At 37.9% G+C, this 63,770-nt stretch overlaps 2 protein-coding genes across 4 annotated transcripts; both read right to left on the bottom strand.

Annotated features, from left to right (window-relative positions):
- Positions 1–6,375: 6,375 nt before the first annotated feature.
- On the bottom strand, positions 6,376–13,098 carry LOC113349554 (golgin subfamily A member 6-like protein 22). The gene is made up of 4 exons (XM_026593524.1): positions 11,762–13,098; positions 9,560–10,210; positions 8,019–8,684; positions 6,376–7,102 (listed from the first exon to the last, which is right to left on the bottom strand). The coding sequence occupies exons 1-4, from the start codon at positions 12,800–12,802 to the stop codon at positions 6,512–6,514; spliced, it is 2,949 nt and encodes a 982-aa protein (XP_026449309.1). The 5' UTR covers positions 12,803–13,098; the 3' UTR covers positions 6,376–6,511.
- Positions 13,099–24,541: 11,443 nt separating this feature from the next.
- Positions 24,542–27,678, bottom strand: LOC113349555 (eukaryotic translation initiation factor 5B-like). Of its 3 annotated transcripts, none has more exons than XR_003360252.1 (5): positions 27,338–27,678; positions 25,651–26,362; positions 25,308–25,386; positions 25,043–25,222; positions 24,542–24,938 (listed from the first exon to the last, which is right to left on the bottom strand). XR_003360252.1 is itself a non-coding variant. In XM_026593526.1 (2 exons), the coding sequence occupies exons 1-2, from the start codon at positions 27,647–27,649 to the stop codon at positions 25,841–25,843; spliced, it is 834 nt and encodes a 277-aa protein (XP_026449311.1). In that variant the 5' UTR covers positions 27,650–27,678; the 3' UTR covers positions 25,500–25,840. The 3 variants fall into 3 exon arrangements, 1 of the variants encoding a protein (XP_026449311.1); XR_003360253.1 differs by having other exon boundaries at positions 25,308–25,381; XM_026593526.1 differs by lacking the exons at positions 24,542–24,938; positions 25,043–25,222; positions 25,308–25,386 and having other exon boundaries at positions 25,500–26,362.
- Positions 27,679–63,770: the final 36,092 nt, after the last annotated feature.

Here is a 63,770-nt window from a genome sequence, read left to right as displayed (position 1 = left end):
TTCTAGAGTCGATTCTCCTTTAGTCGTAGGTTTCTTCTCGAGACCCTGTCGATTAACGACTGGAAGACTTCATTGGGATTATGAAGCCACACGAAACTATTTCTCTTGTAGTTGAACAATCTGATCTTGCCATTTTCTATCGTACGATTTCAATTGGAATAATTGACTTGAGGTTATATTTCCGATATAGCAAGATAAAAACAAATCACAAACATCTCTGTCTCATCGTTTGTGATTCCGCAATATCTAGTTTCGCTACCATACGATTTAGATTATTGTGAGGTGATTGATAATACTAGGCTATTCTTCGGGAATATAAGTCCGGTTTATCAATTGGTTCTTGTTCACCTTGATTTTTATCAAAAGTCAGAAAAAAAATTTAGGTTTATCTGTGGGAGACATATTTATCTATCTTTGTAGACTTTTCTGTCTGATACAGATTTGTTTATTAAAGTCTTCGACTTTGGGTCGTAGCAACTCTTGGTTGTGGGTGAGATCAGCTAAGGGAATCAAGTGCGTAGTATCCTGCTGGGATCAGAGACGTAAGGAGCGCAATTGTACCTTGAATCAGTGTGAAATTGATTAGGGTTCAACTACAGTCCAGACCGAAGTTAGTTTGTAGTAGGCTAGTGTCTGTAGCGGCTTAATACAGTGTGTTGTTCAATCTGGACTAGGTCCCGGGGTTTTTCTGCATTTGTTGTTTCCTCGTTAACAAAATTTCTGGTGTGTTATTTCTATTCCACATTATATTTTATTATATAATTGAAATATCACAGGTTGTGCATTGTATCGATCAATAGTGAAATCCAACCTTTGGTTATTGATTGGAAATTGATTGATCCTTGGACATTGGTCTTTGGTACCGTCCAAGTTTATCATCCTTGTATTTGATAAAGACTCACAAATTCCTATTTACTTGAGTAGAAATCAAATCAAGTGAGAGAGTTATTAACTCCTCGATATACTTTTCTCTAGATTGAGTCTGACTGTCTAGTTGATTCTCTAGAAAGTATATCGGAGTTAGTCCATACAGATTGCTAATAGAAATATTGGGTGAGGTTGTTAGACCCCCCGCGTTTTCACTATATCTCTTGGTTTTAAGAAGAAAGCACTGAAGACAGATTACCAGTCTTTAGTCTCAACAATTCAAGGCAGAGAATCGTCTATTCCTTGGGAGTTTAGATGCATTGCTGAAGATATTCAATCTTTATTAAGTTACTTTGATAGTTGGAGATGTAAGTACACAAATAGATAAGTGTGCAAATGAATTACCTAAGTATGCCTGCAAATAGGGAGTGTCTGGTTGTTGGATTAAACCAATTTCCAATTTTTTTGAAAACCTTTATTATGTCAGACATTGAACATTCTTCAATATAATTTTTTTTTTTTTGCATAAAAAATTCCATGTTCACCCCTATGCTAGGGTATAGTTGGTGTAGGGAGGTTGACATGTAAGATATAATTTCTAACTGTAAGAGCGCTTCTCTATCGAACTCGCAAGCCTTTCTATCTCAAGCTTGTTGTCAAGTTTAGTTTCCAAAACTATAAGTCTTGATTTCTAGTCTAATTATAGCTATGTCTCAGATTAGGATAAAATATGTAGTTGAGCTTTAGACTTCACGATGTTCATCGATTGAAGACGAAGAACTACTTAGGGGAGCTTGTGGAACTTCATCAACAAAAGGTATGCGGAGACTTGAACTCATCTATAACTCAGAAGTCTATTTCTATTCTATCTCTTATTGAGACAAAATTCGTATAGCTATATAGACTTTAATTTATACACATTTGATATTTTGAGCTGAGTTTAACTCCCTTACATATTTCTCAAAATATGTGTTGGTAAGCTTTCGCTTTAACCAAGTTCATCTTTATTCTTGACGAAAGTTAAAAGATGATCATGTGAAAATCTCCTGGTAACATCTTACATGATTTGTGTGAGACAGTCATTTGATGTAGACTCATAATGTTTCGTATTGATCTATTGATCACTTGAAAATTGCTTTGAACCTAATAATTTGTTTGACACGGATATTCTGTTTCAATGACTAAAATGAAGTTTAGAACGATTAACCAGTGATTGAATATAGCACAGTATGCATACTTATATGCTAACTGTTGCAAGTTATTCAAAGTGCGGGAACCATAGTATGCATACCCGTATGCGTACTGGTTTGGAAGTTGAAGTCAGGGAACTTAGTATGCGTACCCGTATGCGTACCGGCTGAGAAGTTCAAGTCCGAGAATTCAACTGAGTTTGGTCACGTATGACAGTATGCGTACCTGTTCGCATACTGGCGAACCCATACAAAGTCCGGAACTCTAAGTGTGCCTACCCATTTGCATACTTGAGTGGGTTGAGTTCTAAAATAGGTTTGTTCATGAACTAATACATTTATATATTAAGGAATGCAATATTTTGCAAACCGTGGCTATAATGTTCATGAATCGATTTTTCTTCAATTGTGTCTTCTATACTTCTATGAAAATATAAACAATTGAACAACTCCATAACTAGTTTCATTTGAGTCATTTGAACTAGTTGTGATTAAGATGAACAAGGTTGATGTGAAAGTGTTAATGTGGCTAACTGCGGTTAACTATTATTGAGCCAACTATGTGCATATGTTTGGGTATGGTTACTCATACCTAAATGAAGTCACATTTCATTTGTGTATAACAAGCTAAGTTCGATCTATTGGTTAAAAGATATTAGCTTGACTCTAATCAGGTTTTCATCTCATGGTGAATATTGAATGCTTTGTTACCAAGGTAACATTGATTGCAAATCTTGATTTGAAGACTATATAAGGGAGAAGTCTAGCAACTGGAAAACCTAATCCCTACACCTCATGTGTGATACTAGTTGCGACTAGAGTCAATTCTCCTTCAACATAGGTTTTTCCTAGAACCATTATAGGTTAACGACTTCAGTGGGATTCTGAAGCCAGACCCAACTATTTTATCTATAGTTTCGTGTTCTGATCTTACTTTGTTCTATCGTATTGAGTACTATCTTCTCTAAGATTTGCTCGAGATTTAATCTCCATAGGTAAGATAAAAAGTAGTCACAAACATCTTCGTCCCATCGTTAATGATTCGACAATATCTTGTTTCTCTTCCATACAATTAAGATTATTGTGAGGTGATTGATATAAGTGGCAAAATCACTATTACATGTCTAAACTACTAAGAAATCGAAAAAGTATTTTGAATCATACCATGAGCAGATAAAATAAAGAATGACAATGACAATCACTTATGTCACTTCTACAGCAGCTACAATACAAGAAATAAAATAAAAAACGGACTTGGTTCCCAATCATAATGAATTTTGCAGCCCAACTCAGAAACAAGAGAAAAGATACTTGGTCAGACTCCACTACTTCCCTAAAATCAGCATACCACATATTTACTTTCCCTTAAAAGATAGGTAGTGCCTTCCTGTATCTCTTAGGCTCTCACATATTTACCCTCCTTGAACACTGCATTACCTTCTTTTTGCCAGCAGCCACAATTTTCTCCCCATCGTCCATGTCCCACGAATCCACAATTCATTATCCTGTCGTACATGACATCAACAGATAGCTTAAATAGGCGAAACCAGAATACACTTTCAAATGCCAAAGAGCAGAAAACAGATTTGGTCTTTAACACCCCACCAACCTTAACAAAAGATACAAGCTCAACTTCATAATAGACAGTTGAACCAGGAGGAACAACAGCAAGCTCCTGGTGAGACCCTAAAGAGCCAAAAGCATACTCGGGCATAATAGTCACCAGCGCCAACTCACCTTTTTTCACAGTCATTACAGCTTTATCAAATCCATCCATCAATAACTTTACCTGATCAACAAAACAAATTTGTTAGTCATCTCTATGCCAAGCACAAGAAGTAATAGCACACAAAGAGAAAATGACTGAGCAGTACCGTTATCTGTCTTGAACTTGAACCTTGTGGCCATATTTCAAAACTACCCTTCTATCTTGTAGCTTGCCAATCAACTTCACTAGAAAAACAAAACACAGGAATTCGGAATATTTCTCACTTTCAACATCACAGGAGATCAAACCTACTACATACAGCATGTATTCTTCATCTTGTCAACATGTACGAGGCAAGTGACCGGTAGACACATAATTTTAGTTTTGGATGGAATAAAACAAGCATACATACAGATAACATGCTAAGAAGAAGCAATAATAAACAAGAGGGCCAGGTAAAGACTGTAATTTAAGTTGTAAATTCAGATAATCTACAGCACATTTTGTACCTGCCCCAGGTCAGGAGTTTCTATATCATACTTAATCGCAAACGTCTTCTAACGCCATTTGACTTTCTTCTAGATTTCCACTTAACTGGAAGCAAGTTTCCTCATGAGGCACACTTGCTTGGAAATCTTCTGATACATTCTTAACCGTAGGAACAGCAGGAATCTCATCTTTCTCCTTAGACTTATCCTCTTATTCCATCTTCGCAGCATCGCCTTGCACTTCCTCTACTTTTTTCTTAGACTTTTTCAAAACCTTCTTAAGCTTTTTGACTTTCTTCAAATCTTCCTCCTTATCTACTTTCTTTTTGATCGGACTTACTTGAGTACCTTCTGATACTTTCCCCGCCATAAAGACAGCAACAATCTCTTTTTCATCCTCAAAGTTATCCTTCTCTTCTTCATCAAATTCTGTATTTGGATGACATCTTTTCTCCTTTATTGCAGCACCCCCTTGCACTTCCTTCACTTTTTTCTTTGACCTTTTCAGAATCTTCGTAGGGTTTTTGGATGTCCTGGATTCTTCTTCCTTCTCCAACTCTTCCTCTTGTTCCACAAGATCCCTTGATGAAGCTTTCTTCTTGTGTTTGCCAGCTTCACTTTTGTCAACAACTTTTGTTACCTTTGGTAGAGCAACTACACTCTCTGTAGCCCTTTCTGGACACAAAGTTACTTCTTCACTTTGTGAGTCCTCCTTTGCACGCATATTAGATGCCTGGTTATAAATCAAATAATCAAATTGAAAGTATATAAAAACCTACACTGAGAGAAGGAAATACACACCCCATTTATGTAAATAATTGAAAAATATGTTTGAATAAGTTATCAAAACACAGCGGTGATCTATCGTCAATTAAACAACATTGGCTAGAAACTCTTTCTGGCATAAAACAAAAGGATCAAGTGACTTTAAAAAAACTCTAAATAATTCGTACGATAGATGTCAGGGTTAAACTAATCGGCAAACACAAGTTTGTGAAATGGACAAAGTCCACAGCAGAGTTGAGCGGCCCATAGCCCTTAGTTATTAAGATCTGATTCTTATGAATAAGTAGCGGTTATCTATTAAAGTCATCCATAATAGTAACTAAGCATCCAGGTCGCAGGAAATCCATGGAAGAAGCCTGTACAGCAGAGAATGATCTGACGCAGTTTTAACTTAAGCTGACAATTTCCTCAACAGCTTAACCAAGTTCCAAGTGGAAAAATAAGCATAAGAGCTTTCCAGCTAAAAAACAAACAAACAGAAGTAACTGAACACACACCTATCTTGATTCTTGCCATTGGAAATACAAAGACAGCTTGATGGCAGCCAACACACAGTCCTAAACTGCTTAAGACTGAACAGCAAACCACACATACCTTTCCTAAGATGTGCTTCTTTTTGTTTAACAACCAACGTCTGGTCATCCCATACAAATATTCTAGATAAACATATTAGACACCAGAAAGTTACTTCCTACACTCTGTATTCGTCTTGTAAACATGTATGAGGCAAGTAACCGATACACACATAATTTTTGTTTTAGAAAGAATAAACCAAGCTTACATGAAGCTAACATGCTAAGGAGAGGCAGGAATAAACAAAATGGCTAGGTAGATTGTGTAATCTAAGTTGTAAATTTGGATAATCTACAGCATATATCATTCATTAACTGAACAAAGGAATACTAAATAGTGAGCTATCATATACCTGCAACAGTTCAGGAGTTTCTGCATCATGCTTGATAACAAGCTTCTTCTTAAGCCTTTTGGCATTCTTCAACTCGTCGACCGTATCTGAAGGAACATTCTTCACCAAAGGGGTATCAGCAATCTCTTTTACTTCCTTGCCGTTATCCATCTCATCCATCTTTGCACTACCTTGCACTTCCTCTATTTTTTTCTTTGCCTTTTTTAAAACCTTCTTAGGCTTTTTGACTTTATGAGACTCTTGCACCTTATCTAAAACAACTTCCCTCATGAGCAGACTTGCTTGACTGTCTCCTGATGCATTTTCAGCCATAGGAATAACAACAATCTCCTCTTCCTCCTTAGACTTATCCTCTTTTTCCTTCTTCCCAGCATCACCTAGCACTTCCTCTGATTTTTTCTTGGACTTTTTCAAAACCTTCTTTGGCTTTTTGATTTTCTTAAAATCTTCCCCTGTATCTAAAGTTATTTTCCTCTTAAGCGCACTTACTTGACTACCTTCTAATACTCTCCCGCCCATAGGGACAGCAACAATCTCTTTTTCTTCCTCACACTTCTTCATCAAATTCTGTATTTGGATGACATCTTTTCTCCTTTATTGCAGTACCCTCTTTTTCCTTCTTCCCAGCATCACCTAGCACTTCCTCTGATTTTTTCTTGGACTTTTTCAAAACCTTCTTTGGCTTTTTGATTTTCTTAAAATCTTCCCCTGTATCTAAAGTTATTTCCCTCTTAAGCGCACTTACTTGACTACCTTCTAATACTATCCCGCCCATAGGGACAGCAACAATCTCTTTTTCTTCCTCACACTTATCCTTCTCTTCTTCATCAAATTCTGTATTTGGATGACATCTATTCTCCTTTATTGCAGTACCCCCTTGCAGTTCCTCCACTTTTTTCTTTGACCTTTTCAGAATCTTCCTAGGCTTTTTGGCTGTCTTCGATTCTTCTCCCTTCTCCAACTCTTCTTCTTGTTCCACAAGATCACTTGATGAAGCTTTCTTCTTTAGTTTGCCAACTTGATTCTTGTCAACAACTTCTGCTACCTTTGGCAGAGGCGCTACACTCTCTGAAGCCGTTTCTGGACAGAAAGTTACTTCTTCGCTTTGTGAGTCCTCATTGGCACGCATATTGGATACCTGGAAATCAAAAATCAAATTTTAAGTATATAAGAACCTCTACTGAGGGAAGGAAAATAAACCCCGATTTATGTAGATATAAATAATAGAGAAATAAGTTTGATTAAGTAATCAAAAGACAACGGTGATCTATCAGCAAATTAACAGTATTCGCTCGAAACCTTTTTCTAGCATAAAACTAAAAGATCAAGTAAAGAACATTTAATTTCTGATAAACAGGATTTTCAAAAACTTTAAATAATTCATACGACGGATGTCAGGGTTAGACTAATCTTAATAAGATTTGATTCGTTTGAATAAGTAGCTGTTATCTATTAAAGCAATCCATAAATGAATAGTAACTAAGCATCCAGGTCACAGGAACTACAAGTCCAATTGGGTATAACAGGGATTGATCCGACACAGTTTTAAGTTATGATGACAATTTCCTCAACAATTTACCAAGTGCCAAGTCGAAAAATAAGCACAAGAGCTTCCAGCTAATAAAAAACCTATCTTGATTCTTGCCATTGCAAACTCAAAGACAGCTCTATTGCAGCCTACACACAGTACTAAACCGCCTATGACCGAAGAACAGACAGCACATACCTTTCCTAAAATGTACTTCTTTTTGTTTACAACCGAAGTCTGGTCATCCAACACAAATGTTCTGGAAAACGTATTAGACACCAGAAAACTACTTCCTACACCCTGTATTCTTCTTTTGGTCAACATGTATGAGGCAAGTAACTGTGCAAACATAATTTTCATTGTAGAGAGAATAAAACAAGCATACATGGAGCTAACATGCTAAGAAGAGGGAATAAAAAAAAGGGCCAGGTAGACTGTGTAATCTAAGTTGTAAATTTGGATAATCTACAGCATATATCATTCATTAATTGAGCAAAGGATTACTAAATAGTGAGCTATAGTATACCTGCAACAGTTCAGGAGTCTCTACATCATCCTTGTTAAAAAACTCCTTCTTAGGCCTTTTAGCAATCTTCGACTCTTCCACCATAGGAACAACAACAATCTCCTCTTCCTCCTTAGACTTATCCTCTTCTTCCTTCTTCGCAGCATCACCTTGCATTTCCTCTACTTTTTTCTTAGACTTTTTCAAAACCTTCCTAGGCTTTTTGACTTTCTTCGAATCTTCCTCCTTATCTAAAGCAACTTTCCTCTTAAGCCCACTTGCAAGATTACCTTCTAATACTTTCCCAACAATAGGGCCAACAACAATTTCTTCTTCTTCCTTAGACTTATCATTCTCTTCCTCATCATATTCTATGTTATGGTGATCTCCTTTCTCCTTCTTCGTAGCACCAACTTGTTCATTATCCACCTTTTTCTCTGACTTTCTCAAAATCTTTCTTGGCTTTCTGGCTTTCATTAATTCTTTTTCCTTCTCCAACTCTTCCTCTGATTCCGCAAGATCACTTGATGAAGCTTTCTTCTTAGGTTTACCAGCGTCATTTTCATGAACCAGCTTTGCTACCTTCGGCAGAGCTGCTACACTCTCTACCGCCCTTTCTGGACAATTTGTTACTTCTTCACTCTGTGAGTCCTCCATAACACACGTAATAGATGCCTGGTTATAAATCTAATGTAAAAGAGAGAAAATATTTCAGACCAACTTTAAAGAATATAATAACCTAAACTGAGATAAGAAGAATACACCCACCCTTATGAAAGTCATTGAAAAATATGTTTTATCAAGTATTTAAGCTACAGAGGTATCTACTACAGTATCCGCTCAAAACTATTTTGAGCATAAAGCTAAATGTAATCAACAGGAGAACATTCAATTTATAATAAAACGAGATTTGTTATAACTTCAAATCATTCATAAGAAGACGGATGCGATGATTAGACTAATCATCAAACACCATTCTGTGAAATAAAAAGAGTCCACATGAGAGCTGAGCGGTCCACAGCCTTTCATTATGAGAGTAACAGACATTAGATTTAATAAGTAGCAGGTTATCTATTAAAGTTATCCTGGATGCAAACATAGTAGCTGAGCATCAAGCATCTACAAATCCATGGATGACACCTATACCACAGAGAATGACCGATGGAATTTTTATTTCAGCTGCCAATTTCTTCAACAATTTACCAGGTGGAAAGTCCTCGTGTTTCCTTTCCAGCCTAACCCAACTTGTTTGAGAGTAAAGGCTTCGAAGAAGATTCAAACAAGCAGATATCATGAATACAAACCGATTAGACGCCAGAAAATGACTTCCTTACCCAGTTTTTTTATTCTAGTCAACATGTAAGAGGCAATTAACCGATACACATAATTTTCATTTAGAGAGAATAAAACAAGCATCCATGAAGCTAACATGCTAAGAAGAGGGAATAAACAAAAGGGCCAGGTAGACTGTAATTTAAGTTGTATATTCGGATAATCTACAGCATATATCATTCATTAACTGAACTGAATAAAGGAATAATAAATAGTGAGCTATGGTATACCTGCAACAGTTCAGGAGTTTCTGCATCATCCTTGTTCACAAACTTCTTCTTAGACCTTTTGCCATTCTTCGATTCTTTCACCATGGGAACAACAACAATCCCCTCTTCCTCCTTAGACTTATCCTCTTCTTCCTTCTTTGCAGCATCACCTTGCACTTCCTCCACTTTTTCCTTAGACTTTTTCAAAACCTTCCTAGGCTTTTTGACTTTCTTCGGATATTCCTCCTTATCTAAAGTAACTTTCCTCTTAAGCCCACTTGCAAGACTACCTTCTACAATAGGGACAACAACAGTTTCTTCTTCTTCCTTGGACTTATCCTTCTTTTCCTCGTCAAATTCTATGTTATGGTGACCTTCTTTCTCTTTCGCAGCACCACCTTGTACTTTATCCACCTTTTTCTCTGACGTTTTCAAAATCTTCCTAGGCTTTCTGGCTTTCATTGGTTCTTTTTCCTTATCCAACTCTTCCTCTGATTCCACAAGATCACTTAACGAAGCTTTCTTCTTAGGTTTGCCAGCGTCATTTTCGTCAACCAGTTTTGCTACCTCTGGTAGAGCTCCTACACTCTCTGTCTCCCTTTCTTTTAAAATTGTTACTTCTTCACTCTGTGAGTCCCCCATGACACGCCCAATAGATGGCTGGTTATAAATCTAATGTAAAAGAGAGAAAATATTTCAGACAAACTTTAAAGAATATAAGAACCTAAACTGATAGAAGAGGAATACACCCACATTTATGAAAGTCACAGAAAGATATGTTTGATTAAGTAATTAAAATACAGCAGTAATCAACTACCATTATCCGCTGAAAACTCTTCCGAGCATAAAATTAAATGTAATCAACAGGAGAACATTCATTTTGCAATAAAACAAGACTTGTTATAACTCTAAATCATTCATAAGATGGATGCCATGGTTAGACTAATCGCCAAACACGATTCTATGAAATAAAAAGAGTCCACATGGGAGGTTAGCGGTCCACAGCCTTTTATTGTGAGAGTAATATTGTTGTTATCCCTGGATGCAAACATAGTAGCTATGTGTTCAACATCTACAAATCCATGGATGGCACCTATACCACGGAGAATGATCGAATGGAATTTTGATTTAAGCTACCAATTTCCTCCTCAACAATTTACCAAGTGAGAGAGGTCCTCGCATTTACTTTCTAGCCTACCCCAACTAGTTTGGGACTAACGGCTTTGATGAAGATTCAAACAAGCATCTCTCGTGATTACTAAGTCATATCTTGATTATTGTCATTGCAAACAAACACAAAGAGAGCTTGATTACAGCCTACTCACAGTACTGAACTTCTTCAAACTAGAATAACAAACTTGGTAAAGTTATCCCTGTGTGCAAACATAGTAGTTATGTGTTCAACATCTACAAATCCATGGATGGCACCTATACCACGGAGAATGATCGAATGGAATTTTGATTTAAGCTACCAATTTCCTCCTCAACAATTTACCAAGTGAGAGAGGTCCTCGCATTTACTTTCTAGCCTACCCCAACTAGTTTGGGACTAACGGCTTTGAAGAAGATTCAAACAAGCATCTCTCGTGATTACTAAGTCATATCTTGATTATTGTCATTGCAAACAAACACAAAGAGAGCTTGATTACAGCCTACTCACAATACTGAACTTCTTCAAACTAGAATAACAAACTTGGTAAAGTTATCCCTGTATGCAAACATAGTAGCTAAGCGTTCAACATCTACAAATCCATGGATGGCACCTATACACAGAGAATGATCGAATGGAGTTTTGATTTAAGCTACCAAATTCCTCCTCAACAATTTACCAAGTGGAAAGTCCTCGTGTTCCCTTTCTACCCTACCCAACTTGTTTGGGACTAAAGGCTTTGAAGAAGATTCAAACAAGCACCTATATTATTACTATGTCTTATCTTGATTCTTGTATTGCAAACACAAAGAGAGGCTGATGACAGCCTACTCACAGTACTGAAGTTCTTAAAATTGGGATAACAAACTAAACACATACCGTTCCTAATTTGCACTTTTATTTTTACAAACAAAATTTGGTCTCCATATAAATATTCTAGATAAACTAGTACAACCTACACAATGTATTATTCTTGTTGTCAACATGTACTAAGTTTTCAATTCAGATAATCATCGACGTCAGATTTCAAGTCAGTAAGTGAAGGAATAGTAAATAGTTAAGTATGGTAATACCTGCAACAGCTCAGGAGCTTCTACTTTATACGGCATCACAAACTTCTTCAAGAACATCTCCTCCCTGATAGTTAAAACTCCCCCCAGCCTACCGTCATGCTTGATCAAACCTTTGGAGATTAAAATTTTGTGAACAGAAATCCTTGGTATAATTCTCTTCTCCAAGCTATAACTAAAAACTCCTAGATGCTTAAGAAAACTCGATATACTATAACCCATCTGAGTCACAAGGTAATCAAGTATAGACTCAATTTTGGCGACAGATCTCGACATAAATCCAGGATATTTCATAACTGCATCCTGAAGTTGGTCTTCCGGCCAACCCCATTTCCTGAGTACATTCATTTTAGCTTCCAACGTAGTTTTCGAGCAAAATACCAACATTCTAATCCAACTAACAAATCCAGATGGAGTTTTATGTGAATCAACACCCATATCTTTAACATCTTGTACACGCTCTTTAAATTTATCAGTGCTAATCAAACATACCTTTGGTAATTGAGTCAAAAAATTCAATATAATCCTTTCTGGGATACCTTCATCTCTCAAAACCTGTACATTGCCGGATATCCTTTCCTGAATTAATTCTACTTGTAAACACCTCATATCGTTAAATGTGTTTCCGATGACCTTAAATGTGTCTCTATCGGTACCAACGATGCTCCTGATGAAATCGAACAACGGAATGATTTTGCCCTTCAACCCTCTGATTAGGATTTCTGGGCTACTTGTTAAGTACTTGACAAATTCAACACTAGAGATCTCTTTCGACATGAAATAATCGAGTTTTTGTTCGAGATGACCACATCTACCAGGTTCAAGAAATCCTGGTGTCTTGATGATGATTTTGGAGATATGGGGTTTAGTGAATCCGTGTGATTCAAGTGTGGTTACTATGGTCTCTAGATATGATGTGGTGGTTGTCAATGGTAATTTCTTACGAATACTCACAGCTCGATCTTCTGATAATCCACACGAATTGATGAGGTATGACACTACCGGTGATGATGAAGATGAAGAAGGAGAGGTGTCGGGATCCATGGAGGAGGAACAGAGTTGCTGCGCTTACGGTGGAGGAAATTAGGGTTTTAGTGAGGATTTGGGAACATTCTTCGCTCGGCTCCAGATTTGAGAGTCTAAGTTGGTTAATGTACACGGGGCTTTAGATGTGGTATGACGGATTATTTTCACAAGGCACTATGGTGAGCCTAGGCTGAGCTTGATTTATGGTTTTTGGCTTGGAGGTGTGGCAGCGAACCGAACCATGTGCAGCCCATGGTTATTGTGCGGGAATCCAATTTTCACCAAATTACATAAGCGTTCCTCTTTTCTAAAAAGATTTTTGACTCCAAAAAAAAAAAAAGTGAGCAAAATTATCATGTCTCGGTTTGAAAGGTGTTTCAGGTGGAATTTTTGTACGACATTATAAAGGTTTCTTCTCTCGGAGGTAGTTGCATTGCATCTTTTCAATTATGATTTGCATCCTCAAACGAATCAAAGGTTAATAACTCTAGTTGTAAGATTTCAAATGCAATTTTTTTTTTGTAATCATGATATTTGTGATCGTAAGTTGAATAATTGCACTGTATACAACTCGGTTATAATCATTTGAACATAAAGGCAGTTGCTAGTTATGTGAAGTATTGTGATGAACAGTTGTGGTGTTGAATTTGAATGCACTTAATTGGAATTAAAATTCTTCTTGTAAGGTAAAATGAAGCTTATGCGTGGGTATTTGAGAGCAACTTACGAGATCAATTTTAATTCAGCGAGTGATGATGAAGAAGAAGAATCTCATATACTCGAGCGACTGTTAAAATTGGAATCTTGTAAACACAAGATTCATTAACCGATGGCTAAGGAAATACAAACACACCAACGACTTAATCGTAATCGAAATACACATAACGATCAAATGATGTACAGTAATTCTACCTCCGAAGTAACTTAAATTCCAATACAATTTAAAAATGTCTAGTTATGAACCAAAATTTATTCATAAAAAATTTAAGAGAAATTCTTAAGATTTGTTCTAAACTGATTATCACTGGAAAGTGAAGTACTTCATAATTTAAGATCGGTTTATTCCACACATTGTTTTAGTAGCATTTTGAAGTTATAATTGTTAAGTTGGTCCCAATTACTTGTTGAGAACCTTGTACCAATTAACATTATGTTGATATACTAATGTTAATGGTGATTTTTCGACCGATGGAAAAGGACTATTTAGAAATCAGGGGAAAACTCCCATGCCGCAAAAACGATAGGCTAGTTCGAGGATGATTTCATAAATCTAGATATACTCTAGCCTCATGAGTACAGTCAGCTATCAACTTATATGAAGAGGAAATTGATCTTAAATATAATATATAATTTAGTCAAGATAAGCTCAAACTCCAGCAAGGATTAGGTTCAAGACGATGTTTGAATTAAAAAAAAAAAAAAATAATCTTAAGCCAGAGAGGCTCGGCGGGCCTAAGAGAAAGGTCTCAGTCGTCCTGAAGCTTCTGTCACTTCGAGAAAAAGAGCCTTCATAGCTCAACTCTAAGGATAATATCCTCGGTAGCTACACTTCGAGGCGAAGAGTCACACCACTCGTAGGTGAAGAGTCTCTGTCACTCCGCTTCGAGGCTAAGAACCTTCATCGCTCCGCTCTGAGGCGAAGAGCCTCCGTCGTTCTAATATGGAAAGCCTTTGTCATTTAGAGGATCGATTCCTCTGTTATGATCGTTCTTGGTCAGTATCTTAACCTATGTCACTTTGAATCTCTCGTCCAACCCAAGAATCTTTAACGTCGAGTCTTTGCGATGCAGTAGTATGAAACTTCACTAGGTGTGCCAAGCCTTTATCGTAGTCCTCTTTAGGCCAGGTTTTTCCAAAGCACCTCTTCAGGCCCCTCTTTGCCAAAGCGCCTCTTCAGGCCCGACCATGTTTTGTCCCCCCCATAGACGAATAGACGTACTTATCTCGCCATATACTAACGTCCTTGAAAATGAGAAGGTACCAAGTATGCCGCCAACTTTTTTGTTCAGAAATATGTAAGGACAAACTTGTCACAATCAGTAGTAAATATTTGATACCTGATATGTAAACGAGTTTACTTGAACGATATTAAAAATCAATATCCAAGAATCACCTAATATGTACTGAAGTATATCTGAACCCAGTTCCAACAAGAGCATGTCTTGTAATCGATGTTTCAGGATATGAATTATCAAAATAAATCTTGTAGGTTCATCACAGTCTTTTAGGCTTAAAACCCGTCTAGGTTGATTAACGTACTAGGTGTGATATTTCTATTATAAAGATAAACAACTTAAATAATACACAAGACACTAGAAATTTGTTTAACGAGGATAACTGCAATGTGCATAATAACCCCGAGACCAGTCCAGAACTTGAACACCATAATGTATTAAGCCACTATAGACACTATCCAACTATCATACCTTGGACAGGAATGTAATTGAGATCTAATCGACCCTATGAGCTTCAATTTTGATCCTTTAAATCTCTTGGATCTTGCATGACCCTAAGCAATACGATTCAATAGCTGACTTCCTTTACAGGCCTAGGTGTTGACTTTTGATTATTCAGCCTCTAGCATAAATCTCATTTGATTCCTTCAGAAATATATTCGATAAAGTTAATAGAATTATATGCTTATGAGGGATCTTCAAGGAAAGAAGATATCAAGCAAACTCAATAATTATGATAACTTACTATCTTCAAAAGTTATAGAGATTCCTAATCGATTTCACCTCACAAGAACAATATAAAGAAATCAAACTAGAAGTGATTTAGATATTTATCTTGTGGAATCACAAAGTCTGAGACGAAGAGTACTTTTTGATTTATATCTATCGTTTTCCTAATCTATAGTATCAATAAGAACAAGATTTGGATAATAAGGATCTTTCATGTAAAATGTAGTCTGACCCGGCTTCACGAATCCCTGCATGAAGTCTTTCAAAGTTGTAAGATAATATAGTTTCACCATAAGAAACCTAGGTTTTGGAGGATGGTGTAGTCGCAACTAGAACACGAAAATGCCAGGATTAAGATTCTAATATGTAAGTCATAACTATATTTATATTGATGAACAAAGCGTGGTAGCTTACAAATAAAGCTAAGTTCATGGACTAGTTTCAGTGTTAACGACATACTTTGTCATTGAGCAAGCTTAACTTCTCCATATATATTGATCATGTAAACATGTGAGGTCATATGATCAGAGAAATTAATTGTGCAGTTAAACGTTTATGATGACCTTAAATGTGTCTCTATCGGTACCAACAATGCTCATGACGAAATAAAATAACATAATGATTTGTTTTTTTAACCCTCTAAGTGGAATTTTTGGTCTACTTGATATGACATTGAAAATTTCAAGACTAGAGATCTCTAAGTAATCGAGTTTTCGTTCAAGAAAACCACATCAAGCAGGTAAAAGAATCTGTGGAGCCTTAATGATCATATTGGAGACATAGGGTTTAGTGAATTTGTGTGTTTAAAGTGAGGCGACAATAGTCTCTAGCCATGATGTAGTTATAAAATTTAATCTCTCACAAATACTCACAGCTTTATCTTCTGATAATCCACAAAAATTCATAATGTATGACACTATCGATGATGACGAAGAAGAAGGGAGAAGGATAAGAAGAGGTGTTGGGATCCATGAAGAATGAATAAAGCAGTAGCACTTACAGTAAAAGAAAATAGGGTTTTAGTGAGGATTTGGGTAAGTCTTTAGATATGTTATGAGTAAAACCTGTATCACGGTTATGAGGTTTCTTTAATTTAAAAAACAAAGGTTTTTCAAGTTAGCTTGTATTCTAGTTAGACCGTTTTTCTCCTTCCAAGGATGATTAGAGAAAGCATTATGGTGAACCTATGGCTGAGGAAAATATATGGTTTCTCTGGCTTAGCCTAGGGAGGGGGGAAAACAACCACTATGACGCCAGGCTATTTGGGGGCAGAAATCTAGTTTTCACCCAAATTAAATAAGTGGAAACTCGATTTCCACAAAGCCAAATCTTGACTTTGACTCCGCGAAGACTGAGGTTCCGGCCTGGAGGACTATGAAAGTATATAGAAAAAAAATGCACATTTTCCTTCATTTCTTGGTTTCTTATATATCTTCTTCTCACTACGAGGAAAGTACTTTATATTGCAAGACCAACTAATAGTACGAAGTACGAACCCATAAATTTGGTCCAAGCATATTCTACACTTTGTGTCAGTAGAATTATGAAGTTGTAACTGTTAATATCGTTTGAGCTTAATTGTAAAGTTAAAATTGGTAATCTGGTATGATATTGTACGACACCTTATACTTTGAAAATGTTACTTACAGTGGATGACGCAAATTGTTGGGTATCTTAACTTTTCTTTCCCAAGGTTGAATACTTTGCATCTCCGTAGAAGTTCGAACCTTGGTTAACCAGTTTTTATATTTCGTGTTGCCTTTCTTTGATCTTTTTCTCACCTTGACTCAGGCTATGAAAATTTCTCAACAAGAGGTTACATATGTAAACATAATTCCTTTGGGGATATAAGTATTAACTAATATGAGTAAGGTATTCAATTATATTCAACACCCAAGTCACTCATCAGATAGCGAGTCCATTTCCAAACCTATAATAGTTAATCATTTATTTTGGGATTTAACGCAAAAGAACAATAATTATAAAAACATTAATTGACAGTATAAATATCTTTTTCTTTTTCATTCTTTTTTCTTTCAAAGCTACAACTGATAGGCCATTATATAGTGATATTTGATTGACAACACGACACAAACAATCAGTAATTATTGTTGTTGTTGTTACCTAATATTAGATGGGATTGGATGACGAGGATGAAATGGTCTATTATTTTTCTTGGTTACATGCGGGTTTGGAAATTTCTTGTAGTTCCATGAATTTCTTTTTCCTCATTAGTCGCTCTTCAGGGAGGTCAGAGTTATAACCAGCAAGTTCCAATAATTCATTGGAGTTCATTGTTTTTTTGAGTACTTCATTGCATCGAGGGAAAGAACGCATTGCAAGCTTAACTGTGCTCCACAAAACACACAAAATTTAGTTATGATATGGTAGGAAATTGTTGCGAACTTACTAAATTTATGTTTCCATATTGATGCAATTGTGGTAAGCTAATTAGTTAGGGAGGAAGAGCCATGCAAAGGACTGAGTAGATCAAGCCTATAATTTGAAGAGCGTCCTGGGGAATCAGAAGAAAACAATGTATGATCGTGGAACAACAAGTGAGATACTTGTGTCCCGTTGTGGTGCACTTTAAATCCTTCACATGGACCATGCTCTTCTAGTTTAAGAATTATCTTACAAGGTGCCTCCAAAATCAAAGTGTTGTCTTAATCCCCTTGAGTTTTTAAACATATATAGAGAAGGAGAAGTAGAGACACACACATGAATCCATCTACGTCACTTGATACAAAATCTTATATTTCTCATCACTGTATGATTTATCTAATAATACCCAACTGACCTTATTATATGCGTTCTCTACATCCAGTTTGAACACCCATCCAGACTCATTTTTCTTGATTCTCGAGTCAATACACTCGTTTGTCACGAGTATACCATCAAAAATATACCTTTTTGCAACAAACGTCATTTGGGTTTCGCAGATCAAATTTGGCATAAATTTCTTCAATATTTATAGGGCGTGAGTAACAAATTTGTAGGACGTGTTGATTAAACTTATTGGACGAAAATCCTTGACATCTTCAATTTTGTCACTTTATAATGAGAGTACGTGATAAAAGTATTATTGGCTCCCAATCCATAAAGTTTTCATCTTAAAAAATATTTTAATAGTTTAATATAATCCTCCCTGATGATATTCAAGAAATTGGCATAAAACTTCACCGGGACCCATCCAGTCCAAGTGTTCAATTATGTTTCATAAATCTCTTTAATTGTTGTTGTGATTTCTTCGACACTTTCAATCCATGTTCATCTTAATCATGCCCTCTTGTCCAAGACTTCTTGGAGATTATGTACTGTTGAGTACAATGTGGACTTCTCTATGCAAGTTAAGTACTTCAAGAATGTATCTCATTTTCATTGCTTCAAGAAAAATGATTCTACTTGGAGATAGAAAATTATCAGAAATGAATTTGATTTTATAAAAAAAAGCTCAGTTTTTGGCCTCTTGGTGATGGTAAAAAAATCTTAATATGGAAGGATAAGTGGGTTGCAGTCTTAGATGGAGTTCCAATTCCTTTTACCGCAACCTCTAATTATCAAGAAGTAACTCATATTTATGACAATTGCTGGAAATCTGATCTCATCAACAATATTTTTGACAACAACATTGCTTCTCTTATTCTGAACATGAGAATCCTTATGAGAAGCAAGGATAAGCTAGTGTGGATTCTAACGAAAAATGGAGTTTTTACAGTGAAGTATGCTTATCATGCTATATATAATCAGAAGTTTCATCAAGAGGTAGATATGTCACGAACTTCATAGAATTCCCTTTAGAAGAAGGTTTGGTCAATCAATGCCACTACAAGAGGTAAGCTCTTTATCTGGAGGCGTATGAAAGATATTTTCCCACTTAAGGAAAGACTAAATACGAATTTCAGACAAGAAGATATTAAGTGTAACAGATGAAAAACTGTTGATGAAACTGGCCTGTATTTGCTTTTGTATAACACAATTGCTAGGGAAATCTGGTTCAACATTATTGGATATAGATCCAGTGAAGGACAATGTACTAGTATGAAATATTAGATCTTAAGCTGGTTTGCAGCTGATGACACTATGTTTAGCAGAATAGCTGTTATTTCTTGGCACATATGGAATTGCAGATCGATGTGATTTGGTCTTCAAAAATAAACTCAGGTCCATACACCAACTTACAAATAAGATTAACCATTTTCTTAATAGCTCTGCTAGTGTTACCAGGGACACTCATAAAGTAAATCTCTACTCCTATAATGCCTAAATGGTCACCCCTTTGGATGACTTTGTTAATATTATTTGTGACACTTCTTATTGTTCTATTATTAAAAATGGTGGTTATGGCCTAATAATAAGAAATTGTGCAGGTAGACATCTAGCTTCAAAATCTTTCCGTGATGCTCCCGGCTCTGAATTTTTGGAGTGTGTAGCTGTTTTGGAGACTGTGGAGTGGGCTATATGTTTTGGAGACTGTGGAGTGGGCTATATGTTAGAGCATTGCTCGGTCGAACTCGCATGTGTTTCTATATCAAGCATGTTTATCAATATTAGTGATCAAAACTATATGTATTGATTTCTAGTATACTTATGACTAAGTCTCGGTCTAGGATAGTTAGGAATAGTTGAGCTCCAGACTCCATGACGATTATCTTGAAAAGACGAAGAACTACTCAAGGAACCGGTGGAACTTCATCCAACTAAAAGGTATGTGGAGACTGGAACTCATCTTGTCACTCAAAAGTCTATCTACTCTATCTCCTACTCTTGAGACAACATTCGTATAAGTATGATAGTTTTCATGCATACACACTTGCTATTTCGAGCTGAGTTTACTCGCCTATATTTTTCTCGAAATACGTGTTGATAAGATTTTACTTTAACCATCTTCATCTTTACCCATGACGAAAGTCATGATGACGTTTCAATTTTGAAAATAGATTTGATGATGATAGTCGATTCTTTATGTCTGACGACTGTTATAACATCTATGTAACCATCTTGAAGAAGAATGTTTCAATGATTGAAATTTAGAGTTGAGAATATGTAACCATCTATGGATGTAAACATTTAGTGTGTTCGCACATTTTTGTATAAATCCATGTGTCGGAAACCAAGTGTGTGCATATGTGTGCACGCGGTATTGGTTAAGGAGACAGGTTGGGTATGCGTACCCGTACGCATACTGGTAGAAGTTCACGTCTGTGAAATTATGCCGGGTTTGAAGTTTACGAACTCAAAAACCAGTCACCTTAGGTACGCGTACTGGCGGAAATTTTTCACCCGAAAAAGTCTATTGAGTTTGGAAACTGAAACCAACTCAAAATCCGGTATCTAAGGTATGCATACCCGTACGCGTACCCAAGCTGGTTATTTTTCAAATCGTTAGTTCATGGACTTAAACAATAAATTATAAGGAATGAAATCTTTGCAAACCGTGGGTATATTGTTCATGAATTGATTCAAATAAATCAAACCGATTTTGTTTCAATTGTGTCTATGTATAAAGACCTAAGCAATTGAACAACTCTTGAACTAGTTCTTATGAGTCATTTGAACTAGTTATGATAAAGATGAATACGTTTGATATGAAATCACTCATATGGCTAACCATTGGAAAACCATTTGTGAACCAACCAATGTACACGTTTAGGTACGGTTACTCAAACCTAAATGAATACATATCATTTGTGTGTGACAAACTAAGTTTCGATCTAACGGTTCAAAGATGTTAGCTTGGATAAATCAGGTTTTTCATCTAACGGTGAATATTGAATGCTTTGTTACCAAGGTAACTTGGATTGTAAACCCTAATTTGAAAACTATATAAGGAGGTATCTAACAACTGTGCAAAACTAATCCCCACATCTCCTGTGTGATACTAGTTGGTTTTCTAGAGTCGATTCTCCTTTATTCGTAGGTTTCTTCTTGAGACCCTGTCGATTAATGACTGGAAGATTTCATTGGGATTATGAAGCCACACGAAACTACTTCTCTTGTAGTTGAACAATCTGATCTTGCCATTTTCTATCGTACGATTTCAATTGGAATAATTGACTTGAGGTTATATCTCCGATATAGCAAGATAAAAACAAATCACAAACATCTCTGTCTCATCGTTTGTGATTCCGCAATATCTAGTTTCGCTACCATACGATTTAGATTATTGTGAGGTGATTGATAATACTAGGCTATTCTTCGGGAATACAAGTCCGGTTTATCAATTGGTTCTTGTTCACCTTGATTTTTATCAAAAGTTAGAAAAAACTTTTAGGTTTATCTGTGGGAGACATATTTATCTATCTTTGTAGACTTTTCTGTGTGATACAGATTTGTTTATTAAAGTCTTCGACTTTGGGTCGTAGCAACTCTTGGTTGTGGGTGAGATCAGCTAAGGGAATCAAGTGCGTAGTATCCTGCTGGGATCAGAGACGTAAGGAGCGCAATTGTACCTTGAATCAGTGTGAAATTGATTAGGGTTCAACTACAGTCCAGACCAAAGTTAGTTTGTAGTAGGCTAGTGTCTGTAGCGGCTTAATACAGTGTGTTGTTCAATCTGGACTAGGTCCCGTGGTTTTTCTGCATTTGCTGTTTTCTCGTTAACAAAATTTCTGGTGTCTGTGTTATTTCTATTCCACATTATATTTTATTATATAATTGAAATATCACAGGTTGTGCATTGTATCGAACAATAGTGAAATCCAACCTTTGGTTGTTGATTGGAAATTGATTGATCCTTGGACATTGGTCTTTGGTACCGTCCAAGTTTATCATCCTTGTATTTGATAAAGACTCACAAATTCCTATTTACTTGAGTAGAAATCAAATCAAGTGAGAGAGATATTAACTCCTCGATATACTTTTCTCTAGATTGAGTCTGACTGTTTAGTTGATTCTCTAGAAAGTATATTGGAGTTAGTCCATACAGATTGCTAATAGAAATATTGGGTGAGGTTGTTAGACCCCCCGCGTTTTCACTATATCTCTTGGTTTTAAGAAGAAAGCACTGAAGACAGATTACCATTCTTTAGTCTCAACAATTTAAGGCAGAGAATCGTCTATTCCTTGGGAGTTTAGATGCATTGCTGAAGATATTCAATCTTTATTAAGTTACTTTGATAGTTGGAGATGTAAGTACACAAATAGATAAGTGTGCAAATGAATTACCTAAGTATGCCTGCAAATAGGGAGTGTCTGGTTGTTGGATTAAACCAATTTCCAATTTTTTTTGAAATCCTTTATTATGTCAGACATTGAACATTCTTCAATATAATTTTTTTTTTTTTTTGCATAAAAAAATCCATGTTCACCCCTATGCTAGGGTATAGTTGGTGTAGGGAGGTTGACATGTAAGATATAATTTCTTACTGTAAGAGAGCTTCTCTGTCGAACTCGCAAGCCTTTCTATCTCAAGCTTGTTGTCAAGTTTAGTTGCCAAAACTATAAGTCTTGATTTCTAGTCTAATTATAGCTATGTCTCAGATTAGGATAAAATATGTAGTTGAGCTTTAGACTTCACGATGTTCATCGATTGAAGACGAAGAACTACTTAGGGGAGCTTGTGGAACTTCATCAACAAAAGGTATGTGGAGACTTGAACTCATCTATAAGTCAGAAGTCTATTTCTATTCTATCTCTTATTGAGACAAAATTCGTATAACTATATAGACTTTAATTTATACACATTTGATATTTTGAGCTGAGTTTAACTCCCTTACATATTTCTCAAAATATGTGTTGGTAAGCTTTCGCTTTAACCAAGTTCATCTTTATTCTTGACGAAAGTTAAAAGATGATCATGTGAAAATCGCCTGGTAACATCTTACATGATTTGTGTGAGACAGTCATTTGATGTAGACTCAGAATGTTTCGTATTGATCTATTGATCACTTGAAAATTGCTTTGAACCTAGTAGTTTGTTTGATACAGATATTCCCATCTTCCAAGAATGTTTCAATGACTAAGATGAAGTTTAGAACGATTAACCAGTGATTGAATATAACACAGTATGCATACTTATATGCTAACTGTTGCAAGTTATTCAAAGTCCGGGAACCATAGTATGCATACTGGTTTGGAAGTTGAAGTCAGGGAACTTAGTATGCATACCCGTATGCGTACCGGCTGAGAAGTTCAAGTCCGAGAATTCAACTGAGTTTGGTCACGTATGACAGTATGCGTACCTGTTCGCATACTGGCGAACCCATACAAAGTCCGGAACTCTAAGTGTGCGTACCCATTTGCATACTTGAGTGGGTTGAGTTCTAAAATAGGTTTGTTCATGAACTAATACATTTATATATTAAGGAATGCAATATTTTGCAAACCGTGGCTATAATGTTCATGAATCGATTTTTCTTCAATTGTGTCTTCTATACTTCTATAAAAATATAAACAATTGAACAACTCCATAACTAGTTTCATTTGAGTCATTTGAACTAGTTGTGATTAAGATGAACAAGGTTGATGTGAAAGTGTTCATGTGGCTAACTGCGGCTAACTATTATTGAGCCAACTATGTGCATATGTTTGGGTATGGTTACTCATACCTAAATGAAGTCACATTTCATTTGTGTATAACAAGCTAAGTTCGATCTATTGGTTAAAAGATATTAGCTTGACTCTAATCAGGTTTTCATCTCATGGTGAATATTGAATGCTTTGTTACCAAGGTAACATTGATTGCAAATCTTGATTTGAAGACTATATAAGGGAGAAGTCTAGCAACTGGAAAACCTAATCCCTACACCTCATGTGTGATACTAGTTGCGACTAGAGTCAATTCTCCTTCAACATAGGTTTTTCCTATAACCATTATAGGTTAACGACTTAAAGACTTCCTTGGGATTCTGAAGCCAGACCCAACTATTTTATCTATAGTTTCGTGTTCTGATCTTACTTTGTTCTATCGTATTGAGTACTATCTTCTCTAAGATTTGCTCGAGATTTAATCTCCATAGGTAAGATAAAAAGTAGTCACAAACATCTTCGTCCCATCGTTAATGATTCGACAATATCTTGTTTCTCTTCCATACAATTAACATTATTGTGAGGTGATTGATATAAGTGGCAAAATCACTATTACATGTCTAAACTACTAAGAAATCGAAAAAGTATTTTGAATCATACCATGAGCAGATAAAATAAAGAATGACAATGACAATCACTTATGTCACTTCTACAGCAGCTACAATACAAGAAATAAAATAAAAAACGGACTTGGTTCCCAATCATAATGAATTTTGCAGCCCAACTCAGAAACAAGAGAAAAGATACTTGGTCAGACTCCACTACTTCCCTAAAATCAGCATACCACATATTTACTTTCCCTTAAAAGATAGGTAGTGCCTTCCTGTATCTCTTAGGCTCTCACATATTTACCCTCCTTGAACACTGCATTACCTTCTTTTTGCCAGCAGCCACAATTTTCTCCCCATCGTCCATGTCCCACGAATCCACAATTCATTATCCTGTCGTACATGACATCAACAGATAGCTTAAATAGGCGAAACCAGAATACACTTTCAAATGCCAAAGAGCAGAAAACAGATTTGGTCTTTAACACCCCACCAACCTTAACAAAAGATACAAGCTCAACTTCATAATAGACAGTTGAACCAGGAGGAACAACAGCAAGCTCCTGGTGAGACCCTAAAGAGCAAAAAGCATACTCGGGCATAATAGTCACCAGCGCCAACTCACCTTTTTTCACAGTCATTACAGCTTTATCAAATCCATCCATCAATAACTTTACCTGATCAACAAAACAAATTTGTTAGTCATCTCTATGCCAAGCACAAGAAGTAATAGCACACAAAGAGAAAATGACTGAGCAGTACCGTTATCTGTCTTGAACTTGAACCTTGTGGCCATATTTCAAAACTACCCTTCTATCTTGTAGCTTGCCAATCAACTTCACTAGAAAAACAAAACACAGGAATTCGGAATATTTCTCACTTTCAACATCACAGGAGATCAAACCTACTACATACAGCATGTATTCTTCATCTTGTCAACATGTACGAGGCAAGTGACCGGTAGACACATAATTTTAGTTTTGGATGGAATAAAACAAGCATACATACAGATAACATGCTAAGAAGAAGCAATAATAAACAAGAGGGCCAGGTAAAGACTGTAATTTAAGTTGTAAATTCAGATAATCTACAGCACATTTTGTACCTGCCCCAGGTCAGGAGTTTCTATATCATACTTAATCGCAAACGTCTTCTAACGCCATTTGACTTTCTTCTAGATTTCCACTTAACTGGAAGCAAGTTTCCTCATGAGGCACACTTGCTTGGAAATCTTCTGATACATTCTTAACCGTAGGAACAGCAGGAATCTCATCTTTCTCCTTAGACTTATCCTCTTATTCCATCTTCGCAGCATCGCCTTGCACTTCCTCTACTTTTTTCTTAGACTTTTTCAAAACCTTCTTAAGCTTTTTGACTTTCTTCAAATCTTCCTCCTTATCTACTTTATTTTTGATCGGACTTACTTGAGTACCTTCTGATACTTTCCCCGCCATAGGGACAGCAACAATCTCTTTTTCATCCTCAAAGTTATCCTTCTCTTCTTCATCAAATTCTGTATTTGGATGACATCTTTTCTCCTTTATTGCAGCACCCCCTTGCACTTCCTTCACTTTTTTCTTTGACCTTTTCAGAATCTTCGTAGGGTTTTTGGATGTCCTGGATTCTTCTTCCTTCTCCAACTCTTCCTCTTGTTCCACAAGATCCCTTGATGAAGCTTTCTTCTTGTGTTTGCCAGCTTCACTTTTGTCAACAACTTTTGTTACCTTTGGTAGAGCAACTAAACTCTCTGTAGCCCTTTCTGGACACAAAGTTACTTCTTCACTTTGTGAGTCCTCCTTTGCACACATATTAGATGCCTGGTTATAAATCAAATAATCAAATTGAAAGTATATAAAAACCTACACTGAGAGAAGGAAATACACACCCCATTTATGTAAATAATTGAAAAATATGTTTGAATAAGTAATCAAAACACAGCGGTGATCTATCGTCAATTAAACAACGTTGGCTCGAAACTCTTTCTGGCATAAAACAAAAGGATCAAGTGACTTTAAAAAACTCTAAATAATTCGTACGATAGATGTCAGGGTTAAACTAATCGGCAAACACAAGTTTGTGAAATGGACAAAGTCCACAGCAGAGTTGAGCGGCCCATAGCCCTTAGTTATTAAGATCTGATTCTTATGAATAAGTAGCGGTTATCTATTAAAGTCATCCATAATAGTAACTAAGCATCCAGGTCGCAGGAAATCCATGGAAGAAGCCTGTACAACAGAGAATGATCTGACGCAGTTTTAACTTAAGCTGACAATTTCCTCAACAGCTTAACCAAGTTCCAAGTGGAAAAATAAGCATAATAGCTTTCCAGCTAAAAAAAACAAACAGAAGTAACTGAACACACACCTATCTTGATTCTTGCCATTGGAAATACAAAGACAGCTTGATGGCAGCCAACACACAGTCCTAAACTGCTTAAGACTGAACAGCAAACCACACATACCTTTCCTAAGATGTGCTTCTTTTTGTTTAACAACCAACGTCTGGTCATCCCATAAAAATATTCTCCATAAACATATTAGACACCAGAAAGTTACTTCCTACACTCTGTATTCGTCTTGTAAACATGTATGAGGCAAGTAACTGATACACACATAATTTTTGCTTTAGAAAGAATAAACCAAGCTTACATGAAGCTAACATGCTAAGGAGAGGCAGGAATAAACAAAATGGCTAGGTAGATTGTGTAATCTAAGTTGTAAATTTGGATAATCTACAGCATATATCATTCATTAACTGAACAAAGGAATACTAAATAGTGAGCTATCATATACCTGCAACAGTTCAGGAGTTTCTGCATCATGCTTGATAACAAGCTTCTTCTTAAGCCTTTTGGCATTCTTCAACTCGTCCACCGTATCTGAAGGAACATTCTTCACCAAAGGGATATCAGCAATCTCCTTTACTTCCTTGCCGTTATCCATCTCTTCCATCTTTGCACTACCTTGCACTTCCTCTATTTTTTTCTTTGCCTTTTTTAAAACCTTCTTAGGCTTTTTGACTTTATGAGACTCTTGCACCTTATCTAAAACAACTTCCCTCATGAGCAGACTGGCTTGACTGTCTCCTGATGCATTTTCAGCCATAGGAATAACAACAATCTCCTCTTCCTCCTTGGACTTATCCTCTTTTTCCTTCTTCCCAGCATCACCTAGCACTTCCTCTGATTTTTTCTTGGACTTTTTCAAAACCTTCTTTGGCTTTTTGATTTCCTTAAAATCTTCCCCTGTATCTAAAGTTATTTTCCTCTTAAGCGCACTTACTTGACTACCTTCTAATACTCTCCCCCCCATAGGGACAGCAACAATCTCTTTTTCTTCCTCACACTTACCCTTCTCTTCTTCATCAAATTCTGTATTTGGATGACATCTTTTCTCCTTTATTGCAGCACCCTCTTTTTCCTTCTTCCCAGCATCACCTAGCACTTCCTCTGAAGCTTCTGTCACTTCGAGAATGTGAACACACAAACCACGAGGGGATCCGAATGCTCACAATCAATCATCATCATCTAAAGAGATTTGTGATGATGATATCATGGTGTTGATTCATTGGCTCAAAACCTTCGGGTTTATCATGGCCTCATCTAACAACTCCATGCGAGGCATTTGCACACGGGATATAAGTACAAGCAAAGAAAACAAAACGTATAAGTAAAGATCCATGGAGCTAAATAAATGTAAAGTGCTGAAATGTAAATAAGACCAAGGTTTACGTGGTTCAGCACTAAGGCCTACGTCCACGGGGTTTGTTGTTTTACTATGTTCTTCACGATTACACGAATAGTCGAATGACTTTTTGGGTTTACATGTTTCTCTCTTCTAACTGATTAACTTACACTTGCAATCTTTCTCTCTCTCTCTCCTTCCCTTCCTGATTTTTCCGATCCCCTTTCCCCTTGGTGGAGACGGGGTATTTATAAGGTTAGAATGTGGGACCCATCTCTGAAGACCGTGGGAACCTTATCTTCTTGTGTCCTTGCGTCTATCACGCGGAGGTCTGCGTTTGCCCCTTGATCCCGCAGAGGCATCCTCGCTCGTTCCACAGGTTGATCGACACGTACACTGCTCAGAGTGTTTAATGTGGGTAGTTGAGGGGTCTGCTCGTGTCAGACAAGTGTCTTCTGCCCCTGTCACGTCCGTGTCAGCTAACTTTCTCTCCACCGTTGATCTTAGCTTCTCTTTTGGGGATGAGATAAAGTAACTCCTCGGGGTTTATTTGGTGTTTCGTGACGCATCATGTTTTGATGTTTTGGCCTACATGCTTTCCACGTATATTTTTATATACACGTGTCTGATAGTGAGATATATGTGTACACAATTTGCCCCTTTTCTTCGGGCTTGAATGTCTAATGGGTGCCTTGAAGAAAAACTATCGTCGCATATTCTTCTCACTCCTAATAACTTCTCCTAGATACTTGGGCACGTCTTTTATTCGTGCATTAACTGCTTATGTAACGGGCACGTTTCCCATTCCTCCATTAATTTCCTTCTCTTTCTTTCGGGTATTTTAAGGATAGAAAGAAAATTTAATTTCATTCTTCCTAAACACTCTCTCAGTTTTCATTCTTTGTTTTTCAGCCCTTAAATTCTCTGTCTGTCTTCATTGAACCTGTGATCTTAAATTCTCTGTCAGTCTTCATTGAACCTGTGATCTTAAATTCTCTCCACCTTAGCATTAATCACGCCCGCTTCCACTGTTTGTTTCTTCTACTGCTGTTTTTGCCGGTAAGTTTTTCTTTTCTTTATTTCCACTGTTTTACGCTGTGTTGATTTGTAAATTCTCTGCTACTGTTGTTCCTTGTTTGTGATGAAGAACTTCTTCTGATGCTTGCATACTAGTTTGCCCCTGTTCTTCATCTTAAATTAAGGAAGCCACTGTTTTGAGGGTATGAATTTTATGAAATTTTGAGCATGTATACTAATTTTAGGGTTTCTGCGTTATCGTGTGTGTATTGCTATTGATGTGGTTTTTTGATCTTTGGTAATGTTTTTGAATGTGTGTAACTTGTTCTTGATTTTAATCTTTTCGCAGCCATGTCTGACCGTCCGCGGCTTACTTATCAGACTCCTGATTCTGGGCTATCGAGATCTCCTCCGCGTAGAGAGTCTCAAGATGATGTTCGTCGGAGTCGAGTTTCTTCTGGAGCGAAGGCCTCGTCTTCTAGGGAAGAGATTCCTCCGACAATTCCTTCTGGTTCCCGAAGAGTCTTCGATCGCGCAGCGTCTCGTCCTCGTGATGATACTAGGAGTACGCAGGCTCCGCCTCGTGCTGTTGCTTTTGACGTTCCTCCTCTACGTTCGTTAGTGCCCGAGCATCATCTGCAGTCTCCTCCAACTTTTAAAGGGAAGAATACGAAGGGTGTAGTTCCGAGGGCTGAATCTTCAAAGAATCCTCCTGTGAAGAGAAAAGCTTCCGAAGCGTTCATTAGTTCATCCGGCCCCACCGAGGAGGATGAGGCTGCCCCCTTGATACGCAGTGTCTCGGTTAGTAAGAAAAAAGTAACCTTCAAGAATATTGATCTCGAAATATTCAAGGAAAAGCATGAGCTTCAAGCCTTCGGGGTTCGTTTCTATGCCCCTGAGGATGATATTACTTATGAGCTTATCTCAAAGTATAAGTTCGATGAATTTCATTTGTTAACGACGGTTGGAGCGTTCAAAGCTGGTCTTATGCTGCCGTTGTACAAATCAGGTGATTCCTTCTACTATGACGTGCTCGTTAGTCGTGAAGGCTCTTCCACCAATACTCACAGCCGTTCCGTATCCCAACTATCGGGGAATATCTCCGCGCCCTGAAGGAGTGCTATCTGCGGAGTAAGGGGGAGACGTCGATGACTTGCTACGTCCCCAATCCTGCGGAGAAGGAATGGTATACTCCTGAGAATTTCAATAACTCCTTCGGTGATTACGTCAATAGTAGGAACCGCAAGCCGTGGAGTGTCAGCCTTCGGAATCTCCCTGCTCCTCGGGGCGATATTCGTCTGTTAAATGAGGTCAGCGATGCCAAGCTGAAGTATGTTCCTGGCACGGAGGGGTCTAGTCATCGGAAACTCTTCCCAGCGCGGGAGAGGATCAAGCGCGATCATGACTACTAGTGGCACGCCACCGTTATCGAAATAGTTGGTCCGTGGGATTACGGTTGGATTCCTGGTCCCCGCGGTTGGCGGCCTACCGAGAGTAGCAAGCCACGCGAGTCTCCTCCTGCTCGTTATGGAGATTTCTGTCCCTGGCGTTTGAACTTTGCGGGTATGAATTTTCCTTATGCCCTTGACGTCGTAGAGGGAGACGAGGAGGAAGGTTCGGGTGCTATACTTCCACCAAAGAATACCTCAACTGCTCAGGTACGCGGATTCTAGCTGCGCTTTTCCTCTTTTAGAAATTCATCAGTCGGGAAAAATAATTCTTTTTGTGGTGTTGGTTTCAGGTGTTGAAGAAGAAAAAGATTAAGCTGAAGCAGTCTTCTACTATTGTCATGGGCGAGGCTGAGGCCCAAGAAGAAGTTACTAGTCCAGTGAAGGAAGAGTTTGCTGAGGATGAGGAGATTACAGATGGGGAGGAACGTACTGGTACCTCCCCTATCAATGTCGAAGAAGAGGTCTTCGTTGGTCATGTTGGTGATGAAGGAAGGAACAAAGCCGTGGTGGCTGATGACGTTGTTATTGGGGACGTTTCCGTCCCTGCTGGTGATGTCGCGGATACCCTTCCCGCCTCTCAAGAATTTTCTTTTGATCGGATGTACTCCACGGGGGAGTTCTTTGACGAAGCCCTCCATTTTCCCGAGGACTTCTCTTTACTTTCCCCCAATGATAATTGGGATGTTCTTGGTGGTGATGGTAATGGAGACGCTACTGTTGAAGATGGTGGTGCGGAGGAGCATGCTGTGCATGTAGGCGCGGAGGAGCATGCCGACATTTGTGCTGAGGGGGCCGTGTCAGAGAAGGGGAAATCGGTCATTGATGCGCCTGCTGATAATCTTCCACAGTCGCCGACATCTGAGGGTGAGGACGCCATCATGGATTGGTTCAAGGAAAAGAATCTTCTATTTGTCTCTCATCCCGCCCCTGTTGTTGCTGGGGAAAAGGAATCTACTGCGTATACCCGTCGCATGATGGAGATGTCTTCTAAGGCGCGGGTGTCTGAAGCCTGGGGAAAAAAGTTGAGTGTTCCCGAAGCTACCCTTGTGCCGGAGCCTCCTACTTCCGTTGCAGATATGATGGCCATCGCCGACGGGTATCAATATGGATTTCCACGGCAGCGTGTCTTGGAGGTAAATTTTCGTACATACTTTTTTTTGACGATCGAATGCTTCGGTGAAATAATGTTTTGTCATCTTGATGTGTAGATGATGAGGAGTGAGTATTGTAACCACGTGCTGTATCAGTTCTTCAAAGCGAAATCTCTGAAGCTCGAGGCTAAGCTTCGTCACAGAGAAAAGGAATTATCTGCGGCTGAGGTGGAAATAGAAGAACTGAAGAAAAGCCTTAAGGAGAAAGAAAAGTTGGGTGAAGCAGAGGCCGGTCTTCGTTCAGAGCTTTTTGCTGTGCGCGCTGAGTTAGAGCAAACTCGCAGCCAAATTTCAACTTTCACAGGTTTGGTTCTTTTTCCCTCGCAGTGTGTCGTCATTCCTCTATTTCTTAGTTGTTCTGTCTGAGTCTCCCCACCCTATCTCCAGTGGGTGGCGTCCCCGAGCTGATATGTGATAGACACATTTTTGTGTCTAATTTGTCCTCAATGTCCGTATTGTTGGCACTCGATTTTGTACTAATTTTGTTATTTTATGTATTTGTAGGTATTTTTTTGGAAATAAATATTTTAAGAAAATTCGGCTCGAAAAGTTGATTTTGGCACCCGGAGGACAAGTGTTATTCGGACTCTCGCTTTTGGATAAGGGGCGACCACTGGATAAGGGGCGACCTTCTTTCGGAATTCAAAATTTGTTTTGGCGGGAAAATTCTTTCCTTTACTGGCAGATTTTCAATTCGACATTTGAAGGTGTTTTAACGAGATTAAAGAGCTGAGACTTAATGGGTATATGTGATATGAGTATATGAAGATATTATGGTGGTTGGGATCGATCAAATTTGTCCAGAAAATCAATTCCCAATCAAAACAGAGAAAAGAATATCGTCTCATTTTTGGAAAGAAAATCACGTAAAAGATGTTGCATGTTTGTGTATTTAAGCCCATATATTCTCCTAGGATGCGTATCAATCAGTTTATGAAGATTTCCAAGACAATTAACGTACACAGAGGAAGAAATAAGAAATAATTCTCAAAAATATTTTTCTTCATTGTGAAGATTTTTGAGGAGTTATGGCGAGATTCAATGAGGATTAAGTGTATAAATAGCTTGCTAATATCACAGGGAAGGGCTGTCGAGAGTTGGGAGGAGAGAAGGAACGCTGCAGATCGAGAACCATGATTTCTCTCTGCTGCTGCTGCTGCCATTGATGAAGATGAAGAACACGAAGAACGGACTCGCAGAAGCAGTCGTTTATCAACAGTGTCTAAGACGCACACTTGTGGGTCGTAGTTCTTCGTACAACAGCAGTTACCATTTATCGTTCTTTTTGTAACAGCTGAACAGCGCCTTTGCAACAGTTATTTCTGTTGCGATTTTTCTGTTCAATTGTTTTACTCATTTTTATCATTTGTAAACAACTTTTTGAGCAATAAATAATTATTTTGAGAGCATTTTTACTATGATGAGCTAAAACCCAACACTGGGACGACGGAGGAGGCCAAACTTCATACTTGGGGTAATTTCATTTAATTCTTTTTTATGACTTTTGCATTAATTTAAAATTGAAATATGATTTGAATTAATTGGTTGTTATTTAATTTGATGATGTATGCTTGGCTTAAGTGTTTTGATACATCATGCTTAGGACTTACAATCAATGTTTTGAGAATCAATCTTGGCAATAAATTAGAGTCGATATATTTAATATATTTTTTGAGCTATTATTGATAAAAGAATTATTATTTGAACCTTAAGAAATGAAATTGGCGTAATCCTAGTCCCAGTACCTCTCGCCCATTGTGACAAATATTGTGTATATATTTTCATTTTTAAATCTTTACAAGTCCGAGCAACGAACTTTTACTTACCTCTTGAAAAATACTATAACAAAATGGCGCCGCTGCCGGGGACTTGTATATAGATTGATTTATTTTTTTAGGTTTATTATTATTTTATTTTTTAGAATTGTTTGTTCCCTTTTATGTTTCTTTTTGTCTTTATTTTGCAGGTTCAAAGTGAAAACTAAGGACTTGGAGAGGAAAAATCTTAAAGCGAAAAGAGAAGAAAAAAAGGACAATTTTAGGATTTAATTTTTAATTTTTTTTTTAGAGTGTGTGAGGAAAACTGTAATTTTTTTTTCTTTATTTATTTATTTGGACTTTGGACTGGACTCTTGGACTTTGTTATTATTTTTTTTTAACCCTACGGAAGGGTATTATTATTAAAAAAAAAAATTATATAAACTGTGTGCAGGGAAGGACGACGATTACTATATCGTCTCGGCCCCTCGGGTTCGTACACGGCATAGGAGTCGTGGCCCGAGTCGACGACAACGGTTCATCGCCCGTCTGGTACAGGAGGTAAGTCCAATCGAAACACCCGCGAATCTTCTGCAAGCGGGTTACTGTCTGCCTTAAGGTGATAATTGTTTGAGGACGAACCGGACTGTCTTTATTTTCCTAGTAAAGGGAAAGGCCTGGCCTAAACAAGATAAGGGTTCGGATTTCATCACCGTTCCCTTCTTGCCCGCCTTAGGAAAACGAAACCTAACGCGAACCCAAGCTTAAAATTTGGAATAGAACGAGACCGATAGGGTAACGAGCTTAATAGGAAACTCGTTCGAAAAATATTGGTTGCTCTTTAAGCACACTCCAAAGTTCATGATGGTTTCTGTGGGTTGAATGCGTGACTGCGCCGCCTTGTGATAGCGGTGAGGCCTTGGGTATCAAAGCTCCACTGAGCTTCCCTCGCCTCAATTCAACTTACTTTGACTCAGATTGATTCCAGAGGGGTTTGCTCAAATTGCAACGAATTCCCTTTCGAAAGATAGAAGCTGGTCTAGAAACAATCTAAGTGGAGCCATCATGCTTTTTGTTTGCTAGAAATCTTTAGGTTTGTTTTGGTGGAGTCGAGTCGGCTTTGTTTGTGGTTGTGTATAATTCCCTTGCAATTAAGAATGTCGAACTGGTATGATAGAAGCCAATACAATGAGTATCGACCTGAATTTGAATATGTACATCATCAGTTTTATGACCATGGTGGGAATAGTAGTTGGGAACGCCAACCTTTTCAAGGTTATGGTTCATACCATAGTGAGCCCAATTACTATCCACACACGAATTGGTCTTACGAGCAAGAAAATCAGGAATATTATAGTACTAGTCATGCGTTTTTGGAAAATTACTTAAAAACTAGTCCTGATTATGACATTTATAAACCTGTTCAATCTCTAGAAGAAACCTACCAACAAATTCGAAGGGAGTATGAACGTGCAGATAGTTCAAGAGAAGAGAGTACACAACGGTCTAAGATATTCAATGAGACTTGTGAACATATAAGTGTTATGCTCAGTGAAATTCAAGCACGTTTAGAGGTAGAAAATGAACAGTTAGCTAATGCTGCTCGAAATAATCTAAATTTCCAAAATAGGGTTTCTAATTCTACCCTTGATATCAATAGTGAATATTTGCCTAATTTAGAGGACGAGGTTAGAATTGGTAACACTACTTGTTTTGATAAGGTTCGATCATTTTCATGCTATTATAATGATGATGATGATGAGAATAGTAGTAATGAAGAATCTGAAATATGTAGGCATAGTGATCAGGAATCTATTAATCCAATTGAGCTTTATAGTGATTATATTATTTCTAGTTCAAATCCAAATAATTTTTATGATTATTCACCTATTCAAAAGGACGAGGATTTGATTAGGGATACCACCTTTTTAGACGATGTAGTTCATGATCCTTTAGCCTACATAGTATTGGACAATCCATTATTTGATGAACTTATTAGTGGATCGGAGGAAGTAACTATGATTAACACCTTAGTTAATGAGCCTTTACTAGAAACTTTTTATCATAATCCTTTATATGATGGTGGTTTAGAGGAACCAGTTTATCCTGAGAATCACCCACAAGATTACAACTTAGAAAAATCAATTGCCCATTTTCAAGAATCTGATGACATAGAAATTAGGGAAGTTGTGACCAGTCTATCTAGAGACACTGAAGACTCTAAGTTTGGGGGTAATCATCATTCTCCGTGTACTTTAACTCTTAGAAAGATCCCTTACTTGGGACTTGACATCAATGCCTCAACCATCTTACAAGATTATCTTCATACTCGTTTTCCCGAACCTCATGATGTCCAGGAAGAATTTCAGTCGTTAGAAACCCATCCTCTGGTTGATGTGGTTTGCCCAGGATATGATACCCAGATTGACTTTGTTTTCCCACCAAATACTTTTCTACCAATTGTGGGAACATATAAATTTCAGATGTGTCAATTATTAAGTTTTGAGACTAAACCTAATTACTTTAGGAGATTAGGGTCGACACATCTGTTTAAGGAAGACCACCACTCTCGTTGTGGTCAACTGTGTAAGTCAAATCTGATTGACTTTAAGGATCCCCATTTATTCAGGTTGTTATTATTTTTAATTGAGTTTTTCCAGACTTTTAAACCTGAACTGTTGGATCTTAGCTATGAGGAAGTGCATCCAATGAAAATTTTCTATCAAGATCCTTTCATAGAACCTGAACCTGAACCACAATGGGACATAGGTATCTTAATCAGGAAACTAGATAAGGGTATGCAGTACATGTTCATTTTCTTGGCTTGTTGCAGATTCCTTTTACTTGTGATAGCTCTATTTGGTTTCGATAACCCACAATTATTTCGGCTATTGCTATATGATTCGAGGAGATTAAACCTTTCTTAGTCTGGCTGAAGACTTTAAACTTAGCACTTCTTGGGAGGTAACCCAATCTCACGCAACACGGTAATATCCTTCCTTATCTCTTTTGCTTCAAGTGGTAACAGTTTCTCCTTGTTCATGCTTTTAGTTTCATCTTTAGAACATTGAGGACAATGTTAGATTTAAGTTTGGGGGTATGGGAGAAACTTTTTAGTTGCGTAATAAATAAACTCCAGAGCCTAGAAATTTATGCGTATTTAGGATAGCACTAACCAATCTAAGTGGATGGAAACATTTTTGTTTTAGGAGTTGAGGAACCAATCTGACTAGATGGAAACATCTATAGAGTCTATTCATAAAAGCACAGAGCTCAGGTGTTAGAAATAACATGATAGTTTCGCCATATCTTGTCGAGTCCTTTTCACTTTCTATTTTTAGTTTTCTTTTATTTCAAGTGATTTGGTGGGGCACACGATTCAAGTTGTTACCTTTGCTAGGGTGAAATAGAGTGACTGAGTTACCTTTTCCAAAAAAAAAAAAACAAAAAAAAAAAAAGACCGGACCAGTTAGACCAATCGGAATAAGTATTAACACTTGGATAGCAATATGCGTGTGTTCTCCCTGTTTCCGTCGCCTAAGCAAGCGTGGAATGCAGGACCCGTGGGAACTATCGTGTAATCTGCTGACAAGAAGCATGCGCTTGGATCCAAAAGATCTATTCATGCCGTTAAGTTTAAAAAAAAATGATTATTGTTATGTGTAGTCAACTGCTGGTTCCCTTGTATTTGCCAGTTTGTTGATCTAGATTTAAGTTATTGACCACTGGTTCCCTTGTATATGCCAGTGTGTTAATATTAGTCAGACCGGTATCTCAGTCATTTAGGTTAGGTTCATCTTGGCAGAGGCCTTCAGACAGATATGGGAAACACCGTTCGCTTTTCAACCATCTACATTTTTCTTTTTCCATCTTCTTAATCTTTTCATGTGATTAGTCTGACTCCGAGTGTGATGTCCATCGTGAAACTATCTTAGTAGAGCTCTGTCACTTATATGAATTTTAGTATGCTTGAGTGCAAACTCGTGTACAGCAATTGGAATTTCGCATCAGGGTTCTTCCTCTTAGAGTCAATAATTGTATGCCAACCAAGGAGGTTCTTTAGTGCTTTCCAAGGTTCTGCGTAGATAGCTAGGGACTGGAGTATTGGTTTTTGTGGGTACACCTCTGATAAACCCACCCGAGATTAACTCGGTCACTTTTCAAGAATAAATTTTGCTCGAGGACTAGCAAATAATAAGTTTGGGGGTATTTGATAGACACATTTTTGTGTCTAATTTGTCCTCAATGTCCGTATTGTTGGCACTCGATTTTGTACTAATTTTGTTATTTTATGTATTTGTAGGTATTTTTTTGGAAATAAATATTTTAAGAAAATTCGGCTCGAAAAGTTGATTTTGGCACCCGGAGGACAAGTGTTATTCGGACTCTCGCTTTTGGATAAGGGGCGACCACTGGATAAGGGGCGACCTTCTTTCGAAATTCAAAATTTGTTTTGGCGGGAAAATTCTTTCCTTTACTGGCAGATTTTCAATTCGACATTTGAAGGTGTTTTAACGAGATTAAAGAGCTGAGACTTAATGGGTATATGTGATATGAGTATATGAAGATATTATGGTGGTTGGGATCGATCAAATTTGTCCAGAAAATCAATTCCCAATCAAAACAGAGAAAAGAATATCGTCTCATTTTTGGAAAGAAAATCACGTAAAAGATGTTGCATGTTTGTGTATTTAAGCCCATATATTCTCCTAGGATGCGTATCAATCAGTTTATGAAGATTTCCAAGACAATTAACGTACACAGAGGAAGAAATAAGAAATAATTCTCAAAAATATTTTTCTTCATTGTGAAGATTTTTGAGGAGTTATGGCGAGATTCAATGAGGATTAAGTGTATAAATAGCTTGCTAATATCACAGGGAAGGGCTGTCGAGAGTTGGGAGGAGAGAAGGAACGCTGCAGATCGAGAACCATGATTTCTCTCTGCTGCTGCTGCTGCCATTGATGAAGATGAAGAACACGAAGAACGGACTCGCAGAAGCAGTCGTTTATCAACAATGTCTAAGACGCACACTCGTGGGTCGTAGTTCTTCGTACAACAGCAGTTACCATTTATCGTTCTTTTTGTAACAGCTGAACAGCGCCTTTGCAACAGTTATTTCTGTTGCGATTTTTCTGTTCAATTGTTTTACTCATTTTTATCATTTGTAAACAACTTTTTGAGCAATAAATAATTATTTTGAGAGCATTTTTACTATGATGAGCTAAAACCCAACACTGGGACGACGGAGGAGGCCAAACTTCATACTTGGGGTAATTTCATTTAATTCTTTTTTATGACTTTTGCATTAATTTAAAATTGAAATATGATTTGAATTAATTGGTTGTTATTTAATTTGATGATGTATGCTTGGCTTAAGTGTTTTGATACATCATGCTTAGGACTTACAATCAATGTTTTGAGAATCAATCTTGGCAATAAATTAGAGTCGATATATTTAATATATTTTTTGAGCTATTATTGATAAAAGAATTATTATTTGAACCTTAAGAAATGAAATTGGCGGAATCCTAGTCCCAGTACCTCTCGCCCATTGTGACAAATATTGTGTATATATTTTCATTTTTAAATCTTTACAAGTCCGAGCAACGAACTTTTACTTACCTCTTGAAAAATACTATAACAATATGGCTTCGAAACGAAAGAGCTCGGCAAAAATCTCGTATTAGAGATCTGGTTGAGAAAATTAAGAATGAAGCCAAGAAATGGGATGCTCGGGCTGAGGTATGGCGCGCGAGGCATGTTCAAATGGTCGACATGCAAAATCTGTACAACCATGATCGTGCTTTATTTAATGGCACGCTGCTGTGGACACGTGATAGTCTGCGGGAAGCCCGTGAGCGTACTTCCTTGGTGGAGTCTAGGATTCAGCTGCTGGAAGAAGAATTACAGAAGGCTCGATCCATTCCTCTTTCAGGGGTCAAGGATAATATGCTCTGTCTTGTCAGAGAAAAAGATAATGCTCGTGCCGAAGTCTGCGCTCTCAGCAATGCTCTTGCCGCATCCCGTGCCGACGTAGCTCGTCAGGCTGAGTCTGAGAGGAATCTTGAAGTGTGTATGTACAGACTTAGCAAAGGGGTCTCAGAGATAAATAAAGAGGTAGACCACCTTCGTCACATGGACTCGATGAAGCAGGTAGAATTAGATGCCTGTCAATTTACTCTCACCAACCTTCAACTAGACTATAAGAAATTATCCGCGGAATATGATCATCTTGATGAAGCGCGAGATGCGGTTGTTAATGAGTATGAAGAGGCTTCGACTTGTGTCGAAGGTATAATCCCATTTCATCGAGTGTGACCGTGTTTTTTTTCTGCGCTAACTCCGTGGTGTTGTATTTTTCAGAGCTCGAGGGACACCTTCGCGTCACAAATGAAAAACTTGAAAAGGCTCAATCTTCCTTAGCGCAGCAGGAAGAACAGACCAATCATTTCAAGAATTTAGCAGCAACCCGCGAGGAGGCTGTTGGTGTTGCTTCTAGAGAAGTGAATCGGCTATCTTCGTTATTATCCCAAGCCCAACAGCGGACAACAGTTATTAAGCACAAGGCTCGTTGTCAATTGGATGAGGAGACGAACAAGATGCTGGAGAGGATAGAACTTGGCCTAAAGAACGAGCATGGTCTCGTGAAGAACTATCCTCGTCGTCCAGTTCCTTCTGCCTTGCCCGGCTCCTCGGGACCCTCTTCTGGTGGGAGCGTCCCTTCAAGTCTTCGGAATAATCCTGCCGATGGGGCAGCAATCTAGGTAGAGACCGCATCATTTTGTAGGGGCCGCGACATCATTATCTTTCCCTTTTTGTAATCATGTAACAAGAATATTTTTTGCTGTAAAAGGAATATTTTTTGATGTGTATCCTTGAATTGGCCTTTCACTTCTTGTAATCATCCTTTATGAAATGGATCCTCTTCTTGATATACCTGCAATGTTGGTTTGTTTTTATTTTAAGCATTTGTGAAAAAACAAAACAAAAATTTTTAAGTGTTTGGGTGCGATACTGAAGGAAGGTACCTTCGTGATCGTCTTGAGACTTGTCACCCCGCTGGCGAATCCTGGGCCAGAGGATTCCCAGACGGTGGGGGCCGGGGCAACGTTCTAGGATATGGGGTTAAAATATTTACACACCCATTCCGTCGACCCGTTTCCTTAAGATTGGTTGGGTATCTCTTTCTGCTGGGTGCCTTCCCCCTGGTCTTACACTTATGGACACTGATGGGGGAGCCCTGAGAGATTGTAGATTAACTACTTTCCCCAATATTGTCGATAGATTCCGCTGACTTGATAATTTGAAAGCTTGTTTGATTGATAAGTTGAGGCCTGCAATTCCTCTTCCAGAGATAGAAACATGTGGAGCGGTCAGGCTCCCTTCTTCTTCTGGTACACTCCAAGCAGATTCAAATCTGCGTTGCTCCTATGGGAAGTATGGTTTGAGCCACTTAACATTCCAAGGATGCCGGAGGACCTCGCCTTTTAGATTACGAAGGTAGTAGGAACCGTTACCCGCAACGTCGTGTATTATAAAAGGTCCTCCCCACGTAGGTGCTAATTTTCCCCATTTCTTTTCTTGATGATACCGTGGGATTGTTCTCAACACATACTGCCCCTCTACAAAATTCCGCAGCTTTACCTTTTTGTTGTACTCCCTTGCTAGTCTTCGTTGATAATTTTCCATCTTTTGTAAAGCTACTTCCCTTCTTCCTTCCAAGTCGTCCAACCTTTCTAACATCATATCTGTTGTGAGGTTTTTCTCCCAAGCCTCGGTCTTCGTGGTTGGCAGGAGGATTTCCGTAGGTATGACTGCTTCAGATCCATAAGTTAGAAGAAACGGGGATTCCCCGGTGGCGGATCTTCGTGTTGTCATGTATGCCCATAATACATTGTGCAGTTGTTCGCACCATCTTCCCTTATGCTCGTCTAATTGTTTTTTGAGTATAAGGGCGAGGGTCTTGTTGGTAGCTTCCGCTTGTCCGTTGCTTTGAGGGTATATGGGGGTGGACTTGTTCTTTCTTATTTTGAAAGTATCGAAGAGCATGTCTATATTTTTCCCCTGTAATTGCTTGCCGTTATCAGATACAATTTCAGCGGGTATACCAAATCTGCAAATGATGTTCTGGAATATGAAAGTAAACACATCCGCGTCTCTGATCCTGGCCAAGGCCTTAGCCTCCACCAATTTACTAAAGTAGTCCGTGGCTACTATCAAAAATCGTCTTTTCCCTGATCCTTCGATGAAAGGCCTGACGATGTCTACGCCCCATTTTGCAAATGGCCACGGGCTATCGACGGAGTTTAACATTGTCGCCGGCGCGTGGATCTTTTTTGCGAAGCGCTGACATTCTTCACATCGTCGGGACATCCTCGCGGCATCCTGTATCATTGTCGGCCAGTAATATCCTTGCGTTTTTGCTTTGTCAGCTAGTGATCTCATGCCGCTATGATTCCCCGCGTCACCATAATGGATATCATTTAGAATCCGATGCCCCTCTTTCCGGGACAAGCAACGTAGTAATGGTCCAAGGAAGGATTTCTTATGCAGGACCCCATCCCGAAGATCATATCTTCCCACTTTGGAGAGTATCTTCCTAGCTTGTTTCTGATCCGCAGGTAAGCTTCCTTTTTCGAGAAAGGCATGTATTGTCACTCTCCAGTCATCTTCGTTGCTGAAGTCTTCGTCTTGATTTTCTCTTGACAGGATATCCTCTTCGTCAAAGTCATTATGGTTGTCTTCTCCTACCTGATCTTCGATATTTTCTTCCACCGTATCTTGATTGGTAGCGAAGGAGAATTGAGATGCAACCGAAGGCTCGTATACCCTTGCTATTTTAATAGCTTCAACATTTTTATCCCTCAGCATGGATGATATATATGCTAGGGCATCCGCGTGCCTGAGGTCCCTTCTGCATAAGTGCCGGAACTTAATGTTCGGGATTTGTGATGCCAATGTTTGGACCAAGGCCATGTAAGCTGAGAGAGTGTCATCGTACACATTATACTCGAGCCCTATTTGCCGTATGACAAGCTGCGAATCACTTGTCAGCCTTACATCGGTTACCCCCATCTCTATTATTATACGGAGGGCGTGTACGACAGCTTCGTATTCAACGATGTTGTTGGTATGCTCTTTTAATTCCAATCTAAGTGCCTGTATAATCCTTTCTCCAGTTGGGGTGATAATGACAATGCCTATTCCTGCTCCTTCCTTATTTTTAGATCCGTCGACGAATACTTCCCATTGTCTTTGACTCGCAGGTTCGAGGATATCCATTGGATCCATGTTTTCTTCCTCGGCTTCTGGTATTCCCTTAATCTCTTCGTCGTTGTCAAGGGGGAGGTCTGCTAAGAAATCCGCCAGAACTTGGGACTTCCGAGAATGTTGAATTTCATGAATGATGTTGAATTGGTCCAGATGGGTGTTCCATTTGGCTATTCGGCCCACTTTTCCCGTGCTTTTGAGGACTGCTTCCAATGGTGCTTTGCATGGGACCCTGACGAGGTGAGTTAGAAAGTAGGTTCTCAGTTTTTGGGTAGCCCATACCAGTGCGAGGATGAGTTGTTCAATCTTAGTATAATTTCTTTCCGCAGAATTGAGGGTCTTGCTGACGTAATAAATAGGCTGTTCTATCTTTGTATTGGTTTTGACTAATACCGCGCTGACTGCGTCCTCTGTTGCTGCTATGTACAGTGCCAAAACCTCGTCAGGGTCTGGCTTCTGCATGATCCGGATTGAGGCTAGATGTTCTTTGATTTTTTGGAATGCTTCCTCACATTCAGCGGTCCATTCGAACCTGCTCCCTTTTTTGAGAATATTGAAGAAATGTTTGCATTTGTCCGAAGACCGTGCAATAAATCTGCCCAACGCTGCTATAGACCCATTGAGCTTCTGCACTTCCTTTAGATTCTTTGGGGACGACATCTCTACTATGGATTGAATCTTCGTTAGGTCTACCTCGATGCCCCTTTTTGTTACCAGATACCCGAGGAACTTCCCCGAGGTGACACCGAAAGTACATTTCTCCGGATTCACTTTCATGTGATGCTGTCTCATTGCTTCGAAGATATTCCTCAGGTCCTGGTGGTGATCTTTAAGCAGCTTGATTTTGACGAGCATGTCGTCAACGTAGACTTCTAGGGTTCCTCCAATCCATGGCTTGAAGATAGCATCGACCATCCTTTGGTATGTTGCCCCTGCGTTTCGAAGTACAAAAGGCATTCTAGTATAGCAATAAAGGCCATGTGGGGTGTAGAACGCTGTGTGTGGCTGATCTTCTTCTGCCATGGCTACTTGGTTGTAACCAGAATATCCATCCATGAATGACAGTTCTTCGTATCCTTCTACTGCATCTACCAGCTGGTCTATGCTCGGCAGGGGATAGCTGTCCTTTGGACATGCCTTGTTGAGATTAGTAAAGTCGATGCATATTCTAACCCCTCCATTTTTCTTAGGAACAATGACCATGTTGGAGATCCAGGTAGGATACTTGACTTCCTTGATAAATCCTGCGTCTAGTAGCTTCCGAAGTTCTGTTTCTACTGCCTCATGATACTCTGGAGCCACTTTTCGTATTTTCTGCTTGAACGGGGGCGTGCCCGGTTTGATGCGTAGTTCATGTTGGATTACTTTTGGGTCAATCCCCGGCATATCTCCTAGCTTCCAGGAGAACACATCCGCATATTCCTTAAGTAATTTGGTTAAGGAATGTTCTCTTCCTTCGTCCATTATGGTCCCGATTTTGATCATCTTCGGGTTTTATTCCGTTCCTATGTTGATTTCCTTTACGGGATCTACTGGTGTGAACAAAGGCTTCGGGTTTCCGAGGACTGGGACGTTCTTTAATTGCTATTTAGCGTGTTTCAGTTCTTCGCTGGTTGTTGAAGTACTTGTTTCTGTGATTAGGACATTATCGTCTTTCGTCAAGCCCTTCCCTGTAGTTTCCTTGAGGAACAGGTCTATGGTCTTCTCTTTCGCGGTTTCTTGATTTTTTACTCTTCGGATTTTTCGCTGCTCTTCTTGCTCATTGTTGATATGATCCTGAGTGTCCTGGCATTCTCGCGTAGTGATCCGATCTCCCTTGATTTCCATTACTCCTTCAGGTGTTGGAAATCTGAGATATTGGTGGTATGTTGCCGCAACTCCTTTGAGCTTATGTATCCATTTTCGTCCAATAATAGCATTGTAGGGGGAAGGGGTGTCCACCACACTGAATCGGGTTTCCAATTTCATGGGCCCTGCGTTAACCTGCAACACGATGTCTCCCAAGGGATTCGTGGCTGCTCCATTGAATCCGTAGATGGTGTGATAAGAGGTCATTAACTGTTCATCATGGAGCTTCATCCGTTTGAATGCATCGTAGAACAGGACGTTTACAGAGCTTCCCCCGTCTATGAGGATCTTTTTGAGGTTACATCCAGCTACTGGTAGTGTTAGGACCAAGGGATCATTATGGTCTTCCATATCTTCTTCGATATCCTCGGCATCGAAGATGATAGGAGATTCCATCCATTCTTCGTGTTCGTCCACCACTATCCCATCGACCTTATATAATTCGCAGCGGTCTTCGAATTGTTTCCGTAACCTCTTTCCAATCTGCGCTGTAAGTGAGGGTCCTGTGGCTTCAGAACACGAGATGGTGTTGATTGTTCGGTTTCCTTCCGGAAGTTGGACTGGTTTGGTTCGCTTGGATCTGTCCTCGGTAACATCCTTTCGTACGTAATGTTTGAGCTCTCCCGCATCAATTAATTTTTGGATCATTATTTTAAGGTTCTTGCACTTTTCGGTCTGGTGTCCGTTGAAACAGTGATATTCACAGTAATCTTTAGACTTCTCGGATCTCGGGGGCTGCTTTCCCTTAGACCATGGCCACTCTAAGTTTTCCCTCCCTTTGATCTCTCGTAGGATACGAGCATAGCTAGCATTGAGTTTCGTGTAAACTTGATCTTCGAATTTTCGGTCACCTGCTCTTCGTTCATCCCTTCGTTCCTTCCTATCTTCGTGAGGTCTCTCCCCTGAGCAACTCCTTTTGGCCCCATTGGTTTGTTCCGCTGAATTGGTGCGGTGAGACATCTGCGGATATGCCCTCGGGTTTTCCCGTTGAATTTCTTCAAGTCGAGCGTGCTTTTCGATAATTATTCGAAGATCTCCCTCTGTCTTAGGCACGCTCCCATGAATTTCAACAAATAGGGGACTCATTCGGTCTAAGCCCCATTTGTAGCAATTGATGCTTACCACTGGGTCCACGCTCCCTATGGCTTGGCAGATCTTGTGCCATCTGTTAGTGTACTCCCTCGTGGTTTCCTTGTAGCCAATCGCTAGTGAAAAGAGCTTATCCATTCCGGTGTTTACAGTCTTGTTGTACATGTACGTTCTTAAGAATTTCTCTGCGAGTTGGTCGTATGAGTGGATGGAGTTTGGTGACAGATTATCGAACCATGATAACGCCGATCCCTTCAGGCTTGACGGGAAGTATCTGCAGAGTACGGCGTCGTTCTGACCCCATCTAGCTAAGACACGGTTGTAGTACCGAATATGTGCAGCAGGGTCGCTGGATCCATCATAGCATTCGAACGTTGGGACAGGGCATTTCAGTGGAATAGGGGTGTTGGCCAAGCGATGAGTTAAGGGCGTGGAGTTAGCTTCTCTCATGACCTCTTCTAACCTCCCCCCGCCTTGTTTATTTTTTAATTGCCTGATCTCGGCCATCATCTCATCTCGTAGTTCTTCCATTGCGCGTTGGTGCCCTAAATTCTTAGGCTCGTTACCGTCTGACTCTCCATCATCATAATCCGGGTCGGATACGCTACTTCCCCTTGTCGCGTCTTCATTAGCCGCTATGACGACTCTACAGTCTCGGTTTGGCTCTGGTGCTTTGGAGTTTGCTTCATCAAGTTGTTGGCTGGTCTTCGTGCTTAGAGCAATCCGCTCCTTTAAATCTTGATTTTCTCTGGCCAACAGGGCTACAACATCTGCGTAAACCTGCTGGCTCTTCCTCAGTTCCTCAAGCTCAGCCATCAGTCGGTGTGATTGGTTGGACCCCTGATTGGGAGTCCCTGCGCGTGCTATTACAGCCATGGTGCCGCCCTCCTCCATGGTCTGCACTAAAGGTGGCAGGGGTTCAGCTTCGGTTGCTGGCATTTCCAAATTGGGGTGAGTGCCCCTCTGCGGTGCTAGAGCCGCCAGTATGGTTTGATTTTGATCATTTGTTGGTGGCATTCCAAAAGTTAGAAGGTGCACGGGTTGGAATGTTCTGGATTCATCCACCCTTTCTCTTGGTTGATTAAGTTGACTCATGGCGCAAGTATTGCTAGCCTCTGCAGCTTTCGGGACTACCGCCGCCGCACCGTACTTTGTCGCTGCTGCTCTGAGAGCCACCGCTGCAACTGAATTAGCGTTCATAGGTGAAGTGATTTCCGCAGTATCTTGCCTTCGACTGGTCATTTTAGCTTTATCTCCTTTCTGCTTGCTTCGGGTGATGACCGGGGTTGTCCTGGGTGTTTCTTTTGACAAAGCTTTGGATTTTCCTGCTTCCTGAGTCTTTTCCATCACGTGTCCTTTTGTTGACAATGAAATCTCGCCGAAACTCGCCTTCTTTACTCACAATACGTTCTTTCTGCATAAGGCATTTCAAACAAAAGAAACGGGAATATCCGCGTGAAGCGGGTTAGTTGGAGAAATACATTCTTCCAGGAGAGAATTAATACACGCAAGTTATAATATACGGGTTAAAGTTTTATTAAAGGAGATCCTTAGTATAAAAACTACGAAAAAACCCCCAGAGAGACGGGTTCGCACGAGATCTAAAGAAAATCGTAAATCCGCGGATTAGAACAATAAATCTTATCGAAGATAAAAGGTGGGTTTTTGAATACAATACAGTTAGCAAATGATCTATACGGTCCGAGCTGATAAATCAGAGCAATCATATGCCAATTTAAAATGAAATCACAGGACAAGATAAATCTTTTGCCGGGACGAAGTCCCTGTTTCTAGCGCCAAATTGTGAACACACAAACCACGAGGGGATCCGAATGCTCACAATCAATCATCATCATCTAAAGAGATTTGTGATGATGATATCCTGGTGTTGATTCATTGGCTCAAAACCTTCGGGTTTATCATGGCCTCATCTAACAACTCCATGCGAGGCATTTGCACACGGGATATAAGTACAAGCAAAGAAAACAAAACGTATAAGTAAAGATCCATGGAGCTAAATAAATGTAAAATGCTGAAATGTAAATACGACCAAGGTTTACGTGGTTCAGCACTAAGGCCTACGTCCACAGGGTTTGTTGTTTTACTATGTTCTTCACGATTACACGAATAGTCGAATGACTTTTGGGTTTACATGTTTCTCTCTTCTAAATGATTAACTTACACTTGCAATCTCTCTCTCTCTCCTTCCCTTCCTGATTTTTCCGATCCCCTTTCCCCTTGGTGGAGACGGGGTATTTATAAGGTTAGAATGTGGGACCCATCTATGAAGACCGTTGGAACCTTATCTTCTTGTGTCCTTGCGTCTATCACGCGGAGGTCTGCGTTTTCCCCTTGATCCCGCAGAGGCATCCTCTATTCCACAGGTTGATCGACACGTACACTGCTCAGAGTGTTTAATGTGGGTAGTTGAGGGGTCTGCTCGTGTCAGACAAGTGTCTTCTGCCCCTGTCACGTCCGTGTCAGCTAACTTTCTCTCCACCGTTGATCTTAGCTTCTCTTTTGGGGATGAGATAAAGTAACTCCTCGGGGTTTATTTGGTGTTTCGTGACGCATCATGTTTTGATGTTTTGGCCTGCATGCTTTCCACGTATCTTTTTATATACACGTGTCTGATAGTGAGATATATGTGTACAACCTTCATAGCTCAACTCTAAGGACAATATCCTCGGTAGCTACACTTCGAGGCGAAGAGTCACACCACTCGTAGGTGAAGATTCTTTGTCACTCCGCTTCGAGGCTAAGAACCTTCATCGCTCCGCTCTGAGGCGAAGAGCCTCCATCGTTCTAATATGGAAAGCCTTTGTCATTTAGAGGATCGATTCCTCTGTTATGATCGTTCTTGGTCAGTATCTTAACCTATGTCACTTTGAATCTCTCGTCCAACCCAAGAATCTTTAACGTCGAGTCTTTGCGATGCAGTAGTATGAAACTTCACTAGGTGTGCCAAGCCTTTATGGTAGGCCTCTTTAGGCCAGGTTTTTCCAAAGCACCTCTTCAGGCCCGTCTTTGCCAAAGCGCCTCTTCAGGCCCGACCATGTTTTGTCCCCCCATAGACGAATATACGTACTTATCTCGCTATATACTAACGTCCTTGAAAATGAGAAGGTACCAAGTATGCCGCCAACTTTTTTGTTCAGAAATATGTACGGACAAACTTGTCACAATCAGTAGTAAATATTCGATACCTGATATGTAAACGAGTTTACTTGAACGATCTCAAAAATCAATATCCAAGAATCACCTAATATGTACCGAAGTATATCTGAACCCAGTTCAAACAAGAGCATGTCTTGTAATCGATGTTTCAGGATATGAATTATCAAAATAAATCTTGTAGGTTCATCACAGTCTTTTAGGCTTAAAACCCGTCTAGGTTGATTAACGTACTAGTTGTGATATTTCTATTATAAAGATAAAAAACTTAAATAATACACAAGACACTAGAAATTTGTTTAACGAGGATAACTGCAATGTGCAGAATAACCCCGAGACCAGTACAGAACTTGAACACCATAATGTATTAAGACACTACAGACACTATCCAACTATCATACCTTGGACAGGAATGTAATTGAGATCTAATCGACCCTATGAGCTTCAATTTTGATCCTTTAAATCTCTTGGATCTTGCATGACCCTAAGCAATACGATTCAATAGCTGTCTTCCTTTACATGCCTAGGTGTTGACTTTTGATTATTCAGCCTCTAGCATAAATCTCATTTGATTCCTTCAGAAATATATTCGATAAAGTTAATAGAATTATATGCTTATGAGGGATCTTCAAGGAAAGAAGATATCAAGCAAACTCAATAATTATGATAACCTACTATCTTCAAAAGTTATAGAGATTCCTAATCGATTTCACCTCACAAGAAAAATATAAAAAAATCAAACTAGAAGTGATTTAGATATTTATCTTGTGGAATCACAAAGTCTGAGACGAAGAGTACTTTTTGATTTATATCTATCGTTTTCCTAATCTATAGTATCAATAAGAACAAGATTTGGATAATAAGGAACTTTCATGTAAAATGTAGACTGACCCGGCTTCACGAATCCCTGCATGAAGTCTTTCAAAGTTGTAAGCTAATATAGTTTCACCATAAGAAACCTAGATTTTAGAGGATGGTGTAGTCGCAACTAGAACACGAAAATGCCAGGACTGAGATTCTAATATGTAAGTCATAATTATATTTATATTTATGAACAAAGCATGGTAGCTTACAAGTAAAGCTAAGTTCATGGACTAGTTTCAGTGTTAACGACATACTTTGTCATTGAGCAAGCTTAACTTCTCCATATATATTGATCATGTAAACATGTGAGGTCATATGATCAGAGAAATTAATTGTGCAGTTAAACATTTCTGATGACCTTAAATGTGTCTCTATCGGAACCAACAATGCTCATGACGAAATAAAATAACATAATGATTTGTTTTTTTAACCCTCTAAGTGGAATTTCTGGTCTCTTGATATGACATTGAAAATTTCAAGACTAGAGATCTCTAAGTAATCGAGTTTTCGTTCAAGAAAATCACATCAAGCAGGTAAAAGAATCTGTGGAGCCTTAATGATCATATTGGAGACATAGGGTTTAGTGAATTTGTGTGTTTAAAGTGAGGTGACAATAGTCTCTAGCCATGATGTGGTTATAAAATTTAATCTCTCACAAATACTCATAGCTTTATCTTCTGATAATCCACAAGAATTCATAATGTATGACACTATCGATGATGACGAAGAAGAAGGGAGAAGGATAAGAAGAGGTGTTGGGATCCATGAAGGATGAATAAAGCAGTAACACTTACAGTAAAAGAAAATAGGGTTTTAGTGAGGATTTGGGTATGTCTTTAGATATGTTATGAGTAAAACTTGTATCACGGTTATGAGGTTTCTTTAATTTAAAAAACAAAGATTTTTCAAGTTAGCTTGTATTCTAGTTAGACCGTTTTTCTCCTTCCAAGGATGATTAGAGAAAGCACTATGGTGAACCTATGGCTGAGGAAAATATATGGTTTCTCTGGCTTGAGGGGGGAAAACAACCACTATGACGCCATGCTATTTGGGGGCAGAAATCTAGTTTTCACCCAAATTAAATAATTGGAAACTCGATTTCCACCAAGCCAAATCTTGACTTTGACTCCGCGAAAACTGAGGTTCTGGCCTGGAGGACTATGAAAGTATATAGAAAAAAATGCACATTTTCCTTCATTTCTTCGTTTTTTATATATCTTCTTCTCACTACGAGGAAAGTACTTTATATTGTAAGACCAACTAATAGTATGAAGTACGAACCCGTAAATTTGGTCCAAGCATATTCTACATTTTGTGTCAGTAGAATTATGAAGTTGTAATTGTTAATATCGTTTGAGCTTAATTGTAAAGTTAAAATTGGTAATCTGGTATGACATTGTACGACACCTTATACTTTGAAAATGTTACTTACATTGGATGACGCAAATTGTTGGGTATCTTAACTTTTCTTTCCCAAGGTTGAATAATTTGCATCTCCGTAGAAGTTCGAACCTTGGTTAACCAGTTTTTATATTTCGTGTTGCCTTTCTTTGAGCTTTTTCTCACCTTGACTCAGGCTATGAAAATTTCTCAACAAGAGGTTACATATGTAAACATAATTCCTCTGGGGATATAAGTATTAACTAATATGAGTAAGGTATTCAATTATATTCAACATCCAAGTCACTCATCGGAAAGCGAGTCCATTTCCAAACCTATACATAGTTAATCATTTATTTTGGGATTTAACGCAAAAGAACAATAATTATAAAAACATTAATTGACAGTATAAATATCTTTTTCTTTTTCATTCTTTTTTCTTTCAAAGCCACAACTGATAGGCCATTATATAGTGATATTTGATTGACAACACGACACAAACAATCAGTAATTATTGTTGTTGTTGTTACCTAATATTATATGGGATTGGATGATGAGGATGAAATGGTCTATTATTTGTCTTGGTTACATGCGGGTTTGGAAATTTCTTGTAGTTCCATGAATTTCTTTTTCCTCATTAGTCGCTCTTCAGGGAGGTTAGAGTTATAACCAGGAAGTTCCAATAATTCATTGGAGTTCATTGTTTTTTTGAGTACTTCATTGCATCGAGGGAAAGAACGCATTGCAAGCTTAACTGTGCTCCACAAAACACACAAAATTTAGTTATGATATGGTAGGAAATTGTCGCGAACTTACTAAATTTATGTTTCCATATTGATGCAATTGTGGTAAGCTAATTAGTTAGGGAGGAAGAGCCATGCAAAGGCTTGAGTAGATCAAGCCTATAATTTGAAGAGCGTCATGGGGAATCAGAAGAAAAAAATGTATGATCGTGGAACAACAAGTGAGATACTTGTGTCCCGTTGTGGTGCACTTTAAATCCTTCACATGGACCATGCTCTTCTAGTTTAAGAATTATCTTACAAGGTGCCTCCAAAACCAAAGTGTTGTCTCAATCCCCTTGAGTTTTTAAACATATATAAAGAAGGAGAAGTAGAGACACACACATGAATCCATCTACGCCACTTGATACAAAATCTTATATTTCTCATCACTGTATGATTTATCTAATAATACCCAACTGACCTTATTATATGCGTTCTCTACATCCAGTTTGAACACCCATCTAAACTCATTTTTCTTTATTCTCGAGTCAATACACTCGTTTGTCATGAGTATACCATCAAAAATCTACCTTTTTGCAACAAACGTCATTTGGGTTTCGCAGATCAAATTTGGCATAAATTTCTTCAATATTTATAGGGCGTGAGTAACAAATTTGTAGGACGTGTTGATTAAACTTATTGGACGAAAATCCTTGACATCTTCAATTTTGTCACTTTATAATGAGAGTACGTGATAAAAGTATTATTGGCTCCCAATCCATAAAGTTTTCATCTTAAAAAATATTTTAATAGTTTAATATAATCCTCCCTGATGATATTCAAGAAATTGTCATAAAACTTCACCGGGACCCATCCAGTCCAAGTGTTCAATTATGTTTCATAAATTTCTTTAATTGTTGTTGTGATTTCTTCGACACTTTCAATCCATGTTCATCTTAATCATGCCCTATTGTCCAAGACTTCTTGGAGATTATGTACTGTTGAGTACAATGTGGACTTCTCTATGCAAGTTAAGTACTTCAAGAATGTATCTCATTTTCATTGCTTCAAGAAAAATGATTCTACTTGGAGATAGAAAAGTATCAGAAATGAATTTGATTTTATAAAAAAAAACACAGTTTTTGGCCTCTTGGTGATGGTAAAAAAATCTTAATATGGAAGGATAAGTGGGTTGCAGTCTTCGATGGAGTTCCAGTTCCTTTTACCGCAACCTCTAATTATCAAGAAGTAACTCATATTTATGACAATTGCTGGAAATCTGATCTCATCAACAATATTTTTGACAACAACATTGCTTCTCTTATTCTGAACATGAGAATCCTTATGAGAAGCAAGGATAAGCTAGTGTGGATTCTAACGAAAAATGGAGTTTTTACAGTGAAGTATGCTTATCATGCTATATATAATCAGAAGTTTCATCAAGAGGTGGATATGTCACGAACTTCATAGAATTCCCTTTAGAAGAAGGTTTGGTCAATCAATGCCACTCCAAGAGCTAAGCTCTTTATCTGGAGGCGTATGAAAGATATTTTCCCACTTAAGGAAAGACTAAATACGAATTTCAGACAAGAAGATATTAAGTGTAACAGATGCAAAACTGTTGATAAAACTGGCCTGCATTTGCTTTTGTATAGCACAATTGCTAGGGAAATCTGGTTCAACATTATTGGATATAGATCCAGTGAAGGACAATGTACTAGTATGAAATATTGGATCTTAAGCTGGTTTGCAGCTGATGACACTATGTTTAGCAGAATAGCTGTTATTTCTTGGCACATATGGAATTGCAGATCGATGTGATTTGGTCTTCAAAAATAAACTCAGCTCCATACACCAACTTACAAATAAGATTAACCATTTTCTTAATAGCTCTGCTAGTGTTACCAGGGACACTCATAATGTAAATCTCTACTCCTATAATGCCTAAATGGTCACCCCTTTGGATGACTTTGTTAATATTAATTGTGACACTTCTTATTGTTCTATTATTAAAAATGGTGGTTATGGCCTAATAATAATAAATTGTGCAGGTAGACATCTAGCTTCAAAATCTTTCAGTGATGCTCCCGACTCTGAATTTTTGGAGTGTGTAGCTGTTTTGGAGACTGTGGAGTGGGCTATATGTTTTGGAGACTGTGGAGTGGGCTATATGTTAGAGCATTGCTCGGTCGAACTCGCATGTGTTTCTATATCAAGCATGTTTGTCAATATTAGTGATCAAAACTATATGTCTTGATTTCTAGTATACTTATGACTAAGTCTCGGTCTAGGATAGTTAGGAATAGTTGAGCTCCAGACTCCATGACGATTATCTTAAAAAGACGAAGAACTACTCAAGGAACCGGTGGAACTTCATCCAACTAAAAGGTATGTGGAGACTTGAACTCATCTTGTCACTCAAAAGTCTATCTACTCTATCTCCTACTCTTGAGACAACAGTCGTATAAGTATGATAGTTTTCATGCATATACACTTTCTATTTCGAGCCGAGTTTACTCGCCTATCTTTTTCTCGAAATACGTGTTGATAAGATTTTGCTTTAACCATCTTCATCTTTACCCATGACGAAAGTCATGATGACGTTTCAATTTTGAAAATAGATTTGATGACGATAGTCGATTCTTTATGTCTGACGACTTTTATAACATCTATGTAACCATCTTGAAGAAGAATGTTTCAATGATTGAAATGTAGAGTTGAGAATATGTAACCATCTATGGATGTAAGCATTTAGTGTGTTCGCACATTTTTGTATAAATCCATGTGTCGGAAACCAAGTGTGTGCATATGTATGCACGCTGTATTGGTTAAGGAGACAGGTTGGGTATGCGTACCCGTACGCATACTGGTAGAAGTTCACGTCCGTGAAATTATGCCGGGTTTGAAGTTTACGAACTCCAAAACCAGTCACCTTAGGTATGCGTACTGGCGGAAATTTTTCACTCGAAAAAGTCTGCTGAGTTTGGAAACTGAAACCAACTCAAAATCCGGTAGCTAAGGTATGCATACCCGTACGCGTACCCAAGCTGGTTATTTTTCAAATCGTTAGTTCATGGACTTAAACAATAAATTATAAGGAATGCAATGTTTGCAAACCGTGGGTATGTTGTTCATGAATTGATTCAAATAAATCAAACCGATTTTGTTTCAATTGTGTCTATGTATAAAGACCTAAGCAATTGAACAACTCTTGAACTAGTTCTTATGAGTCATTTGAACTAGTTATGAGAAAGATGAATACGGTTGATATGAAATCACTCATATGGCTAACCATTGGAAAACCATTTGTGAACCAACCAATGTACACGTTTAGGTACGGTTACTCAAACCTAAATGAATACATATCATTTGTGTGTGACAAACTAAGTTTCGATCTAACGGTTGAAAGATGTTAGCTTGGATAAATCAGGTTTTTCATCTAACGGTGAATATTGAATGCTTTGTTACCAAGGTAACTTGGATTGCAAACCCTAATTTGAAAACTATATAAGGAGGCATCTAGCAACTGTGCAAAACTAATCCCCACATCTCCTGTGTGATACTAGTTGGTTTTCTAGAGTCGATTCTCCTTTAGTCGTAGGTTTCTTCTCGAGACCCTGTCGATTAACGACTGGAAGACTTCATTGGGATTATGAAGCCACACGAAACTATTTCTCTTGTAGTTGAACAATCTGATCTTGCCATTTTCTATCGTACGATTTCAATTGGAATAATTGACTTGAGGTTATATTTCCGATATAGCAAGATAAAAACAAATCACAAACATCTCTGTCTCATCGTTTGTGATTCCGCAATATCTAGTTTCGCTACCATACGATTTAGATTATTGTGAGGTGATTGATAATACTAGGCTATTCTTCGGGAATATAAGTCCGGTTTATCAATTGGTTCTTGTTCACCTTGATTTTTATCAAAAGTCAGAAAAAAATTTAGGTTTATCTGTGGGAGACATATTTATCTATCTTTGTAGACTTTTCTGTCTGATACAGATTTGTTTATTAAAGTCTTCGACTTTGGGTCGTAGCAACTCTTGGTTGTGGGTGAGATCAGCTAAGGGAATCAAGTGCGTAGTATCCTGCTGGGATCAGAGACGTAAGGAGCGCAATTGTACCTTGAATCAGTGTGAAATTGATTAGGGTTCAACTACAGTCCAGACCGAAGTTAGTTTGTAGTAGGCTAGTGTCTGTAGCGGCTTAATACAGTGTGTTGTTCAATCTGGACTAGGTCCCGGGGTTTTTCTGCATTTGTTGTTTCCTCGTTAACAAAATTTCTGGTGTGTGTTATTTCTATTCCACATTATATTTTATTATATAATTGAAATATCACAGGTTGTGCATTGTATCGATCAATAGTGAAATCCAACCTTTGGTTATTGATTGGAAATTGATTGATCCTTGGACATTGTTCTTTGGTACCGTCCAAGTTTATCATCCTTGTATTTGATAAAGACTCACAAATTCCTATTTACTTGAGTAGAAATCAAATCAAGTGAGAGAGTTATTAACTCCTCGATATACTTTTCTCTAGATTGAGTCTGACTGTCTAGTTGATTCTCTAGAAAGTATATCGGAGTTAGTCCATACAGATTGCTAATAGAAATATTGGGTGAGGTTGTTAGACCCCCCGCGTTTTCACTATATCTCTTGGTTTTAAGAAGAAAGCACTGAAGACAGATTACCAGTCTTTAGTCTCAACAATTCAAGGCAGAGAATCGTCTATTCCTTGGGAGTTTAGATGCATTGCTGAAGATATTCAATCTTTATTAAGTTACTTTGATAGTTGGAGATGTAAGTACACAAATAGATAAGTGTGCAAATGAATTACCTAAGTATGCCTGCAAATAGGGAGTGTCTGGTTGTTGGATTAAACCAATTTCCAATTTTTTTGAAAACCTTTATTATGTCAGACATTGAACATTCTTCAATATAATTTTTTTTTTTTGCATAAAAAATTCCATGTTCACCCCTATGCTAGGGTATAGTTGGTGTAGGGAGGTTGACATGTAAGATATAATTTCTAACTGTAAGAGCGCTTCTCTATCGAACTCGCAAGCCTTTCTATCTCAAGCTTGTTGTCAAGTTTAGTTTCCAAAACTATAAGTCTTGATTTCTAGTCTAATTATAGCTATGTCTCAGATTAGGATAAATATGTAGTTGAGCTTTAGACTTCACGATGTTCATCGATTGAAGACGAAGAACTACTTAGGGGAGCTTGTGGAACTTCATCAACAAAAGGTATGCGGAGACTTGAACTCATCTATAACTCAGAAGTCTATTTCTATTCTATCTCTTATTGAGACAAAATTCGTATAGCTATATAGACTTTAATTTATACACATTTGATATTTTGAGCTGAGTTTAACTCCCTTACATATTTCTCAAAATATGTGTTGGTAAGCTTTCGCTTTAACCAAGTTCATCTTTATTCTTGACGAAAGTTAAAAGATGATCATGTGAAAATCTCCTGGTAACATCTTACATGATTTGTGTGAGACAGTCATTTGATGTAGACTCATAATGTTTCGTATTGATCTATTGATCACTTGAAAATTGCTTTGAACCTAATAGTTTGTTTGACACGGATATTCCCATCTTCCAAGAATGTTTCAATGACTAAGATGAAGTTTAGAAAGATTAACCAGTGATTGAATATAGCACAATATGCATACTTATATTCTAACTGTTGCAAGTTATTCAAAGTTCGGGAACGATAGTATGCATACCCGTATGCGTACTGGTTTGGAAGTTGAAGTCAGGGAACTTAGTATGCATACCTATATGCGTACCGGCTGAGAAGTTCAAGTCCGAGAATTCAACTGAGTTTGGTCACGTATGACAGTATGCATACCCGTTCGCATACTGGCGAACCCATACAAAGTCCGAAACTCTAAGTGTGCGTACCCATTTGCATACTTGAGTGGGTTGAGTTCTAAAATCGGTTTGTTCATGAACTAATACACTTATATATTAAGGAATGCAATATTTTGCAAACCGTGGCTATAATGTTCATGAATCGATTTTTCTTCAATTGTGTCTTCTATACTTCTATGAAAATATAAACAATTGAACAACTCCATAACTAGTTTCATTTGAGTCATTTGAACTAGTTGTGATTAAGATGAACAAGGTTGATGTGAAAGTGTTCATGTGTCTAACTGCGGTTAACTATTATTGAGCCAACTATGTGCATATGGTTGGGTATGGTTACTCATTCCTAAATGAAGTCACATTTCATTTGTGTATAACAATCTAAGTTCGATCTATTGGTTAAAATATTTTAGCTTGACTCTAATCAGGTTTTCATCTCATGGTGAATATTGAATGCTTTGTTATCAAGGTAACATTGATTGCAAATCTTGATTTGACGACTAAATAAGGGAGAAGTCTAGCAACTGGGAAACCTAATCCCTACACCTCCTGTGTGATACTAGTTGCGACTAGAGTCAATTATCCTTTAACATAAGTTTTTCCTAGAACCATTATAGGTTAACGACTTAAAGACTTCATTGGGATTCTGAAGCCAGACCCAACTATTTTCTCTATAGTTTCGTGTTCTGATCTTACTTTGTTATATGGTATTGAGTATTATCTTCTCTAAGATTTGCTCGAGATTTAATCTCCATAGGTAAGATAAAAAGTAGTCACAAACATCTTCGTCCCATCGTTTGTGATTCGACAATATCTTGTTTCTCTTCCATACAATTAAGATTATTGTGAGGTGATTGATATTACTAGGATGTTTTTTGGGAATAAAAGTCCGGTGTAACAATTGGTTCCTGTTAACCTTGATTTATCAAAAGACAGAACAAAACTCGTAGGTATTTCTGTGGAAGACAGATTTATCTATTCAATAGACTTTTCTGTGTGAGACAGATTTGTTTATCAAGTCTTTGACTTTAGGTCGTAGCAATTCTTAGTTGTGGGTGAGATCAGCTAAGGGAATCAAGTGCGCAGAATTCGGCGTGGTTCCAGAGGCGTAAGGAACGCGACTGTACCTTAATCAGTGTGAGATTGGTTATGGTTAGGGTTCAACTACATTCCATTCCGAAGTTAACTTGTAGTAGGATAGAGTCTGTAGCGGCTTAATACATCATGGTGTTCAAATCTGGACTAGGTCCCAGGGTTTCTATGCATTTGCAGTTTCCTCGTTAACAAAATTTCTGGTGTCTGTGTTATTTTTTTTCCGCATTATATTTTTATATAACTGAAATATCACAGGTTGTGCGTAGTTCAATCAATTAGATAATCCAACCTTTGGTTGTTGATATAAATTGATTGACACTTGGATATTGGCCTTTGGTACCGTCCAAGTTATTTCTCATATTAATCCGGCTCACAGATTTCTATCTGTTCGATTGCAGATTGATTTGAGAAATTGGGATATAACTCTTGAATGTATTTTCCTTGATTGAGTCTGACTGTCTAGTTGATTCTCTTGGAAATATATTGGAGTTAGTCCATATAAATTTCCTAAACGAAATATTGGGTGTGGTTGTTAGACCACTGATTTTTCACTAACGACTTGTTTGAATACAAACAATGGACAACATACTTTGTGTAACTTATGCAATGGTCGGAAAAGCGAGTGAGCTTCATCCTGGTTAGTAAAATGAGGTCAACTGAATCCAACTGCAAAATGAACAAGGGAATTTTCTTCTGCCGAAAATAGGAAAAGCACGAAACCCATAGAGTCTTCAATCTTTCTAAAACAAACTTTAATGTGGATAATCCATTAAATAGAAAGACATGACAAAACATATGTGGATGAACTTTAAAGAGTTTGGATAAAATTTGGGAAGTTACTTATTTATTGTGAAAAAAAGAAAGAAAAAGAAAATTTAAACCTAGTCACCACCGTCAAATCATTTGATATATCAATCAAATCAGGTCACAAACAAATCCTTTTATATTGTTGACAAATTTGATTAGCATAAATATGATCATATAACATACATGAGATCATATTTGAACAACTACATATATTAACAGTTCATGAGCTAGTTTGACTATGATTCTTTGGGTTGTCTTGAAGCTACATGGCTGTGTGTTTGCAGGAAAACATAGTCATTCCCTTGTTTTCCTTTAAAGAAATACGTACATGTCGTCAGTAAATATTATGCTTAATCGATTTGGATATCTACTCTAACGACGAGAATAAGATGTTGGAGTATACTAAATATATATGAGTAAAATGTCCAGGAGTAGAGATTGTGTAACAGAATAGAAAAGTTTAATTTTAGAGGGCTTCAAATAGTATGGATTCTAATTGGAAGATTGTGGTATTCATATTTAGTTTTCTTATATCAATTTTACTTTTGCAAGCTTGGAAAATAAAAGTTTTATTTTTGTTCTAATTTCACTTGAATAGATCCCTAGTGAAATACGCCATAAACAACGCAAGCAAAAAAGAAATTACTACCTATCATTTTTATCTTTTTATTCGGGAATGACATATTAACACGGATTGAGACCTGCGGTATGTCCCAATTGAAAAAGGGAGGGTGTCCAATATACTAAATCACCCCTCCCGTTGGACCACGATTTGGGGGATCATACCCTCCTTGGTTCACATATTACGCGTTAGATACTTGATAACTAACTAAGAGGCTATTAATTAGAGTTGGGTTCTGAGTGTGGGCTAGAGTTTGTTGGGCTCTTGTATCACATTTTCTCTTTTTCCTTTATAATTCATAACCTTTTTGGACTTGAAAGATAAATAAATGCACTAACAAGCTAGGAAACAAAGATGACCGAGCAACGGTCAATTGTATAATGGTTCTCAAATTTTATCTCATCTCAGAGGTTGCGAATAAATCCCCAGTAATATCATAAATCCTAGGTTATTATATCAAGGTGTACTTTTAGGGACCATTGTTCTGTGTATTAAGAAACAAATTAAGAGGACCTATCACATATATATATATATATAAAAAATAAATATACAAACGAAAAACAATCACCTATCTTTTAAATGGAAAATAATCGACCACATTTCAATTGGAATTTTGGAATTCATCATAAGAATATACAATATTTCTAAGGTGATCAAGAATTATTCCATAAGAAAATTCCGAGAGCAAATCAAATGAGCCCTACAATGCCATGGGATTCAATCCCAGATGTAAAAAATTGTCCATAAAAGATCCACAAAATCCCTCTCGAAATTTCCTATGTAGAACGGCTAAAAAATATTCCATATGTTTCTACAAAAATATTATTTGGCCTATTTTTAATTTTAAGATGAAAAAGTGATAATAACACTTTTATAGAAACAAAAGGAGTATATCACATTGAAAATAACAATATATTAAATCCATCAAGTGCTGAATTGTACACGCGTCTAGTCCATCAACGTAAAGGTTGGATCAGGTCACCAAATTCGATACGTAGAAACTACCATTTAGTCCTAAATACAATATAAATGAGTGAATTTGGTCTTGTTGACCTGGTCAAATGTCTGTTTGGTCATTGTTTTTCTATTTTTATTACCGTTTGGTCCAAAAATTATTGTTTGTTCCTAAAGTTTATGAAGATTTTTATGATTAGTTTGTTTATAGAGATTTATGAAGATTGCTTTTAACTTTCTGTGCAACTATCAAAGAGGATGAAGATTGGTAACAAAGATTTGTTTACAGAGAAGAAGTTTAAAGATTACGAAGATTTGAAGATTACAAAGATTTGATTTATAGAGATTGTATGATTTTACGGTTTCATTAATCTCTATAAATCATCTTTTCGTTCTTCGATTTTTTTGTTGGATCTATGTGTTGTTATAAGGTGCTCATTTGAAAGAATGAACTCTGCTTTTGTTCATAATAATGAACCTTTTGTTGTATGTTCATTTTAAAGAATGAACTCTATTCTATATTTAAATTATGTTGTTTTGATTATCTGTACATTTGAAAGCACGAACTATGTTTTCGTTTCAGAATAGTGAAAGTTTTGTTGTGTGTTCTTTTTAAAGAATCAACTCTTTTTTTTTTCATAATAATGAACTTGATTAGGTGTTCATTTAAAGGAATGAACTTTGATTTTTGTTCATAATGACAAAATTTTGTTATGTGTTCATTTTAAAGAATGAACTTTGATTAAGTTTTCATTTGAAAGGAAGAACTCTGTTTTGTCTTGATTAGGTGTTTATTCGAAAAAATAAACTCTGTTTTTTGTTCATAATAATGATTTCGTTGTTGGGTGTTCATTTTTAAGAATGAACTTTGGTGCAGATTTAAAGATATTGTAGTTTATTTCTTTATGTGAAACTTGATTTTTTTTAAATAGAAAATTGTTATGCAGTTATGTACTATAGAGTTAAGATTTCATTGAATATAATGAAATGCAGAGTTTTTCATCAAACAGAATGAACTCAAATCTACAAAAAGAATTACCAAACACCTGACAGTTGATCAAACAGAATGAACTCCTACAAGCAAATAAGTAGGAATTTCAAAGTTCATCAGAGAGGAAGAACTCAAATAATCATAGGAACTGAACAACTACGGAAATTAACACAGAAGGGTATTTTGGTCCATTTAATATTTTTAAATGATTATTGACAAACAAAAAACGCTTTTTTCCGCTGGACCATACAAACTTGGGACTACCTAAAATGGACCAAACGATAATTTCCCCATATCATCTAGAGCCCAATTGTTTACGACTCTAATAGAGAGTCTGCCAGACTGCCACCATATTCTAAGTTCTATTAACATTCCAAACTTATATCTAGAATATTTGGTGCATAAATTACAAATTCGATCAGTTTTGCACATTCTCATCTTCCAAGATGCCTGAATTGCGAAACTTTGCTCTTAAACGTACCAAAACAATACTATTTCTTAGGTGATTTCGTCCAACGATCATAACAAATTAATGACCCCTTAGAGCAAGTCTTATGTTAGAGGAATTCCATCTTCCACGCCACCTCAGTATTTGGAATAGTTGATGGAAGTTCAAGTCTAACCGTGGAAGATCCAAAACGCCAAAGAATATAGCGTTCAATGCTATAGGAATTAGCGTTTCTATAATTTTATATTTTTAAATAACGTAGGGGACCCACTAACCATAACGTGGCAATGCAGTAAGCATTCCAATTCTGTTTTGCATTTTCAAGATTTAAGTAAATGGTAGGCCCCGGAAAGTCCTAAAAATTATCCCCGGCAGCGGCGCCAAAAACTTGGCAGGTCCGGAGGGGTGTATAAAAATGAGCGCAATAAAAACGCGGGCCTACAGTAATACCGCAAGTGCACGGTCGTCAGTTGTAGCTCGTGCAAGTACGGGTCGATCCACAGAGATCGGGTGTGTTTCGGAAGTGTTTTAGCTAATTGGGTTCCTAGATTTGCTTTGGGCTTAGAAGCCCTTTGGAAGTGTTGGGCTTAATGTACTATTGGGTTTGAATGCCCTTTGAATGGATTGGGCTTAGTGGGTTTGTTAAACATAAAATGAACTGAGCCTGGGCTCAGTTATCTTTGAAGTGCAAATGGGCTTTGAGCCTTTGATTGAGCTTTGGGTTAAGCCCACAGTTGATTTGGATTTGGCCTTCAACCTTAACCCAAACTGGGCTTTGAGCTTTAATGGAATGGGCCTTAGTATTGATCTTACAGTTGGGCTCAGATTGTGTTCTGGGCTTTTGGAAGTGAACTTTGGGCTTGAGTTGGTTAGGCCTTTAACCTTTGGTTTCACAGAAGTGGACTTGGGCTCAGGAGTGAAGTGAGCCTTGGAGAGCAAAGCAAGCAGCAGGAGTGCAAGAGAGGCAGCAGCAGCTGAAGAAGCTACAGCAGCAACAGAAAATGCACA

This window comes from Papaver somniferum, chromosome 2 (genome assembly GCF_003573695.1).
Source record: "Papaver somniferum cultivar HN1 chromosome 2, ASM357369v1, whole genome shotgun sequence".
In the NCBI taxonomy this organism is placed as follows: Eukaryota; Viridiplantae; Streptophyta; class Magnoliopsida; order Ranunculales; family Papaveraceae; genus Papaver; species Papaver somniferum.
The sequence above is the reverse complement of the archived record's forward strand: the minus strand, read 5'-3'. Positions and strand labels throughout refer to the sequence as shown.

Bases quoted from the DNA above. Each gene is read 5' to 3' on its own strand.
- LOC113349554 (XM_026593524.1), bottom strand. From the start codon at position 12,802: ATGGATCCCGACACCTCTCCTTCTTCATCTTCATCATCACCGGTAGTG. The intron at 10,211-11,761 runs GTATTACCATAC...CTTTTACATTAG, and splicing joins AAGCTCCTGAGCTGTTGCAG to ATTTATAACCAGCCATCTAT. The intron at 7,103-8,018 runs GTATACTATAGC...TTTGATTTCCAG, and splicing joins AGACTCCTGAACTGTTGCAG to GTATCCAATATGCGTGCCAA.
- LOC113349555 (XM_026593526.1), bottom strand. From the start codon at position 27,649: ATGGCTGAAAATGCATCAGGAGACAGTCAAGCCAGTCTGCTCATGAGG. The intron at 26,363-27,337 runs GTATATGATAGC...ATTTATAACCAG, and splicing joins AAACTCCTGAACTGTTGCAG to GCATCTAATATGTGTGCAAA.